This window comes from Xenopus tropicalis, chromosome 7 (assembly GCF_000004195.4).
Source record: "Xenopus tropicalis strain Nigerian chromosome 7, UCB_Xtro_10.0, whole genome shotgun sequence".
NCBI lineage: Eukaryota > Metazoa > Chordata > Amphibia > Anura > Pipidae > Xenopus > Xenopus tropicalis.
In genome coordinates, this window is record NC_030683.2 from 106,343,952 (window position 1) to 106,416,040 (window position 72,089).

At 40.1% G+C, this 72,089-nt stretch overlaps 3 protein-coding genes across 6 annotated transcripts; 1 reads left to right on the top strand and 2 right to left on the bottom strand.

Moving 5' to 3' along the window:
- Positions 1–10,373: 10,373 nt before the first annotated feature.
- On the top strand, positions 10,374–17,687 carry LOC101733477 (protein XA-1). Of its 2 annotated transcripts, XM_012954534.1 has the most exons (6): positions 10,374–10,533; positions 10,969–11,084; positions 12,043–12,163; positions 12,203–12,357; positions 15,582–15,781; positions 17,600–17,687. In XM_012954534.1, coding segments are annotated over exons 1-6 (738 nt in total). In that variant the 5' UTR covers positions 10,374–10,388; the 3' UTR covers positions 17,601–17,687. The 2 variants fall into 2 exon arrangements, with proteins under 2 accessions (XP_012809988.1, XP_004919934.1); XM_004919877.2 differs by having other exon boundaries at positions 12,043–12,357.
- Positions 17,688–24,474: 6,787 nt separating this feature from the next.
- Positions 24,475–30,835, bottom strand: LOC101732372 (protein XA-1). Of its 3 annotated transcripts, XM_031906407.1 has the most exons (8): positions 30,700–30,835; positions 30,186–30,319; positions 29,017–29,074; positions 28,757–28,974; positions 28,010–28,180; positions 26,553–26,723; positions 25,667–25,867; positions 24,475–24,561 (listed from the first exon to the last, which is right to left on the bottom strand). In XM_031906407.1, the coding sequence occupies exons 1-7, from the start codon at positions 30,764–30,766 to the stop codon at positions 25,697–25,699; spliced, it is 990 nt and encodes a 329-aa protein (XP_031762267.1). In that variant the 5' UTR covers positions 30,767–30,835; the 3' UTR covers positions 24,475–24,561; positions 25,667–25,696. The 3 variants fall into 3 exon arrangements, with proteins under 3 accessions (XP_031762267.1, XP_004920522.1, XP_004920523.1); XM_004920465.4 differs by having other exon boundaries at positions 28,757–29,074; XM_004920466.4 differs by lacking the exon at positions 26,553–26,723 and having other exon boundaries at positions 28,757–29,074.
- Positions 30,836–40,370: 9,535 nt separating this feature from the next.
- Positions 40,371–43,761, bottom strand: xa-1 (anterior and ectodermic-specific protein). The gene is made up of 4 exons (XM_002943223.5): positions 43,630–43,761; positions 42,961–43,148; positions 41,842–42,041; positions 40,371–40,457 (listed from the first exon to the last, which is right to left on the bottom strand). Coding segments are annotated over exons 1-4 (465 nt in total). The 5' UTR covers positions 43,706–43,761; the 3' UTR covers positions 40,371–40,456.
- Positions 43,762–72,089: the final 28,328 nt, after the last annotated feature.

Below are 72,089 nucleotides of genomic sequence, written 5' to 3' on the forward strand. Positions count from 1 at the left end.
TTGCTGATGACACTAAATTGTGCAAAACTATAAGTTCCATGCAGGATGCTGCCGCTTTGCAGAGCGATTTGACAAAATTGGAAAACTGGGCAGCAAACTGGAAAATGAGGTTCAATGTTGACAAGTGCAAAGTTATGCACTTTGGTAGGAATAATATAAACGCAAACTATCTACTGAATGGTAGTGTGTTGGGGGCATCCTTAATGGAGAAGGATCTAGGGGTTTTTGTAGATCACAAGTTGTCTAATTCCAGGCAGTGTCATTCTGTGGCTACTACAGCAAATAAAGTGCTGTCTTGTATAAAAAAGGGCATTGACTCAAGGGATGAGGACATATTTTTGCCGCTTTATAGGTCCCTGGTAAGGCCTCACCTTGAGTATGCAGTGCAGTTTTGGGCTCCAGTCCTTAAGAAGGATATTAATGAGCTGGAGAGAGTGCAGAGACGTGCAACTAAACTGGTAAAGGGGATGGAAGATTTAAGCTATGAGGTTAGACTGTCGAGGTTGGGGTTGTTTTCTCTGGAAAAGAGGCGCTTGCGAGGGGACATGATTACTCTGTACAAGTACATTAGAGGGGATTATAGGCAGTTGGGGGATGTTCTTTTTTCCCATAAAAACAATCAGCGCACCAGAGGTCACCCCTATAGATTAGAGGAACAGAGCTTCCATTTGAAGCAGCGTAGGTGGTTTTTCACGGTGAGGGCAGTGAGGCTGTGGAATGCCCTTCCTAGTGATGTGGTAATGGCAGACTCTGTTAATGCCTTTAAGAGGGGCCTGGATGAGTTTTTGAACAAGCAGAATATCCAAGGCTATTGTGATACTAATATCTACAGTTAGTATTACTGGTTGTATATATATAGTTTATGTATGTGAGTGTATAGATTGGTTAGTATAGGTTGTGTGCTGGGTTTACTCGGATGGGTTGAACTTGATGGACAATGGTCTTTTTTCAACCCTATGTAACTATGTAACTATGTAACTATGTAACACTGTATTCTCTTACCCAGAATGGGCCTTCGCTAAGTGGAAGAGGAAGGTGAGGGTGTTGGGCAACTACACCTCTCTTGCTGCTATGCAGAAAATGAAAACAGAGGGCACCAGAGGTTCTTGCAAATAACAAAATAATAAGTGTTTATTGAACATCCACAGGGTTACTCACAATACAGCTTCAGAGGCCATTGGTACAGGCAACACATACAGAGTGTATATTCAGACTAACACTCTCCTGCGGGCAGACTGGCAGGAATCGTACTTCACCTCTGCGACACACCCTAGTGGATCCCTCAGGGAATTCTCTATCCTGATTCCCTATTCACTTGGATCCCTACACTACAGGCAATATGGCCTGGGAGAGATATCTCCAGAAAAACTGCAAATCCTATGCAGGAGCTCAGTGCTGCTCATTCTAGCTCAACCCTAACTGCCTTACACTCCTAGAGGGTACTATAAAGGGAGCTAAACCTGCCACTATCTAATGCCTCATTCACGGGGCCCTGTTCCCCGACTTCACTGGGCCTGGGCCCATGCCCTGGGCTCTCAGCACACATCCACCTTCATACCTCCCAACATTTGAAAACCGAAAAGAGGGACCACACCCACTTTTGTGGCCACGCCCCAATTAACACAGCCCATTTTTTTCTAAAAATACTCCTTTTATATAGTTGAAATGGCGGGATCAAATGCAAATGTGCTATACCCTCATACTGTACTACCTAAGGAAAACAAAATAGCAACTCCTACATATAAAATACAAATATAGAGAGAAGGCAGTCAGTTATAAGTGAGTTCTAACTATCTACCAGTTTTGCCCCCCCACACAGGGGAGACAGTACCCCCCCATAGAAAGTGCCCCCACTTGACCCCATAGACAGTGCCTCCAATTTCCCCCATAGACAGTACCCTTCATACACAGTACCCTTTATACACAGTGCCCCCCATACACAGTGCCCTTCATACACAGAGCCCCCCATACACAGTGCCCTTCATACACAGAGCCCCCCATACACAGAGCCCCCCCCATACACAGAGCCCCCCCCATACACAGAGCCCCCCCATACACAGAGCCCCCCCATACACAGAGCCCCCCATACACAGAGCCCCCCATACACAGTGCCCCCCAAACACAGAGCCTTTATACACAGACCCCCCATACACAGTGCCCTTTATACAGAGCCCCCCATACACAGTTCCCCCCATACACAGTACCCTTTATACACAGAGCCCCCCCATACACAGAGTCCCCCCATACACAGAACCCCCCCATACACAGAGCCCCCCATACGCGCTCCGACTCCTTGCGCTGCTTCTCTCCTTATGTGGCTCCTCCGGCGGTCCCAGGCCCTTTTATAAGGTTGCGCCCCGTGTGTACGTGTGACATCATTACGCATGGGCGCAACCTTATAAAAGGGCCAGGGACCGCTTGAGCCGCATAAAAAGAGAAGCAGCGCAAGGTGTCGGAGCGCTCAGCTTAAGCCCTCTCATCCTGCTGACGCGGATCCTTCTATGAATATCCCGCATTTCCGTAATCTATTACGGAAATGCAGGACATTCAGGGAACTATCCGGGACAGCAGGATGCGCTATAGAAAACGGGACAGTTGGGGGGTATGCACCTTGTCCCTAAGGTGGAAGCAAACAAACAGGAAGGTGCCACTCCTCTCCCAGCACTTTACCATCGTCAGGCAGGATATGGTCACTATACCTACTAACCAATAGCACACATTTGTTAATGAACTCACTTAGATACATTCCCTTCTGCCCAGCAACTAAGGGAACTGAACCTGTAGGGATTTAAAGCCATAGGGGCCATTTAACCCTATGGGTCCCTACAAGTGAATTCTCAAATAAACAGTTTTTGATTTCCAATTAACCACCTGAGAGTATTTAAGAAATACACCGCTACAAATCTAATTTGTTCCAGATTCTCCCAGCAGGTGTTACAGTGGTGCAACCAGTTTTTTAACAACGAAATGAGCTATTATTAGCGTATGTTTATAGAGAAAGACCCCAGTGGAAATTACAGTCTAATTTCCATGCCACAGGTAAAGAAACACAAAAGGATAACCCTTGTGGCTAACATATCTTTGTGCATATTGTGTCAAGAACAAGTCTTTGCCATTTTATTATTCACCTCTATATTTTACTGAAAATTATCCCAAAGCCCCTCAAGCCCCACCCAGCTGTTCCACTTCCTGCTTCCTCAGCTGCATGCTCCTAGCACTTTACTCTTTAGTGTAATAGCCAATCAGCAACTAGATGAACGTGGCTGCCATCTGCTTGAGAGAGGGTCAGCTCTAGCCTTTATCAAAGTGCTAGCCGAAACGTTAATCTCCTCTTTAATAAAAATAATTTGTTTGTATAAGTCCTGTGAGTGCTGACCCTCTATCAAGCACCTTCAACATTATTTGGACCTGCACCCAGGCAACAGCAACTTATCTATACGTGAGTGCCGGCATTTACTTGGAAGTTTATATATATATATATATATATATATATAGATTTGAAAAAGATGCGGCACACAGATTATTTGCAAAAAAGTGTATTAGAATCCTTCCTGGCATAAATCCAACCTCACCAACCAAAATATATCTCTTGAGACGTTGCTGCTTGAGCAGAGATATCATACTATCTCTAACACTCACATGCAATGTGACATTTACTAAAACTCAAACATTTCTCATTTTTTTTATTTTGAAATTTGAAAAAAACTTTTTCCATAAATGTCATTTTACTAAAAAGTCTGAAGTGAAAAAGTCCACACAGGAAAAGTTGCAAAAATGTCGATTTTTTTTTCATTGTCGGATGAAAACGGCAACTTTTTTGAATTGTCACAAAAAAAGCAGCATCAAAACTCCAAAACCTCTAAGGTTTCAAAGCAAAAGAGGGATCATCCAGGGAAGGGACGTCGGCCATTGACTTCTAAATGATCTAATTTGCCATTTTTACTAGTGATGAATGCATCTGTCCCATTTTGTTTCGCCGGAAAATTTGAGAAAGTTTGGGAAACAGCAAAAAAATTACAAAACACAGCTGCCGCGTGACTTTTTTGATGCACGCAACTTTTTTACATGGCCGTGACTGCGACTTTTTTGATAAATTGTGTGTAAATTTGTGTGAGAGCACAGGGTAGAGGTAACATTGGCTGGATTATGTGAAGGTGCAGATAAACTGAAATAGACAACAACAATAAGTCCTCTGCACTCATTATCAATATATATAGGGCATTAAGACAATCTGTGCATTAAGCTACCAAGCAAAGCAAAACAGGGATTGTTTGTCCAAATGTTTTGCACAAACACTTCAGAAAGTGAAAATGCTTTCTATACATTTATAGAGCACTCCATTAAATATATAAATATACTGTATATATATATATATATATATATATATATATATATAATAGACTACCGCACACACTTGATACAAAAGAAAAAGTGTTTTTAGTGAAAAAATTCCAACGTTTCAATCACAACCAGTGCTCTTCCTCAGGGACAAACCTGGTTTGTTTATTTGTCTATTTATATTTTTGTTTTTGACCTGCATAAAGGGCATTTGGACTTGTATGTAGGGTGTGCTCCTCTGTGTATTATATATATATATATATATATATATATATCCACAAAACGATCCGCACTCCAAATTTCACCTTGAATCACTGTACGATTATGCCCGGGTGCAGCTTGGGAAATCTCACATATTCATCAACAAATAAGCGCACTCCAGGGTCTTAGCTTAAAAACTTGATTTTTATTCCAAAATTGCCATCTGATCAGATGGCAATTTTGGAATAAAAATCAAGTTTTTAAGCTAAGACCCTGGAGTGCGCTTATTTGTTGATGTATATATATATATATATATATATATATATATTGACAGTATTTGTTTAAAATAAAAAAAGTCTGACTTGCTACTAGATGTTACTAGACCTGATATAAATGTTTTCCCCATATATGGTAAAAGCAGTGGTGATTCTGGGGCTGCTGCTGCCCCCTCTCTCCCGCTCCGTGCTTACAACTTTAGCTTTGCAGCGGGTAAGAGGGGGGCTGCATCACTAGTGCAGAGAGCACTTATGGGATAGTAGTCCTAAGCTTGCCTTCAGCCTGCATCCTCCAAATCCCACAATTCCTTGCACATGATGTTGATAAGGAAAGGAACCTCACAGTGCAATGCATTGGGTATTATGTAGTTCCTGCATGCTGTCTGTAAGTTGTAAAGAAGTTGTTACAAATAGTAACATTAATGTTTTAGTCCCTCCTCCCCTGCCAGGATTTCAAATGATGCAGAAAGAGAAGAACTGTTTTGCAGCTGGATTTCAGCATATAAAAATGGTAAGTATTCATACTTTTTGAGGGAACAGATTACAGTAATAGCTATAACAGGGGTTTCTTTAGCGGATTCTGGTTTGGAAGCGTGAGTTTCCCTTTAAGTTTCTATTTTGCTAGTCTATATAAAGAGAATTCTCAAATAAACATTTTTTGATTTCCAATTAGCCACCTGAGAGTATTTAAGAAATACACCGCTACAAATCTAATTTGTTCCAGATTCTCCCAGCAGGTGTTACAGTGGTGCAACCAGTTTTTAACAACGAAATGAGCTATTATTAGCATATGTTTATAGAGAAAGACCCCAGTGGAAATTACAGTCTAATTTCCATACCGCAGGTAAAGAAACACAAAGGGATAACCTTTTGTAGCTAATGTGGCAAAGAACAAAACAAAATATATATATTTAGTTCATCCTTGAGGAAGGTCTAAGGAGTAATGGATATGCTGTACAGTTTAACAGTTTTTCCATAAGTCCTATATAAAATATCTGTACATGTGGATACAATATGTACAGTATGTTCATTGACCGTAATGCTTTTCTGGATTCACTGGATTCACTGACTCCTTCTGCTTTTTCAAAATAGGCTACTGCTATCAGGTGTTGAAAATGGACAACAAGCAATCCGGACTCAAAGGAATCTGTTAAAACTTGAACTTTATTCCAACATGTTTAAAAACAGCAAATGCCTGACGCGCTTCGTGCATAGGGAGCACTTAGTCATAGGCTAGTTCTAACAATGTTAAAGAAAGTTTAAATAGTGTTGACTCAATGACGTAAGGGCAGGGTGAAAACAAGACCACGCCCCTTCTCTAGTCTTAAAAAAATACTGACATGTGGAATAAGCAATAGAAAAAACATGATTCACCAGATCCCTTTTTCGTAAGCACTTATCATATAATATTTAAATGTCTATAGCAGTAAAGACATGTAGTTGCTTAAACAAAATGTATATATAGTTAATTCAATAAATATTAATATAAATCAATTAATATTATAAGATGATAAGGATAATGAAGTCTAAAATTCATTGCAATATTTCAACTAATAAATAGATGAATAACAAGAATCACCACTTAACGCTATTGATATGATATTACAGTAGTAAAATTGACAAGTGGGTATATAGCTATTTGGAAAAAACTAAATTTACACATAACAACTGATATCAAATACCGAGTTTAAGCCATCTGGATGGCGAGTATTTAGAACGAAAATCCATTTTATTTCTAGGCGCAAGAGTTTGGAAAGTCTATCTGAGTCCCTTTCATCTGGTAGGGCCCTATCTATTACCTGTATTTGTAATTTAGATACATCAGAATTGCAACATTGTATAAAATGTCTTGCTATTGGGCTGCTCTCATTTTTGTAAACTATATGTCTAATATGTTCGCGCATTCTGTTCTTAAGAGGACGGATTGTGCAACCAACATATTGAATATTGCAGTTGGAACAAGTCAAAAGGTACACTACGAAATTTGTATTACAATTGGCATAGTAAGACATCTCAAAGGTTTTACCAGTAAAGGTGCTCTGAAAGTCATTAGATTGTTTTATATAGGCACATGTGATACATTTCCTCGCTCCACAGATATAAGTAACTTTTGTTTCTAACCATGTCGTTTTGTGTCTTTTAGGTTGTGAGCTCCACAACGTCGGAGAGAGAATATTTCCTAAAGTTGGGGCCCTTCGTGCAACTACTTTACAGCCATCTCGCAACAAAGTAGCTAAATCAGAGTCGTTATATAATACTGGGATCAGAGTGTTGACAATATGTTTTATCCTATAAAATTGATTGCTAAAACTAGTAACGAAAATTGGAGTTGTTCCCTCTACTCTAGTAGTCTCTGAATTTGTTAAATCATTTTGATTATTCTCCTCAATAAAGTCCCTGTTATTAACCGACTTCTTCATGTTTTTGTTGTTCCTAATTTTTGCCCTTTTTTTATTGATATTAGTGAGTAAATCTACTCTTCTAATACGTAGGGCTCTTGTAAAGGCTGACGATAAAGATTGTTGGGTATAGCCCCGTTCCAAAAATCTATCCCGCAATAGCAGAGATTGATCTAAAAATGCTTTATCTGTACTGCAATTCCTCCGAAGACGGATAAATTGTCCCAACGGGATACCCTTGAACAAATGGCCCGGATGGCATGAATCCGCTCTTAAGAGGGAATTCCCTGAACAGGCTTTTCTAAACACAGAGGTTTCTATCCCAGAGTTCCCAATGTTCAGAGACAGATCTAAAAACGAGATAGTTTGCTTATGAAACTCAAAAGTGAACTTTAAATTTAAATCATTGTTATTTAACCTATTTACAAAGTGAGTAAATTCCCTTTCAGTACCCCGCCAAATTAATAAGAGATCGTCCACATATCTTTTATATAAGACGATCATGTGTGCATAACCCATAGTGTCTCCATAAATGTGGGATTCCTCCCACCAACCCATATATAGGTTGGCGTAGGTGGGTGCAAATTTTGCACCCATCGACGTCCCACATTTCTGGAGATAAAAAGTGCCATCAAATTTAAAAAAATTGTGAGTGAGTAAAAAATCTATTGCACTTAAGATAAAATTCTGTGTAGCCACATCATATGTGCTGTATCTCTCTAAATGATAGGAGATAGCAATTAGCCCCCTATCATGAGGGATGCATGAGTAAAGTGACACTACATCAATAGTGGCCCAAGCTAAAGTGTCATCCCATTGGATTGGCTCTATAACCTGCAAAATGTGTTTCGTATCCTGTACGAACGAGACTAGACGTTGGACGAGAGGTTGGAGATATAGATCAATAAATTCTGAGAGCCTCTCATTTAAAGAACCTATCCCTGAAACTATCGGTCTCCCTATGGGAGGACGTTCTTTTTTGTGTACCTTTGGTAGGTGGTGGAAAATAGGTATTTTGGGGTGCTTCGGTATCAAATAATCTCTAATCCTAGCTGAAAGGATACCACCGGTAAATCCCGCATCTATTAGACTTGTTAAAGTCTCTTTATAAGTTCCTGCAGGGTTGTTAGATAGGAGTTGATATGTAGAGGCATCAAGAAGCTGTCGCATTGCCTCTGCTTTATAAGTCACACTATCTAAAACCACCACCATACCTCCTTTGTCTGCATTCTTTATCACTAGTGAGTGATCCTCACGTAATGATCTTAGAGCATAACGTTCTTTGATAGTTAAATTAGAATGAGAGAATCTACCCTTTGTTTCAGCTTTCAACGCCACCAGCTTTTCCTCAATCAACTCTTGAAACCTGTCGATTACTTCACCTCTGCAGTGTATAGGATAGAAATCGGAAGTGCTGCTATCAGGTGTAATCTGGTGGAGCTAAGCCTGATTTGACCAGGGCTCCTGTCAGAACTCTTCCCTGCATCCCCCTGATGATGGCCCTGACCATGGCCAAGGGTTCCAGGTACCCAGTCTCTCTCCACATGAATTACTCTTTTTTGTCCCGTGTCAACAGGTTATGTATAGAGGCTTATGGAATAGCATTCATGTGACCAAGGCAGGTACTAAATCTGCTATGTTCAGTATGCAAGTGTAATTACTGTGCTGTATTTAGTGCCATGCATACAGTTTATTCAGATATTCAGATACCATGCCATACACACTTTTCTCTTAAACCCTGCTAATTCAATTGACAACCAATAAACCACCTCTCCTTTGGGTCTTTCTGCTTGATAACTCTAATTTGGTAGTTCTCTCTCTATGTTACCCTAGGAAACCTCAGAGTTGTGGAATCCCTGGCAGAAGGCCAGTTAGTGTGAGATTTGGGAAAAATGTCTATATACTTCTGAAAGGCCAGCCTGAGGTAACAAAGCAAGTGACAAGAACCCCCTCTAATTGTTTACCTCCCAAGTTTCAGAGTGAGCCTCTCTGTATCCAATTCAATACCAGATCCCCCTTCATACTTTAGTTCTTTAAAGGAGAATCCCTCCCACCTGCCCACTCAGATTGTAAGCTCTACGGGGCAGGGACCTCCTTCCTACTGTGTCTCATACCACATGGCACTTATATATATATATATACATATATGTATTTATTGTATTTATTTATTATATCACTCGTCCTCCCTGTGTGTAATTTTGTATTCTGTAAGACTGTACAGCGCTGCGTACCCTTGTGGCGCTTTATAAATAAAGTTATACATACATACAGTACATACATACATACATACGTGCTCTCTGTTGGACGTTATATAGGAAATAATGTACCCACTGTTGCAAAATATTGTAAAGTCTTTGAGGAGTTCCATGGCCTTATAAAGGCACAAGGCCAAAGGCTGCGTGCATTTATACAAGTAATTGAACTCCTAGATGATCTAATATTATTTTTTGTCATGTGACACAAATTACACCACTAAGCACTGATTACAATTAATGACATCACTATGCACCATTTATTGTATGTATTATTTATATATCAATATGGAACTGAGGTCCTAGCATTTGATCATTGCCATCTTATAAGTGTTGGGTTATAATCAAATTACATGAGACCATGGATCTGTCATCTGTTTTGTTTTCCTTTTAATATCAATAACATTAATTTAAAAAGAAAAACTGTGACCAGCCCCCAATTAAACAATGTTTCCATGTCCTTTATTAAAGAAGGTGGGGGGGGGGTTAGGCCACCCTGCAGTATGTACTAGTTCAGGGGTGGCCAATACGTCGATTCCCAGTGGATATCTGGTGGACCACGATCAAGCTGGGGATGCAGAAGTGCTGCGTATTCCACATTCCGCATCGGTCCGGTCCATCATAACTGGAAAAAGTCTGGCCACCCCTGTACTAGGTCATTGCAGTGATTTATCTTTGGTACAAGAAGTGGTGCTGGTGGGATGGGAGGGGTGAAACTTTTCTCCATGGTCCAGTCAAAGAGGTTACACCATAATTACCTGAAGCACAAATCCTCTTTAAATTTGTTTAGTGATGAGGCGCCACACCTGTAACCCTATTATCCTTTTTTCTTTTGCAGTCAAATCATTTATGCTTACTCCTTTTCCCCCGATTGGCTTCCACAAGTAATTTTCACAAGGGGCATAGACAATGAAGAGCTATAAATGTCGGCTTGGACTGCCTCTTCATACAAAGCAAAGTTGCTTCTCTTATTTGAAGAGCGACAGAAGGGATTTCCAGCTATGCTCTGCTACGTTCTGCTGCTTGCCCTAGTAGCCCCGGGCTGGAGCCACCCCCCAGGGAGGCCAGGTGAGCATCTATGTTGTGAAAAGGTTTTCGTTTTTTAGGGGAAAATTATGATCTGCTTATAGTATAATGCATTTATTTATTTTTTCAAAGGGGCTTCTTGCTATTTTTAGTGTACTAAAAGGCTGGGCAGTGGGCACAGAGCCAGTTTTTTCACTGTGAACATCTTGGGCTACCCTTTAAAATGTAAAATTTTTATTTACCAAAATATTTCAGATAGTTTCATATAGAATCATTTTTAATATTTAGATGTATTCTTTCTATTTCAAGTTAAAAAGGGTCCAGTAAATAATGGAAATGATAATTACAACTAGATTATAAAAATGTCAATCCTTGTAAACAGTAAAAGTCTCATAGCTTAAAATAGAACCCAGACTCGCTTTATTGTTGAACTGATAGCAGTAATTTCATTCATCTTCATCTTTTCTCAAAATGCAGCCTTTATGCCTCCTCCTCCTCCACCTAGCTATGACCTGATCAAGCCATGGGGACACCCTGAGGAGTTCAGGACTGGAGCACCCTTACCAACAAAAAATCTACCCAATGAACCTGAGGTGAGCTAAGAAACTTGAATTTTAACTCAATGTGGCCATTTTTGACAGTTTAAGTTTAAGACTGCTTTTTGCACCTTGTTCCATAAGTAAACCATAGAGTCTCCAGCAATAAAAAAAAACATATTAATTGTAACCAATCAGCACTTAAGTTTCCCTAATTAAAAAAATGAATGAATACATTTTGCTATGGGTTACAGCGCTAGTGACTACTGTAATAAAGCGCTAGTGACTTTACAGTAATCAAAGAAAAACCATGATACAATTTAATTAATGTAATAAAAGCCACAAAGTTTGCAGCTGTCTAGCAGCACATAGCAACCCATCTGCAATTAACATTTATTGGTGAAACCTTCTGGCCTAGCAACAGGACCGGATTTGTGGGAAGGCCACAAAGGCCTGGGCCTAGGGCGGCGAGATCTTAGGGGCAGCATGCTGCCCAGCTGCATTTGTTTTTTCCATGGAGCACTGGGAAAATAGGCGAGATTTGTTTACCTCTCCTGCACGCCAATTTCTCAGTGCTCCTGGACCAAATGAGAAGCACTAGCGACTAGCAGTGAAGGAGCGGTGGGAAGCAGGTGAGCTACTGCACATGTGTAGGGGGCGGGGTGGGCACCACTTCAGGTGGCCTAGGGGAGCACCAAGTATAAATCCAGCCCTGCCTAGCAAACATATAATTGCAATGGGTTACTAAATCTGGTGCAAAGGTTGCGATTTTCATTACCTCATATAGCCATGTCCTGTAAATAATTACTATAAAGCTTATTAAAGGAAAGTTAGTAATGAGCAACCAGGGGTCATTACTGAACCCTTTGTTCTGTCTGTAGACAAAGAACATTTGAGTTGCACCAGTTGGTTATGCCTGAGATCTTACCTTTTCCTTCATAAAGTATTTTATTTACTATGTTATATCTGAATAAAAACTACTTTTAAGTCAGCTGATGCATTTTTTAATTCCTAGCATGGCATACATAAGAGTGACCTTCATCATGGAAAAGCTGCCCCCACCGGAGTCCCACATCATACAGGAGAAGCCCCACATCATACAGGAGAAGTTCCACATCATACAGGAAAAGTCCAACATCATACAGAGGTCCCACATCATATAGGAAAAGTCCAACATCAGACAGAAAAAGTCCCACGTCACACATTAGCCCACAGCAGCAGCAGTGAAATAAGCCACCCCCCCAGACCTGACATTACCCACGAGTCATATGGAGAAAAGAAACCAGAAAGATTCAGGACTGGAGCCCCCTTGCCACCCAAAAAACCTGAGGTGAGCAAAGTAATACGCATTTTGCCTTTGTGAAACCATCTATGGAACTGGTGGACAGCTGAGTATTGTAGTTTAACAAGATCAGGAGGTTTTTGGGCTAACAGCACATACTTAATGATATAAGGTACCCCAAAAATCATGGGTTTATGTCTTTCTGCATACATCAATTATAAAAGTCTTCAACTATGGAGTGTGGCATTTGGAAGCATAGATTGCAGCTCCCATAACAGTTGCCTTCAAGAAAGGGTCTTACAATGTATTATGGGATTTGCAGTCTTCGTTATTGTAGGACCAGGCTTATTATGAAACGATCATTTAAAAGTACGATTTCCCTATAAACAAAACAACCATTTCAAGCGATATCATCTAGTTGAAGCTAGGAAAACTACCTGCTTGGTCCTGCAAACAACTGGGCAATGGGCAAATTCTGTTGTTAATTATGAAAATTTTCAATTTTCATTCCTCGCACCCCAGCATCACTCTTACAAGTTTAGCATCGGAGTGGTTCCAAAGGGGGCCGCATCTCTAATGCAAAGAGCGATATTGCACTTTCTGCACTAGCAGAGCCGAATTTACATTTTTAAAAATGAAATTTCAGCTCTTGAAGTTACCAGAGGTGGCTTTTTGCCACCCCTGGAAATTAGCTGCTTACTGCCGCCTGACGCAAGGTTCTCACTATTATTGTAATTGTGCAACTAACTAGAGCAGCACTGTCCAACTTATGTCGTACCGAGGGCCGGAATTTTTCTGGCCAACGCAGTAGAGGGCCGATAATGGAAGCCAGTTTGACCACTCCCCCTTTTAAACCACACCCACTTAAAACCACACCCATGTTATCACAAGAGCTTTTAAGACTATACCCACATTAATGGTGATAGCTCAGCAAAACCCCAAATGGTTGGTGCTCACAGTAGGGATATCACCCTTCATTCATATGTGAAAGAATTATATTATGCCATTTTAAGACACAACCTTAAATCCCTATGCCTCCTCTTCCCCTGTGGATAGCACAGCAACCCCCAGCACATACAGTGGTGTGAAAAACTATTTGCCCCCTTCCTGATTTCTTATTCTTTTGCATGTTTGTCACACAAAATGTTTCTGATCATCAAACACATTTAACTATTAGTCAAAGATAACATAATTGAACACAAAATGCAGTTTTTAAATGAAGGTTTACGTTATTAAGGGAGAAAAAAAACTCCAAATCTACATGGCCCTGTGTGAAAAAGTGATTGCCCCCCTTGTTAAAAAATAACTTAACTGTGGTTTATCAATTTCAATTTTCAATTTCAATATCAATTTCTGTAGTCACCCCCAGGCCTGATTACTGCCACACCTGTTTCAATCAAGAAATCACTTAAATAGGAGCTACCTGACACAGAGAAGTAGACCAAAAGCACCTCAAAAGCTAGACATCATGCAAAGATCCAAAGAAATTCAGGAACAAATGAGAACAAAAGTAATTGAGATCTATCAGTCTGGTAAAGGTTATAAAGCCATTTCTAAAGCTTTGGGACTCCAGCGAACCACAGTGAGAGCCATTATCCACAAATGGCAAAAACATGGAACAGTGGTGAACCTTCCCAGGAGTGGCCGGCCGACCAAAATTACCCCAAGAGCGTAGAGACAACTCATCCGAGGGGCCACAAAAGACCCCAGGACAACATCTAAAGAACTGCAGGCCTCACTTGCCTCAATTAAGGTCAGTGTTCACGACTCCACCATAAGAAAGAGACTGGGCAAAAACGGCCTGCATGGCAGATTTCCAAGGCGCAAACCACTTTTAAGCAAAAAGAACATTATGGCTCATCTCAATTTTGCTAAAAAACATCTCAATGATTGCCAAGACTTTTGAGAAAATACCTTGTGGACCGACGAGACAAAAGTTGAACTTTTTGGAAGGTGCGTGTCCCGTTACATCTGGCGTAAAAGTAACACAGCATTTCAGAAAAAGAACATCATACCAATAGTAAAATATGGTGGTGGTAGTGTGATGGTCTGGGGTTGTTTTGCTGCTTCAGGACCTGGAAGGCTTGCTGTGATAGATGGAACCATGAATTCTACTGTCTACCAAAAAATCCTGAAGGAGAATGTCCGGCCATCTGTTCGTCAACTCAAGCTGAAGCGATCTTGGGTGCTGCAGCAGGACAATGACCCAAAACACACCAGCAAATCCACCTCTGAATGGCTGAAGAAAAACAAAATGAAGACTTTGGAGTGGCCTAGTCAAAGTCCTGACCTGAATCCTATTGAGATGTTGTGGCATGACCTTAAAAAGGCGGTTCATGCTAGAAAACCCTCAAATAAAGCTGAATTACAACAATTCTGCAAAGATGAGTGGGCCAAAATTCCTCCAGAGCGCTGTAAAAGACTCGTTGCAAGTTATCGCAAACGCTTGATTGCAGTTATTGCTGCTAAGGGTGGCCCAACCAGTTATTAGGTTCAGGGGGCAATTACTTTTTCACACAGGGCCATGTAGGTTTGGATTTTTTTTCTCCCTAAATAATAAAAACCCTCATTTAAAAACTGCATTTTGTGTTTACTTGTGTTATCTTTGACTAATAGTTAACGGTTTTTGATGAGCAGAAACATTTAAGTGTGACAAACATGCAAAAGAATAAGAAATCAGGAAGGGGGCAAATAGTTTTTCACACCACTGTAATTACACATCTTAAGGACCATATAATGACTATTTTCAAATGATATCAAACTCCCAAAACAAACCCCTGCCAGGTTCACCTCCCACAGGCAGCATAGGGCAGGCAGAGTATGGCACACACAGGCAGCATAGGGCAGGTAGAGTATGACACACACAGGCAGGGTAGGGCAGGCAGAGTATGGCACACACAGACAGCATAGAGCAGGCAGAGTATGGCACATGCTCTGCCTGCCCTACCCTGCCTGTGTGTGTCATACGCTGTCTGCCCTACCCTGCCTATGTGTGCCATACTCTGTCTGCCCTATGCTGCCTGTGTGTGCCATATTCTGCCTGCCCTACCCTGCCTGTTTATAAGGATATTTAAAGTCACCTTGGAGTTCTGTACCCTGTATAAAGTGACTTCCAATATCCCTATATATTATGGTTGAAAAACATCAGGGTGCAAATTTGGTTCTTAAACCATTAAATTGCACTATGTAAAAATGAGAAATATATAAGTATCAGATCTATTTGCTATCTTATATGTGTAATTATAAATACTGACACACTGTCCCATCCATAGCATGGCAGGCATAGGAGAGATCTTCACCATGGGAAAGCTATCCCTACTGCAGTCCCTCATCATACAGGAGTCCACAGTGGAAGCGGTAAAATAAGCCACCCTCCCAGACATGATCATTCCACCTTTACCCACAGTGGCGCGTCAAGTAAGGGAAAGGGACCAGGACATGGTCAGGAGCATGGAAAAAAGCCAAAACACTAGTAAGTTTGCAGATATACAGTTGTCTCTATAAATGATCTACTGCTTTATTCTTACACAGTATGTGTGAGACAGTGATAGGTTCTGCTGTTGAAGGACACATGGAGAGCAAAGCCCAGAAAAGGGTAAGGGTTAATAGTAATTGGACCCAGTAACTCATAGCAACTCTATAGCAGTTCATTTTACTCATCTAGTATATGCCTACAATTGGTTACTATGGGTTACAAGACTATAACAAATTTGGCTTGTTGTTGCTTTAATATTCTGTTCTCTTGCAGATATTAAAAGGTACTTTCAAAGATATTATTATATATTATCAGTCAAACAGAGCAAATAACTTCATCAGCACTATTATTACATAAAATATATGCTCTAGTGCTATGGTATTGAAATCAATGTATTTTCCCAGGGTGCAATATGGTAAGGAGTAACACTGTAGCTGCATCATATTTCCCTGTAGATCGTTATCAAAGTGCAGCTGTCAGCCTCTGTATACTCTGCATTGTTTATCTTTAAAATTCTTCTGAAAATAATGTCCATTATATATTTTATCTTGAAGCACAAAACTGTTCCCTAGTTCTCTAGCATAGATAGATAGAACTTAATTACAGATGAGGATGCAGATTTCGAGCTCTGTCAGTCACCTTGCTCCCATTTACATATGGAGATTATTGTGTGATTTGACTGCATGATATTACACTGTAATCAAACATCAGGAGAAATCATACTCTCTTTAAAGGATAAGTAAGCCTTTTATCATAAAAGCCCCTAAAAATGACTCTATACAAGCCTCCAGAATAACATGCCTTTCCCCCTGCACATAGTCTTATGTAGATTCTCTATCACAAGCAGCACCACTTCAGGTCTCTGCTACTATCTAGTCTAGCATGAAGCCCGACCCTCTTCTTTGCTTAGCTTTCTTTCTCTGACTGTGAAGATGGTTGATTTCTATTGGAGCAGAGACAGCATGCATGCGCTTTAGACATCTCTTCTACCATCTGCTTAGTCAGAGGGAGAAAGAGAGCTCAGCAAAGAAAAGGAGTCAGAGCTTCATGCTAAACTAGGAAGTAGTAGAGAGAGTTACATAAGACTAAATGGAGGGAGAAAGGTATGTTATTCCAGGCACTATTAAGACTCATTTTAGTGATAAAAAGATTTACTTATTATTTTATTGCTAACTCTACTTGCTGGAATAAAGAGCCAGATTTAAACAAATGATGTGTGATTCTTACTGGAGGATTCTTATGGATCTTATGGAATTAGTAGTACAGCAAGAACTGAGTAAAGCATGGCTGAGCAACAGTGTTTATTTCCCCCAGCCCTGCATGTAGCTCAAATATACTTGCATCAGCACACTGTTATTATAGTAATATACTACAGTATCATTGCTTAAAGTGATACACAAAAAAAGGACATTTCAAATTATGAATCTACATAAAAAGTTACCTATAGGTCATGTTGATATTTTTTCACTGTTAGGGCTGGTTTTGTATGTAATTGTTGCTTGAAGTTCCTAAACCTGACTGTTTTGCCAGCCTGACTGTCCCTTCTCAGCCTGTCAGTTATAGCTTCTAATGCTAACGGCCTACTGCTGTACAAATATGGCAGCCCCCTCATAGAAGAACATGGGGGATCAGATAAGGAATGGAAAAGCATCAGCAAATACTTTTATGGCAAAATTATAAAGCTCATGCAAAGACAATGTTATGATAGATGTAAAAATTGTTTCATTTCTGTTGTCAGTATCTCTTTAAACAGATATGGTGCAATGGGTATAGCACTGTGCTGTACTTATACTTCTGAACTGTTTTCTTTTACAGAGACAAGAAACTAAGGAGGATACCAAGCACATTGGATGAAAACATTATTTAGAATTATGCAACATCCAATAAAATCATGTTAAAGATATTTTGTTTTCGTTTTATTAATCATCAGACCAAACTGGTCTAAAGGACTAGTATTACCTTGATCTTTGCTTTGTTTGCTGGAGGTAAAAAGTTAGGACCACCATATAGGGTTAACCTTGATGTAGTATGGTGGCTTGGCAATATTATGATCATAACTAAAAACCCCTGTTTTTCAAAATACATGCACTTGCATAGATACTAAATTATAAAACTGGGGACCAGGGAATGTGCAATGATCTATCCCCTTTCTCTTGCACATTACACAGGTCCGACTGCATTCCCTGGAAATTCCCATTCCTTTCTCGCAGCTTCTATGAAAAGACCATAAACAAATATGTCTATGAAGATTTTCATTCATCCAGGTCATGGTATATCTAGTATAAATAAATTTAAAGCAACTGGACTTGTTTAGTAATCATTGAAGACGTTTCACTACTCATCCGAGCAGCTTCTTCAGTTCGACTGACTGGTATGGGAAGGATGAGTAGTGAAACGTCTTCAATGATTACTAAACAAGTCCAGTTGCTTTAAATTTATTTATACTAGATAGACCATAAACAAAACATTTAAATTAGTCATGGGTATTTACTAAATACAGGTATACATTATAAAAGCCACAAACAAAAGGCTTTATTATCTTTGTTTCTTATACTGGTGTGTTGCACATAAGCTGTGCTTGCATGTGTGTGTTATGTACTGACTGAACACTTGCAGGGCTCTCTATGCAAGCTCATGGGGTGACACCTACCTGCCCAGCTGAACATTTAAAGCTTTCTCACCCCACCCTAGCATAGGGAGCAGTGTTTCTGGCTGAATGATAAGGAATCTTTCTGAGCATAATGCTTGACATAACTCCCTGCCCAGCCGACATGTGTGTCTCTCTCTACCTGCCCAAACTCATTCTAGCCAATGTGTCTACTAATAATTTCTTCCAGGCAGTGCACACTAAACACCAGCTTCCTTTAACATTTAGGTTCTATTGGAACAACTATTATGGCTTAACGCATTTTATATCAGCACACTGTAGTATCTCTTGTTCAGTGTTCCTTGTTGGGATTAAATGACTCTACATGACAATTTTTCCTTTAAAGCGGACTTGTCATGTACAAATTAATGGGGGATAGTAGGGAAATCACATTATTAAGAACCATACAATCCAAAGAAATAGGTAGGAGATAGGTCGTAGCTGCAAAGAATGCCCCTCATCCTCTCTGGAGCTTGGATAACGCCACTTATGTTTGAGTATATCCTACTACAAAGTCACAATCTCAGCTTCCTTGGCCAGTATTGATGTTTTAACAAGAACCATTGGAGGGAGTCCAGATGAAGAAAACCTTACAATTTTATGTCACTTAGTCATGAACTGCAGCCGAAGGCTGGGGACCTAATATATATATATATATGTACTTATCGAAAAAACAGCTATCATTGGGTGATTTAAATTTGTGCCAAGATTTTTCACCGAGTCCATATGTTTATCAAATACTTATTTACAGGCTCACTATTCATTATTCAACAGGGAGAGCTCAACTACAATTTTGCAGCCAAAAAAGAACTGATGAAGCCAGGGAGTTAATAGTCTATGCACACACACAGTACATTTATATTAGGGAGAGGGAAATAATGAATGGGGCCAGACCTCCATCAGTTTGATTATGCAAAACAGTATTCCTGGGAAAGAATATCTTTTATGCTTTCATTTTTTGGATTCTTACGGAAACTGGGCCGCTCAATGGCAAGATGAGTGAGGCAGTCAGAGGGCCTCATCTATGTCAGTCCATTTTCATTCTTTTTTTATAACTATAGTTATAGTTTTATAACTTTATGCAATGTGTGAATGGCTGACTGTCCAACTGTTACTACAGAGCAAGGGTAAAAAAAACAGCTATTTGCCTCTGATACTTTGCTTTCCATTAAACCAGTGTGAATGCTGGGCATTTATCCTGCGCACAGAGAGATGACTGGGAAACATATGTTGGTCTCCACAAGCCTGTTGCCTTAAGGTAGCTATACACAGGCTAATAAAAGCTGGAGACAGATCAAGTCGGCAGCTTATCAGTCCATATGGGGCCCTCCGACAGGCCTACCCAGCTGGTATCTGACCAAAAATAGTCCAGATCGACAGGTTTGAAAATGTTCCTCAATGATGTAGTCCTCGCCTGTACGGTCTGTATCCCTATCAGTGTGATCCTGAGGTTTAAGAACACACGAGTGACATCTAGTGGTAAAAGGCATGATTTGCACCTTGAAACTTTATATTGTAAATTAAATATTGTTAAAATGGATTCCAAGTAACGGAATGCACTTAATTTATTAATATGCAATTGACACATATTTGGCATCATTTTTTCACTTGTTAGAGTTTATTTAAGTCATTTAGTAAGGACCAGCACTCTCTTGTATTAGACCTAAAACAACAAAATGTCTTTATTTCTCATATCATTTGTGTCCAATGTTTGGTCCACATTAGGACTTTTACTACTGTGGACCAAAATGTTGCACAAAAGTGATATGTGAAATAAAGACATTTTGTTGTTTTAGGTCTAATACAAGCGAGTGCTGGTCCTTACCAAACATATGATTTGTTTTTTTATTGCACCCCAACAGAACATTTGTAGACAAGTACGGGCATACATACTTTAATATATTTATATATATATTTATACCTCAGAACATTATCATTCAAAAAAACAGACAAGGGAGGTGCAATAGTTGTTATGGACTATGATAAATACAGGGAGAAGATTATTAATCAACTTATGGATAATGCAAAACTTAATAAGGATCCCACCCCCACTTACTAACAGGAAATATACAGTATATATAATTTATATGGGTAAGAATAACATGTTGATTAATGAAAAAGAAGTAGAGTTGTTATTGGTGGAATTTTTGGAGTTCTACACATTTCCAAAGATCTTTAAATATCCAAATAATCCTCAGGGGTGGCCATTCATCTCATCCATTACAGCTTTATTGCAACCTATGCGCAGTACTTGGATTTTTATTTGTAGCCATGTGTGACAGCACTCCCTACCTTCCCCAAAGACACCATGGAATTGTTAACAATAGTGAAGATGAATAAAGAAATGGATCGCTGTGATTTCTGTTTGTTTCTCTAGATGTCACTAGTCTTAATACCAGTATAATCCGCCCAGAAGCATTGGATGCAGTAAAGGAGCTCATTACAGGTAATCCATTATATACAGGTCTTCGGGGGTCCACTTTTAGTTGCTTTCACATCTTTGCACCCACATACGCCAAACAATTGTCACATGGTATTAACAGTATGTTTCACTTTGTATTATTTAACCTTAAAAGGCCCCATACATACAAACCGGATTCCAAAAAAGTTGGGACACTAAACAAATTGTGAATAAAAACTGAACGCAATGATGTGGAGGTGCCAACTTCTAATATTCAGAATAGAACATAAATCACGGAACAAAAGTTTAAACTGAGAAAATGTACCATTTTAAGGGAAAAATATGTTGATTCAGAATTTCATGGTGTCAACAAATCCCAAAAAAGTTGGGACAAGTAGCAATAAGAGGCTGGAAAAAGTAAATTTGAGCATAACAAAGATCTGGAAGACCAAATAACACTAATTAGGTCAATTGGCAACATGATTGGGTATAAAAAGAGCTTCTCAGAGTGGCAGTGTCTCTCAGAAGCCAAGATGGGTAGAGGATCACCAATTCCCACAATGTTGCACAGAAAGATAGTGGAGCAATATCAGAAAGGTGTTACCCAGCGAAAAATTGCAAAGATTTTGCATCTATCATCATCAACTGTGCATAACATAATCCGAAGATTCAGAGAATCTGGAACAATCTCTGTGCGTAAGGGTCAAGGCCATAAAACCATACTGGATGCCCGTGATCTCCGGGCCCTTAAACGACACTGCACCACAAACAGGAATGCTACTGTAAAGGAAATCACAGAATGGGCTCAGGAATACTTCCAGAAACCATTGTCAGTGAATACAATCCACCGTGCCATCCGCCGTTGCCAGCTGAAACTCTACAGTGCAAAGAAGCCATTTCTAAGCAAGATCCACAAGCTCGGGCGTTTTCACTGGGCCAGAGATCATTTAAAATGGAGTGTGGCAAAATGGAAGACTGTTCTGTGGTCAGACGAGTCACGATTCGAAGTTCTTTTTGGAAATCTGGGACGCCATGTCATCCGGACCAAAGAGGACAAGGACAACCCAAGTTGTTATCAACGCTCAGTTCAGAAGCCTGCATCTCTGATGGTATGGGGTTGCATGAGTGCGTGTAGCATGGGCAGCTTGCATGTCTGGAAAGGCAGCATCAATGCAGAAAAATATATTCAGGTTCTAGAACAACATATGCTCCCATCCAGACGTCATCTCTTTCAGGGAAGACCCTGCATTTTTCAACAAGATAATGCCAGACCACATTCTGCATCAATCACAACATCATGGCTGCGTAGGCGAAGGATCCGGGTACTGAAATGGCCAGTCTGCAGTCCAGATCTTTCACCTATAGAGAACATTTGGCGCATCATAAAAAGGAAGGTGCGACAAAGAAGGCCCAAGACGATTGAACGGTTAGAGGCCTGTATTAGACAAGAATGGGAGAGCATTCCTATTCCTAAACTTGAGAAACTGGTCTCCTCAGTCCCCAGACTTCTGTTGAGTGTTGTAAGAAGAAGGGGAGATGCCACACAGTGGTGAAAATGGCCTTGTCCCAACTTTTTTGGGATTTGTTGACACCATGAAATTCTGAATCAACATATTTTTCCCTTAAAATGGTACATTTTCTCAGTTTAAACTTTTGTTCCGTGATTTATGTTCTATTCTGAATAAAATATTAGAAGTTGGCACCTCCACATCATTGCGTTCAGTTTTTATTCACAATTTGTTTAGTGTCCCAACTTTTTTGGAATCCGGTTTGTACATATCTATGTATCTATCGATCTATCTATCTCTCTATATCTATCTTTCTATCTCTCTATGTATATCTATGTATCTATCTATCTATCTATCAATCTGTCTGTCTGTCTATTATCTATCTAGCATCTATCTATCTGTCTATTATCTATATCTATCTATCTATCAATCTATCTATCTGTCATCTATCTATCTATCTATCTATCATTTTTCTATCTATCTGTCTATTATCTATATCTATCTAGCATCTATCTATCATTTATCTATCTATCTCTCTGTCTATCATCTATATCTATCTGTCTATCTATCTATCTATCTATCTATCTATCTATCTATCTATCTATCTATCTATCTATGTATCTATCTATCTATCTATCAATCTGTCTGTCTGTCTATTATCTATCTAGCATCTATCTATCTGTCTATTATCTATATCTATCTATCTATCAATCTATCTATCTGTCATCTATCTATCTATCTATCTATCATTTTTCTATCTATCTGTCTATTATCTATATCTATCTAGCATCTATCTATCATTTATCTATCTATCTCTCTGTCTATCATCTATATCTATCTGTCTATCTATCTATCTATCTATCTATCTATCTATCTATCTATCTATCTATCTATCATCTATCTATCTATCTATCTATCTATCTATTATCTATCTATTAACTATCTATCTATCTAGCATCTAGCATCATCTATCTATCATATCATTTATCTATTTGTCTAATATCTATATCTATCTAGCATCTATCTCTCTATCTATCATCTATATCTATCTATCTGTCTATTATCTATCTATCTATCTATCTATCTATCTATCTATCTGTCTGTCTGTCTGCCTTTGCTCTACTTGTGTTAAATACGGGTAATTTGATTTACTATTTTCTGCTCATAGATTCTACCTTTTTAAAATTGTCATTATAGGTTTCATTCTCTCTTCTTTAACAGCTTTCATAGCTCTTTTGCACATCTGATTTTTTTTTACAAAAGGGGGTTATGGCTGGCCCAGGCAAATGTGGTTTTTGCAAACAAAAGAACAACAAGAACAACTCCTTTTTTACATGTAGCTAGGGAGATATCATAGCTCTATGCAGGGTCGGACCCTTGCCGGCGCTCCCCCGGCCGACTGTGCCATGAAAAACGTATGCACACTCAGGGGAGGACGTCGGGTGGGGGACCCTGCAGGGTGGGGGGGTTAGGGTGGCTCAGAGAGGGGGGTGCAGGGGAAGCGGCCAGACGGGTGCACCTGCAGGGCCCCTGGGGCGGCAGCCCCGGTGGGCCCTGCACCCCCCAGTCCAACCCTGTCTCAATGGCACATAGGTATCCACCTGTATTAAGTACAATTCTGCAGGTACAGACCCCTAGGTTTGGTTATAACCTGCATGGAGACATACCATAACAATATTCTTGTTGGTATTCCCTGTACACATTCACATTACTAAAAGATAACAATTGCATATACTGCTCAGATGCATATTACGTGTTAGCATAGAAACCAATGCATTCTGCAGCAGAACTGATTCATATTAGATTCTATTAGGGATTTTTGCTAATGCTTTGATCATTTACCAAAATCCTTAATCTGAACTCAGCAGCAGCCCAGAGCACACTGAGCATGTGCAGTGCCACTGACACACAAAAGATGGCCTAACAAGATCTAAGATGGAAATGGGGATCATTATGGTTAAAGGGCTGCTGAACCTTTGAGCTGTTTTAGTAAGTTCAATTTATTAAATATATATTTTATATCCTTTTTCGACTTTAGTTCTCTTTTAAGCAAAAATAAAGGTCCTTGGGGCCGGTTATATGGAGCACTGCCTGCAATTGGTCGGATGATTAAAAAATAGAAAACAAGGGCACAAAATATTTAGCATGATTTTATTGGTTTTTGCATAGCTGTAAATAATATTTTATCCAATGTGCTTGGTTTGCTCTTTAATTCTCGCCTCTGTAAAAGAAAACAGTTTACAAGTGTCAGTACAATACAGTGCTTTACCCATTGCAACTTATCTATTCAAGCAATGATGGATACTGTAGTATATTACTCAAATGCAGGTAGAGATTAAAGGGGAACTAAGCACTGTTGCTCAGTCATGCTATGCTCCATTTTTGCTGCACTACGAATTCCACTAAAAACAATCATCCAGTACGAATCCCTCCTCATCTGTATAAACTTGGCGAGTGAAGCTAGCAATTTAACAGCAGAATGTGGTTTCTCCTACAGTGTAATATCATACCCACTAATCTCCATGTGTAAATGGCAGTAAGGTAACTGACAGTGCTGGTAACCAGTATTCTCATTGGGAATTCTCCCTGTATCTGTAATTAAGTGTTAACTCATCTAAAATAGAGATCTATGCTCAAGCTGAAATAGATAATGGATATATTCTTCAGCCGAATTTTATAGTTAGACAATACAAGGCAAACAGAGGCTGACAGCTGCACTATGAAACAATATGCAGGGAAACATAATGCATCTACATTGTGACTTCATTGTTATTTCAATACCGTAGCACAAAAGCATGTATTTTACGCAATGATAGTGCTGATCCGGTCCTTGGCTCCCTTTGACTGGAATTTAAAGTTCTAAATGACTTATTTTTTCCAAAGCTAAATCTCTAACAGCTCCATTGTTAATCTGCCCCTGGTTATATTTAGTATAACCTGTGCTGTTGTGAGTGTCTTTCAGCGGCTTTACAGCCTACAAGTTCAACAGCGGATTTCAAAAGAGTTATAGACAATAAAGTAAACGTATTGAATTATAACACTTGATCAGTTACCTCTTTATATCTGCAAGAGAGCAGAATATAAAAGCAAACAGTAACATCAGTCAAACTTATAGTTATAGTCCTGTAACCCATAGCAACCAATTGAAAGAATGTACTAGATGAGTACTAAATGAACTGCTTTAGCATGTTTCTATAAACTCTTACTCTTTTCTGGGGTTTGCTCTCCATGTGTCCTTCATCAGCAGAACCTATCACTGTCTCACATATACTGTGTAAGAATAAAGCAATAGATTTATAAAGATAATTGTATATGTGCAAACTTACTAGTGTTCTGGCTTCTTTCCTTTCTCCCAATCATGCCCAATCATTTCCTTCTCTTGACTCATCAATGTGGATAAAGCCAGAATGACCATGTCTGGGAGGGGGGCTTATTTCACCGCTGCCACTGTAAAATTCCTCTGTATCATGAGGCACTACAGTAGGGATAGCTTTCCCATATTGAAGATCTCTCCTATGCCTGCCATGCTATGGGTGGAACAGTGTGTCAGTATTAATAATTATACATGGAAGATAGCAGATAGATCTGATCTCATATATTGCTCATTTTTACATAATGCAATTTAATGATTTAAGAACCATATTTGCAACCTCACGTTTTTTCAACCATAATATATATATAGGGATATTGGAAGTAAATTTTTACAGAACACAGAACGCCAAGGTGACTTTAAATATCCTTATAAATTGGTATGGGGAAATCCCATCCTTTATAAAATACATTACCATATTAAGAGCATAAATGTACAGCGTTAACACAACTGTCCACATATAGGAATGCTTCAATTTAAATTACTCTTCTACCACTGCATTGCTAGGAATGTTGCAGTACAAGTCCTTCAGCAGTGGCATGGGTGAAGACTACATGTCCCATGATGCACTGTAACGGTTTTAGTCACACCATTGGAAATGTGGAAACTAGAATATGCAATGGGCTTTAATTGCCGCCATTACATCAGGCTGCGCACTATTGCTTCAGTAAGATCTTTTCATAAAGGCAACTATTACAGGACCTACAATCTATCCTTCTACTTATACCATAAACTTGGTGCTGTTAGCCCAAAAACCTCCATCTTGTTAAACTACAATGCTCAGTTTTCCACCAATTCCATAGATGGTGATACAGAGGCAAAATCCTTCCTGCTTTGCTTACCTCAGGTTTTTTGGGTGGCAAGGGGGCTCCAGTCCTGAATCCTTCAGGTCTCTTTTCTTCACTTGACTCGTGGCTTATTTCACCGCTGCCGCTGTAGAATTCCTCTGTATGATGTGGGACTACAGTAGGGATAGCTTTCCCATGGGGAAGATCTCTCCTATGCCTGCCATGCTACGAGTGGAAAAGTGTGTCAGTATTTATAATTATACATATAAGATAGCAGAAAGATCTGATTCTCATATATTGCTCATTTTTACATAATGCAATTTAATGATTTAAGAACCATATTTGCAACCTCACGTTTTTTCAACCATGATATATATAGGGATATTGGAAGTAAATTTTTACAGGACACAGAACTCCAAGGTGACTTTAAATATCCTTATAAATTGGTATGGGGAAATCCTATCCTTTATAAAATACATTACCATATTAAGAGCATAAATGTACAGCATTAAAACAACTGCCCACATATAGGAATGCTTCAATTTAAATTACTCTTCTACCACTGCATTGCTAGGAATGTTGCAGTACAAGTCCTTCAGCAGTGGCATGGGTGAAGACTACATGTCCCATGATGCACTGTAAGGGTTTTAGTCACACCATTGGAAATGTGGAAACTAGAATATGGGGACAGTTTTTCACTGACGGGTTTGGTTTTGTAAATAATTGTTACTTGAAGTTCCTAAACCTAACTGTTTTGCCAACCTGAGTCCCTTCTCAGCCTGTCAGTTATAGCTTCTAATGCAAACAGACAAATATGGCTGCCCCCTCATAGAGGAACATGGGGGATCAGACAGGTTATGTAAACGCCTCATGCAAATATTTTTATGGCAAAATTATAAAGTTCTTGCAAAGACAATGTTATGATAGATGTAAAAAAAGATTTACTTTCTGGTGTCAGTATCACTTTAAGTACAATTCTGCAGGTACAGACCCCTAGGTTTGTTTATAACCTGCATGGAGACATACCATAACACTATGCTTGTTGGTATTCCCTGTACACATTCACATTATTAAAAGATAACAATTGCATATACTGCTCAGATGCATATTACATGGTAGCATAGAAACCAATGCATTCTGCATTAGAGCTGATTCATATTAGATTCTATTAGAGATTTTTGCTAATGCTTTGATCATTTACCAAAATCCTTAATCTAAACTCAGCAGCAGCCCAGAGCACACTGAGCATGTGCAGTGCCACTGACACACAAAAGATGGCCTAACAAGATCTAAGATGGAAATGGGGATCATTATGATTAAAGGGCTGCTGAACCTTTGAGCTGTTTTAGTAAGTTCAATTTATTAAATATATATTTTATATCCTTTCTACTTATATCATAAACTTGGTGCTGTTAGCCCAAAAACCTCCATCTTGTTAAACTACAATGCTCAGTTTTCCACCAATTCCATAGATGGTGATACAGAGGCAAAATCCTTCCTGCTTTGCTTACCTCAGGTTTTTTGGGTGGCAAGGGGGCTCCAGTCCTGAATCCTTCAGGTCTCTTTTCTTCACTTGACTCGTGGCTTATTTCACCGCTGCCGCTGTAGAATTCCTCTGTATCATGAGGGACTACAGTAGGGATAGCTTTCCCATGGGGAAGATCTCTCCTATGCCTGCCATGCTACGAGTGGAAAAGTGTGTCAGTATTTATAATTATACATATAAGATAGCAGATAGATCTGATTCTCATATATTGCTCATTTTTACATAATGCAATTTAGTGATTTAAGAACCATATTTGCAACCTCACGTTTTTTCAACCATGATTACCATATTAAGAGCATAAATGTACAGCGTGAAAAAAACAACTGCCCACATATAGGAATGCTTCAATTTAAATTACTCTTCTACCACTGCATTGCTAGGAATGTTGCAGTACAAGTCCTTCAGCAGTGGCATGGGTGAAGACTACATGTCCCATGATGCACTGTAACGGTTTTAGTCACACCATTGGAAATGTGGAAACTAGAATATACACTGGGCTCTAATTGCCACCATTACATCAGGCTGCGCACTATTGCTTCAGTAAGATCTTTTCATAAAGGCAACTATTACAGGACCTATCTATCCTTCTACTTATATCATAAACCTGGTGCTGTTAGCCCAGAAACCTCCATAATGTTAAACTACAATGCTCAGTTGTTCACCAATTCCATAGATGGTGATACAGAGGCAAAATTCTTCTTGCTGTGCTCACCTCAAGTTTTTTGGGTGGCAAGGGGGCTCCAGTCCTGAATCCTTCAGGTCTCTTTTCTTCATTTGACTTGTGGGTAATATCAGGTCTGGGGGGATGGCTTATTTCACCACTGCCGCTGTGGGCTCCTGTGTGAGGTGGGACTTCTCCTGTGTGAGGTGGGACTTCTCCTGTATGATGTGGGACTTCTCCTGTATGATGTGGGACTTCTCCTGTATGATGTGGGACTTCTCCTGTATGATGTGGGACTTCTCCAGTATGATGTGGGACTCCAGTGGGGGCAGCTTTTTCATGATGAAGGTCACTCTTATTCCTGCCATTCTAAGGACAAAATGATGTATCAGCTGACTTAAAAGTAGTTATTATTACGAATATAAACCTCTGGTTTATATTGTGATATTGTGATAATTGTGATATTGTGACCCCTGGTTACCCATTACTACCTTTCATTTAATAAGCTTTATTGTAATGAACCCTGGACAAGGCCTTTTTATGACGCCCAAATGTTATGGGGGTAATGTAGTAAGTGCAAAGTTCACTTGAACAGGTAACCCACAGCCACCAAGCAGACAGGAAAAATTAAAAATTGTTGGTGAACCTTGTATGAAATACATGTGAAAAAAGCTTTAACTCCAAGTTGTTGCTCTGTGCTACAACCAAATACAATTGTAGAAATCCAAAAAATAGGAAAAAAAGCGCAAACCTGCTGAAGCTTTTTTTCCTATTTTTTGGACAGGAAAGTAAATGTTACTTACTGATTAATTGCCAATGGTTACAGGACTAGGAGCAACATTCACTGTATGCAGGGACACCATGAGATTATATGATGGAAAGTCACAGCATATGCACCAGATTTAGTAACCCATTACAATGTTTGCTTACTGCTTTGCAGTTAAATGCTAGCTGCTGACTGGTCTCTATGGGCTGCAAACTTTGTGGCTTTTATCACATAAACTGAACTGTATGATGGTTTCCTTGATTATTGTATAGCAAGATTTACTGACATTATTTTAATGAGAGAAACTAATTAAAGTTAAGGATACTATTAAGGATACTAATTTTTTGTTATTGCTGGAGGCTCTAGGGTTGCTTACTTAGCAAAGAACAAGGTGCAAACATTTTTTGCACTTTGCACTCTGACCACTCTTAGCACCCATAGGTGCACTCCAGGGTGGAGCACAAAAACCTGAATCTCTCCAATGAATACTGTGCTGCATGAAGGCTGGGATCAGAATGAGATGTCTTCTAGCTTGGTCATCAGATGTACAAGTTAGTTAGGGAGCACTAATCGGTGCTAAGTACAGAGCTGCATTGCACTTCGATATACTTGTGATATATGTGGGAGCTTTAATCATAAAGTAGGACTGTCAACCTGGAAACCTTCAGCTCTTAAATGACCACACATAGTCAAAATCCAAGTTTCTTAGCTCACCTCAGATTCATTGGGTAGATTTTTTGTTGGTAAGGGTGCTCCAGTCCTGAACTCCTCAGGGTGTTCCCATCCCTTGATCAGGTCATGGCTGACAGGTGGAGGAGGAGGAGGCACAAAGGATGCAGAATCTCCGCCTTGATTTTGAGAAAAGATGAAGAGAAATGAAATTACTGCTATCGGTTCAACAATAAAATGAGTCTGGGTTCTATTTTACACTATGAGACTTTTACTGGGACTGGCATTTATATCATCTAATTGTAATCATCATTTCCATTAGTTACTGGACCATATTAAATTTGAACATCTAAATATGAAAAATGTGATCCCAAGAAAGTCTCAGTTATATTTTAAAAGGTAGCTGCCTAAAGATCTGGCTGTTTGTCCACAACCCAGTACCATAAAAAATGAAGAAGCCCCTTTGGAAAAATAAATAAATAAATGCACGTTCCTTAAGCAGATCAGTGTCTACCACTAAAAATATGAAACCTCACAGAATGTCCCTTTAGATGCTCACCTGGCCTCCCTGGGGGGTGGCTCCAGCCCGGGGCTACTAGGGCAAGCAGCAGAAAGTAGCAGATCATAGCTGGAAATCCCTTCTGTCACCCTTCAAATGAGAGAAGCAACTTTGCTTTGTATGAAGAAACAGTCAGAGCTGACATTTATTTCTCTTCATTGTCTACGCCCCTTGGGAAAATCATTTGTGGTAGCCAATCGGAGATGGCATTAGTAAGCAAAAGTCACTAAAACTTAAATAGGATTTGTGCTTCAGGTAATTACGGTGTAACCTTTTTGACTGGATACAATAATTACAGGTTATTAGCGATGTCATTCTTGCTGTGTTGCCCATGTACAAATTGAAGTTAACATTTACACGTGGAGGCAAGTTTTACCCCTCCCACCCCACCAACACCACCTCTTGTACCAAAGCTAAAGTACTGCAATGACCAGTAAATTGCAGCGAGGCCTGACCCCTCCTTCTTAATAAAGGACGTAAAAACATTGATTAATTAGTGAAGGTCGGTCACAGTTTTTTCTTAATTAACAGTAATTGCTATTAACATTAACACCCTACACATTTACAAAAAAAAAATAGATGTCAGACCCACTATAAGTAGTGATGAGTGAATCTGTTCCGTTTCGATTCGCCGAAAAATTCTCGAATCTTTTAAAAGATCCACGAAATGGCGAAAAACGGAGAAAAACAGAGAAAATGTTGTGCGCCAAAAAAAATTGTCGCCCACGGCTATTATTTTGTCACGCGGCTAATATTTTGTCGCACGGCTATTCTTTTGTCGCCCGTGGCTATTATTTCGTTGCGCGGCTATTCTTTTGACGCCCATAACTATTCTATTTTGACGCCGGCGACAATTTTTGGACATGAATCCATACCTGGCGAAAAACATTTCCCCCATCACTACCTATAAGTAGACAATGATCAAATGCTAGGACTTCAATTCCATATTTATATTTAAGTAATATACATCATGAATATCCTGTAAATTATATATTTTTATATTTTTATAAACAGTGCTTATTGATGTCATCAGTTATAACTGGTGCTCAGCGATATCGTCTGTGTCCCATGATTCACCGAAACAAATACATTTGAGGATATTAGAAGGGGATCTGGTAGTGAATTAGAAACAGAGCAGCCCACTCTGAACTCAGGAAATAAACAGTAAGAAGGGAAGAGACCAGGGGACCATCTCCCACAGTGAAAGGAGTTCTTGCTACATGCTTTGGTACATGCTCTAATGGTTCCACCATAAGATATGTTACAGGTATATGGAACTGAAACAGTACAAATAAGCATTAATATCAGACTGGCCTTTCAGGATTATATGGGCATCCTTCCCAAATCTCACACTAACTGGCCTTCAGGCAGGGTTTTTGCAACTTTGTCTCTAAACTTTTCTAGAGACCCAGCCACATTGTTTGAGAATAACTGAGATAGAGTTATCAAGCAAAAATAGCCAAGTGGAAAGGTATGTGGTGCTCTACATGTAGATTATAGGTGGTCAAATAGATTAGCAGGGTTTAAGAGGAAGGTGTGTATGGCATGGGGATACCTGAATATACTGTATGCATGGCGCTAAATACAGCACAGTAATTACACTCCTACACTCACATAGAAGATTAGGTACCTGCCTTGGTAACGCGAATGCTATTACACAAGTCTCTAAGGGGAAGATTTATGAAGACACGAACGCTCTCAAATCTTTCGTCACTTGCGCGACTTTTTCGTACGGTTGCGCGAATGGTATGAAAATTTTGTCACTTTCGGATCGCCAATACGATATTATCGTGACTAATACGATTTTACGTAAGCATTTTCGTGGTATTTGCGATCTTCAGAAATTTTCGTATCCAATCTGAATTTTTCCCTTTGGGATTCAAACTTGTGATTTCGTGAATCTGCCCCTAAGTCTCTCTCCACACTACGTCTTCCAGGTAATGTGGAGAGAGACTGGGTACCTGGAAGCCTTGGGCATGGTTAGGGCCATCATCAGGGGGATGCAGGGAAGAGTTCTGTCAGAAGCCCTGGTCAAATCAGGCTTAATTTCATCAGATCACCCCTGATTGCAGGGGCCTATATGGAAAAAGCAGAGGGGCAACAGTGAATCCAGGAGATAAGCATTAAGGTCAATGAACATACAGGACATACAGATATTTACACATATACTGTATATAGGAAAAACTCCAAAACTGTCCAGCATTTTTCAACACTCCTGTAACCTTCCCCAAGGACAAACTAAATATATATATTTACATTTTTTTGTGCTTTGTCACAAAGGGTTATCCTTTTGTGTTTCTTTGCCGGTAGCAGTGAAGTTAGACTGTAATTTCCACTGTGGCTCATTCTTTGCAAACATATGCTAATAATGGCTTATTTCATTGTTACAAAACTGGTTGCACCACTGTAATTCCTGCTGGAACAGATTAGAATTGTAGCGGTGTATCCCTTAAATAATCTCATGTGTCTTAATGGAAATTAAAAATAGTTTCCTTGAGAGTTCTCTTTATATAAACACACAAAATAAAAACTTCATTTAAACTCCTTTGGTTGTGCTGCCTTCACATGGGGTTATAATCACGGATCTCACCATTTCAATATTGGTTGTGAAGATTTGTATTTCTATCATTATATATATGCAAGTCATGCAAACCCAGTGGGTGAAAGGCCTCTATATATTATTCAAGTGTGTTCTATGCATTTTGTACCTTCTTACATTTACACAGGGACAAAAGAGGACTAGGTAGTCCAACATGGCAAATTTTGGCCAGCCACAGTTTATGTCAGTACAGGTATAGGACCCATTATCCAGAATGCTTGGGACCAAGGGTATTCCGGATAAGGGGTCTTTTCATAATTTGGATCTCCATACCTTAAAGTGATACTGACACGAAAAAACAACTTTTTAAAATATAAATCTACATAAAAAGTTGCCTATAGGTCGTGTTGATCATTTTTTACTGATAGGGCTGCTCTTGTAAGTAATTGTTACTTGAAGTTCCAAAACCTGACTGTTTTATCAACCTGACTGTCCCTTCTCAGCCTGTCAGTTATAGCTTCTAATGCTAACGGCCTCCTGCAGCACAAATATGGCAGCTCCCTCATAGAGGAACATGGGGGATCAGATTGGGAATGTAAAAGCTTGGACAAATACTTTTATGGCAAAATTATAAATAGCATGCAAAGACAATGTTATGACAGATGTAAAAATGGTTTCATTTCTGGTGTCAGTATCTCTTTAAGTCTACTAAAAAATCAATAAAACATTAATTAAACCCAATAGGATTGTTTTGCCTCTAATAAGGATTATTTATATCTTAGTTGGGATCAAGGTACTGTTTTATTATTACAGAGAAAAAAGAAATCATTTTTAAAATTCTGAATTATTTGATTAAAATGGAGTCTATGGGAGATGGGCTTTCCGTAAATCAGAACTTTCTGGATAACAGGTTTTAGGATAAGGGATCTGATACCTGTATTAGATTCAGTGTGAGAAATAGATTAAGGACTACCTCTGGGCTGCTAATACTTTGGCCAAACTCCAGTGCTTGGCAAGTCAATGACAAGCAGGGTCAGTAAGGATTCCATATGTAGCTTCATGAGTGAGTGTGGCCAAAGGCTGTCAGTGATATTCTGGACATCTGACATAGGGGCGCATTTAACAGGAAAGTTGTGTAAAAATACATGTTTAAAAGTTCATTGTTTCTATTGCTTCAAATAGTTGTGTTCTTTCTCAAGGGCAACAACCCAGACTATCACCCACACCATCTACTAAATACCCTCCCAGTGTTAAAAGCCTTAATTAGTCAGGTTGCTTGGGCAACCCATGTAAAAAGCAAGAAAGTAAATAAGTAATGAAAAAACACTCTGGACGTGGAACAGAACAAAAGGTGAACAATCCTACATGCATTTATAACAATCAGCAACACAGAATAGAATACAATTTATTGTAATATTGTGAATATTCATGTATCATATAACCAAAATCGTAATCCCATTGAATTACGCTATGTCATATTCTTTGTAAAGACTTTGCCAACCAAGCGCATCAGGTGTCAGAAATGCAGAAAGAAGCAAATTGGTGAGCGCAGCGTAATGTAGAAGAACCTGCCTCCCGGGGGGAGTTTTCAATACACTTTGGCACGTCACGGATTCCTTGAATGACGAAACCACATTAGCAATTCCCTCGGCACCATGCCAGACTTCTATGAATCCTAAAATATTAAGTGAAGAGGTTTGGCAATCACAGCGCTCAGCTCATTTAATACCCTGGGATGAATCCCATCCGGTTCTGAAACCTTTGTTTAGCTTTACGTGTTCAAGTCTCTTTTGAATTTCCTCCTGTGGGACCCGCTGTGTCAGCCTCACACTGCTTAGAAAAACCACAGCAGATTAACCATAAATTTAGTTGTGTAAATTAATTGTTATTTAATATATACTGTATATATACATATAATATACAGTTTGGTCGTTTCCCTGTGGGACCAAACTGTAAATTATATCCTTTTAAACAGTGCTTAGTGATGTTATCAGTTATAATCAGAGCTTAGTGATGTAATTCCTGTCACATGACTCACTAAAACTTGTATATTATAATTAATAAAGTACCCCCTGTTGTAAAATATGAGGATATTAGTGGTCACCTCAGAGTTGCATGACCTTAGCCCTTGTGCTTTTATATGATCATGAAACTGCTCGGTGACCTATAATATCCTTATATTTAACAATAGGGGGTACTTTATTCACTATATAAAATTTGCTTTGAGCATGTTTTCTCTAGGGATGCACCAAATCCAGGATTCGGTTTGGTATTTGGCCAGGATTCGGCAGGATTTTTGGCAGGGTTCAGTTTCGGCCGCAGTCCTGGCTGAACCAAATCCCAATTAGCATAAATTAGTATATGCTAATTAGCATTCGGAAGGGTTACATGTTAGGAGGGGAAAAATTTCACTGCTCCCCAATTTTTAACCCTTCCAGATCCTAAATAGCATATGGGTGGGTGGGTTCAGCTGAACCCAAAAAATTGGGTTCGGTGCATCCCTACTTTTCTCTATACACCTTTATTTGGCTCTGACCCCCCCAAAGCATCCTTCAGCTCCCCCCAGCATCCTCCAGGGCCCCCGAAGCATCCTTCATCTCCCCCCAGGGCCCCCCAAGCATCCTCCAGTCCCCCCCAGCGTCCTCCTGCTTCCCCCAGGGCCCCCCCGAAGCATCCTTCAGCTCCCCCCAGCATCCTCCAGGGCCCCCGAAGCATCCTTCAGCTCCCCCCAGGGCCCCCCCAAGCATCCTCCAGTCCCCCCCCAGTGTCCTCCTGCTTCCCCCAGGGCCCCCCCGAAGCATCCTTCAGCTCCCCCCAGCATCCTCCAGGGCCCCCTGAAGCATCCTCCAGTTCCTCTCCCCTGCGCCGGCTCCCCTGCGTGCTCCGACTTCGGTGACGTCCTCCGCTATGCCCTGCTGTTACCCGCTCCATCAGCGCTTATATAAGGTTGCGCCCTGTATGTGTGACAACCTTATATAAGCGCTGATGTAGCAGGTAGCAACAGGGCATAACGGAGGACGCCAGCAGTGAGAGGGCCCGGAATTGATTAAAGGGGGCTAGGAAAACTCTAGCACGGCCGGGCCCGGGACGACTGTACCCCCTGTGCCCCCCTGATGGTGGCCCTGATCATTCCATATCCCTGTTACTGCCAGCTCTGTGTGCTGACCAATGCCTTTGAGTTATGGTGATATGTCCTGCTTAGAATTTTGATTGCTAAGTGACCTGTTACGTGTTCTGATATAAATTCTACTCACAGCCTTTGCATAAAGATATACCCTAGAGCAACTACAGTAAGTACAGTTCTGCAGGAACAGCCCTCTAAGTTTGGTTATAACCTGCATGGAGACATACCATAGCACTGTGCTCGTTGGTATTCCCTGAACACATTACTAAAAAAAGAACAGATGTATATTACATGATAGCCTAGAACCCCAGTGCATTCTATTGATTCATATTAGATTCTATGAGAGAAATACTATGTGAGATTTTTTGCTTTAATTATTTACAGATTTTCTTAATCTTCTCATCAGCAGCCCAGAGCATACTGAGCATGTGCAGTGCCACTGAAACACAAAAGATGGCCCAATAAGATCAAAGATAGAAATCCCCTGTGGACAACATTGTAGGCATGGATCATTATGGGTATGAGCTGCTGAACCTTTGCACTATTACAGTGAGCTCAATATTTTATATATATATTTATGTTGGTTTGAAAAACTAAACAGACTGTTCTTCCACTTCAGCTTATTCTTCCACTTCTTATTCTTAGAGCCCCCCATTTTCTAAACGCTACTGCTCCTACAGTTTGAGGGGTACAACACCCAAACTCCCCACACTTCTTCTCTCTATAGCAGAGCAGGTTGCTTGTGCTTTTCTAAGCGATCCGGCCCTCCGTCTTTTTGTGGTGCCCAATTTTTTAATTGACTTTAAAGGAGAAGGAAAGGCTAATAAAGAGTTAATCCCAAGCTGCAGGCAAACCTTCAGTTCTCTCAATAGTGCCCTTAAGTCTCCCCATATTTCTCCTGTTCAGATGATCAGAAGCCAAACAGGAAGAAAAAACACTGAGCTGTGCAAAGGAGGCTCCCAGAATGCCTCGCTCCTGCACAGACCAAATGTACATGCTCAGTTAGTAAGATTATAAGGAAGCTTCCTGCTGATTGGCTCAGATCCACATTCCTAAGGGGGGGAGTGAGTTCTTAGCATTCTTGAGGGAGGGGGGAGCAGGAGAGAGCAGGAAGCAGAAAGCTGCGTGTCTCTGGCAGAGGAAAACAGACACAACTAATCTTTTGACAGAGTAGTCAGTGCAGCGTTTCTGTGTGTGCTTATGGCTGTATTTACATAGACCTTTCTGATAAAGCTTACTTAAGCTGGCCATACACGTGGCGATCTGACGATGTTTCGTACGACCATCGGTCGCACGAAACATCGTCAGATCCGCCACACACCATTCAGGGCTGAATCGGCAGGTAAGGAGGTAGAAACAATAGGATTTCTACCTCCTTCTGCCGATTCAGCTCTGAAGGGAGAATTTTGGTCAGGCGCCTTCTATGGCGCCCGATCAAAATTTTCTAACCTGGCCGATCGACGAGCCGACCGATTTCAGCAGCTTCCTGCGACATCGGTCGGCTCGCTGACATACCATACACGCACCGATTATCGTACAAAACGAGGTTTCGTACGATAATATCGGTGCGTGTATGGCCACCTTTAGTTTGTACCTTTCCTTCTCCTTTAACAGGGAAGATTTTCAAATTGCTGCCACTCTTACAGCTTTGAAGCTACACCCCCCAAGGAGGAGTCGACAACAGCCAAAATAATGGGGAAATTGAAACTGCTGCCACACTTACAGCTTTGAGGCTACACTCCCCAAACTTGAATCACACAGTCATGGGGTCAGCCTGAATGAAAATAGGATATTTCAATCAGATTTCATCTTTTGACTTTCAATGGAGGAAATTGAACCTGCTGCCATTCTCACAGTATTAACACCGGGGTCCCCAAACTCTTCACAGTTGGTCACTAGGGGACTGCATTTTTAGGTTTGAAAAAGTGGGTGGAGCCATTAACAACCAATCAGATTACACCTATTGAATTTTTTTGGTTTAAATTTAAAATGCTGCCATTCTTATACTATTTACGCCAGTGTCCCCAAACTTTTTACAGTTGCCCACTGGGGGACTAAGGTTAAAGGTTAGAAAAAGTAGGCAGAGCCACCAACAACCAACATCAGATTTCACCAATTGAATTTCATTGGTTTATATTTAAGCTGCTGCCTTTCTCACACTATTTATGTCAGGGTTCCCAAACTGCACAGTCAGGCATTGGGTGACTACGTATTCAAGGTTAGAAAAAGTGGGTGGAACCACCAACAGCCAATCCATTTCCACCCATTAAATTTCATTGGTTTATATTTAAAGAACAAGAACAAGTTTGTTCCTTACTGGACCTATGTCTCAATACCACTTACTTCAAGCACAAGGACGTTTTCTATAGACAAAAACATGGCTGTGCCATGGGTTCGCCTGTGTCTCCAATTGTAGCAAACCTTTACATGGAAGAAGTGGAAAAGAAAGCCCTGGACACCTTCAAGGGAACAACACCAAGTCATTGGTTCAGATATGTGGATGACACCTGGGTCAAAATTAAAGCATGCAAGGTTCCAGCCTTCACCAAACACATAAACTCGGTGGACAAAAACATCACGTTCACAAGGGAAGATGTGAAAGACAGCAAACTGGCTTTTTTGGACTGTGCTATAGTTATCAAAGAGGGGAGGGACCTGGATATTGAAGTATACAGGAAACCCACCCACACAGACCACTACTTGCTGTTTGATTCCCACCACCCTTTGGAACATAAACTGGGTGTAATTAGCACTCTACATCATCGGGCTGAAACGGTGGCATCCAATGCAGAGGCTAAGGAGAAAGAATATAAACATCTAAAAGGAGCTCTGAAAACTTGTGGGTACCCAGACTGGGCCTTCATCAAAACCAAATCAAAGACCAACAGAAAGACCAGACCTACAAACACAAGGGAGGAACACAGCAGGCGAAACAACATAGTCATTCCATATGTTGCTGGAACATCAGAAAAACTTAGGAGAATTTTCAACAAACATCGCATTCCTGTGTTTTTCAAACCCAGCAACACCCTGAGACAGAAGCTGGTGCACCCTAAAGACCCAACACCCAAGCACATGAAAAGTAATGTGGTCTATGCTGTCCAGTGTAGTGAAGAGTGCTCAGACTTATACATTGGGGAGACAAAACAACCTCTCTGTAAGAGAATGGCCGAACATAGGCGGGCAAACTCCTCAGGACAAGACTCAGCGGTCTATCTACACCTCAAAGAAAAAGGTCACTCCTTTGAGGACAGTAACGTGCATATTTTGGACCGAGAGGACAGATGGTTCGAAAGAGGTGTGAAAGAGGCCATTTATGCCAGCTTGGAAAAACCATCTCTGAACAGAGGAGGGGGCCTGAGACACCGCTTGTCACCAACATACAATGGCGCGTTGACATCCTTACCCCGGCAGTTTCACAACAGTTCACACTTCCAGTCATGTACTTTGAAGGATTAACACCTTCATCAATGAGAATCTTGGTACCATTGTGATTGGATCATTCCTTCTTACACCTGTCAGTTTCAGCTAACACCTAACTGAACAAGTTCAATGGAACCATTGTGATTGGATGTCTGTGACTCTACTACCATCAAGAGTTTAAATACCGGGGAATTCCCTACCAGTCATTTGAACTGAAGAAGCCACTCGGATGAGTGGTGAAACGTTTTCAAGAAAAACTCAGAAAAGTCCAGTTGTTTTAGACTTAATTCTACTAGATACTTTATATTTAAACTGATGCCATTATTTAAGTATTAATTACAGGGTTGTTAAACTTTGCAAAGTTAGTCACTGGGTATTTGCAGTTCAAAGTTAGAAAAAGTGGGCAGAGCCACCAACAGCTAATTGACTTTCAATGGTGAAATGTAAAATGCTGTCAGTCCCACAATTTTTACACCCCAAACTTTGCAGAATTGGTCACTGGGGGTAATACTAGTCCTTTAGACCAGTTAGATAGCGTGCTTACTGCATTTTGTCTGATAAATATAAAAAAAGGAAGGCACAAAATATTTGGCATGCATTTTATTGGTTCTTGCATAACTCTATATAATATTTTCATCCAATGTGCTTGGTATCCTCTTTATTTCCTTGTCTCTGTAACAGAAAACAGTTCACAAGTTTAAGTACAACACAGTGCTATACCCATTAAACCTTATCTAGTCAAGCAATGTTACTATACTGTAGTATATTTGTTTAATAACAGTGTACTAATGCCAGATATGTTTGGGCTACATGCAGGGCTGGATTAGTGGGTAACTAAACACTGTTGCTAAGCCATGCTTTACTCAGTTATTGCTGTACTGCAAAAAAAAAAAAAATGCAAAAAAAATCCTCTACTAAGAATCCCACCTAATCTGTGTAATTTTGGCAAGTGGAGCTAGCAATTAAACAGCAGTATGTGCTTTCTCCTGATGTTTAAGTACAGTGTAATATCATACAGTCAAATCACACGATAATCTTCATGTGTAATTGGCAGCAAGGTGACTGGTGAGCTGGTAATGAGCAGTCTCATTGGTGAATTCTCTTGCATTTGTAATTAAGTTCTTGCTCATCTAATGGCTGTGACAGACGGGGAGATTAGTCGTCCGCGACCAGGGAGATTTGTCACGGGCGACTAATCTCCCTGAAATGCCATCTCACTGGGTAGAATGTAAATCACGGCGCCGCGTATGCCATCCCACCAGCGATTTACATTCTATCTGATGGGAAGGTATTTCGGGGAGATCAATCTCCCCGTCTGTCACAGCCTTAAGATAGAGCACTAGCAAACAGTTTTATGCTATAAGCTGAAATGTACAATGGACATTATATTCAGATGAATTTTAATGATAATACAATGTATACAGAGGCTGACAGCTGCACTTCGAAAACAATCTGCAGGGCATTATAATGCATCTACATTGTGAATCCTTACCACATACTTGCACCCTGGGTAAATACATTGATTTCAATACCATAGCACAAAAGCAAATATTTCACATAAATATTGTCCCTGGCCTCTCTGTCTGGAAATTAAAATTTTAAATAATGGACCTGTTTTTTACAAAGCTGATGCTCCATCAGCCCCATTGTTAATCTGCCCCTGGTTGTATTTAGTATAACCTGTGCTGTTGTGAGCTTCTTTCAGTGGCTTTACAGCCTGCAAGTTCAACAATAGATTTCAAAAGGGTTATAGAAAAATAACTCAAGCTCTATAATAACCATTATCCAAGAACCTGTTTATATCTGCAAGAGAACAGGATATAAAAGCAAACAGCAATATCAGCCAAACTTGCCATATTCCTGTGCTGCTATACAGTTGCTATAAGTTACTGGGCCCAAGGAAGCCTTTGCTTAGCACGTTACTATTAACCCTTACTCTTTTCTGGGGTTTGCTCTCCATGTGTCCTTCAACAGCAGAACCTATCACTGTCTCACACATACTGTGTAAGAATAAAGCAGTAGATTTATAGAGACAATTGTATATCAGCAAACTTACTAGTGTTTTGGCTTTTTTCCATGCTCCTGACCATGTCCTGGTCTTTTTTCTTCACTTGGCTTGGCACTGTGGGTAAAGGCGGAATGTTCATGTCTGGGAGGGTGGCTTATTTCACCGCTTCCACTGTGGACTCCTGTATGATGAGGGACTCCAGTGGGGATAGCTTTCCCATGGTGAAGATCTCTCCTATGCCTGCCATGCTAGAAATGGAACAAAGTGTCAGCTGACTTATAAGTAGTTATTACAAATATAAAATATTACCAAGATACTTACTATACATCTCTAGTATAAACAGAAAGGTAAGATATTAGGCATAAGCAACTAATGCAACTCAGATGTTCTTTGTTTACAGACAGTAGACAAAGTAAGAGTTCAAGTCCAGTAATGACCCCTGGTTGCCCATTACTACATTTAGAAACCTATTGCAATTAGATGTTTGCTTGGCCGGAACACTTGACCAATAAATGCTAGCTGCTTTATGGTATACTTTGCTTTGGGCTTTTATTACATAAACTGAATTGTATGATGGTTGCCTTGATTACTGTAAAGTCAGAAAATATTTACTTAACTTTTGGCCAACTGGTGTAGTAACCCATTACCTTAAAGTTAATTGCTGATTAAGCCAGATCACTCTGAGTGAAGCAAAAAAACCTGCATCTTGCCAATGAATATTGCATTCCTTGAAGGCTGAGGACAGATTTAGGACATTCCTGCAGATACTTTCTAACTATGGCGCCATCAGTAAGTACAGGGCTGCATTATGCCTTGCTTTGCTTCCCTAGGGGCCCTAGTATTTGCAGCAAAGGGTTTGATAAATGACCCTTACTGTGTCAGTCAATGCTATACTGTAATGTTACTAATTGAAAATACTAAAAATCCCATCATACTCTATTAGATCCTTATGGAAGGGCAAAGACACAGGGGGTGATTAGTCACCACAACTTTTTTTAAAAAGATCAGAGTGTTAAAATTGTGATCTATGGGGACTTTGGATCATAAAGTAGGATTGTCAGCCTGGAAACTTCCAGATCTTGATACACTACAATGCCCTGCTGCCCACCAGCTTTACACTTGTCATAAATGGCCACATTGAGTAAAAGTCCAGATTGCTTTTCTCACCTCAGGTTCTTTGGGTGGATTTTTTGGAGGTAAGGGTGCTGCAGACCTTAACTCCTCAGGGTGTCCTGATGGCTTGTTCAGGTCATGGCTGACAGGTGGAGGAAGGCCGGTGCCTTTAGGTGGTGGTGATGGAGGAAGGCCAGTGCCTTTAGGTGGAGGAGGAGGCCTGAAGACTGCAGAACCATCTCCTTGATTTTGAGAAAGATAAAGAGAAATGAAATGACTGATATCAGTTTAACAATAAAATGAGACTATTTATTATTAGGCTATGATACTTTGTTAACTGGGATTGACATTTCTGTTATTTACTGTACCCTTTTTACCTTGAAATACACAAAACACATACCTGAATATAAAAAAGTGTGATCCCCGCCTTACAATCTGAAACATTTTATTCTATTAATTGTGTAATCAAATAAAAAACTTCTTTCCCAATATAGGATGACTTGCCACACACGCACAGTTCAATATATGCCTTTTTAAAATAAAGCTTACATTTCTATATTTTTAAATGTAAATGTAATTTTACATTTTAAAAGGTAGCCCCAAACTGTTTAAAGTTAAAGACTTTTTGCCCACTGACCAGGCTTTTGCCTTTTGGTCCCATAAAAAATGTAAGAAGCCCCTTTGGAAAATAAATAAATCTTAAGCAGATCAGTGTATACTCACCATGCTCACCTGGTCTCCCTGGGGGGTGGCCCAACCCTGGGGCCACTAGGGCAAGCAGCAGAACGTAGCAGATCATAGCTGGAAATCCCTTCTGTCACTTTTCAAATGAGAGAAGCAACTTTGCTATGAATGAAGAGGCAGCCACAGCTGACATTTAAAGCTCTTCAATGTCTACGCCCCTTGTGAAAATGCTTTGTGGTAGCCAATCAGAGGGAAGCATGAGTAAGCAAAAAATGATTTGACTGCAAAAGAAAAAAGGGTGATAGGGTTACAGGTGTGGCGCCTCATCACTAAACAAACTTACAAAGGATTTGTGCTCCAGGTAATTACGGTGTAACCTCTTTGACCTGATACAGTATTATTTATAGATTATTAGTGATGCATTTTTTTTGCAAATTCACATAAATACAAAAAACTACAGATTCACAAAACTCTGTCAACCCCCCCAAATGTCAGTTTGATGGTCATATAATATGATTATAACACAACAACTATACGTTGGCAATGATCATATCCTAGGACCACACTTCCATATTTATATATAAATAAAACACTACATGAATATCCTGTAAATGATATCCTTATTATATCCTTATAAATAGTGCTTAGTGATGTCATCAGTTATTATTAGTGCTTAGTGATGTCATTTCTATCACATGACTTGAATTTGTGCATTATAATAAATAATGTAAAAATGAGGATATTAGAAATTACCTCCAGGTTTTATGACCTTTATATTAATATAAAATAATGCTTATATTTTACAATAGGGGTACTTTATTCACTATATCGGTGATCCCCAACCAGTGGCTCGCAAGCAAAATATTGCTCACCAAACCCTTGGATGTTGCTCCCAGTGTCCCCAAAGCTAGGCTGCCAGTCCACATAAGGCCTACCAGTAGCTAATCACAGCCCAAATTTGGCCACACCAGGAACTTTTTGCATGCTTGTGTTGCTCTCCAATTTTTTTTATATTCGAATGTGGCTCGTGGGTAAAAAAGGTGGATCCCTGCCCTACATGAATAGGAAGTGAGCAGTTGATGGTGCAGGGAGAGACAAAGGGACCCCCCTACAGTCAAATGACCTCTTGCTACTTGCTTTGGTGCCTGCTCAAAAATGTTTATTGGTTAAGGAAGAGGTTTTTAGACCCTTTTGAGGTTCAACATTTGATGATGGCTGTGCTTAACATATGAAAATGTAACAGGCATATACAGCGATCTAACAGTGTATGTAAGCATTCATTTTTCAAATTAAATGACCCTCAGGCTGGCCTTCTAGGAGTATATAGCAGTATATAGGAGTATATATAGTATATAGGAGTATCCTAAATCTCACACTAAGGGGCAGATTTACTAATGCACGAATGGACCGAATGCGTCCGAACGCGTTTTTTCGCAATGATCGGTATTTTTGCGACTTTTTCGTCGCTGTCGCGACTTTTTCGTATGTCCCGCAAATTTTTTGTCGCTGTTACGACTTTATCGTATATTTTCCGCAACTTTTTCGTCGCCGTCGCAAAAAAATCGGATTGGTTTTTCCATCGTTTACAATTGCTCAATACGAAAAAGTTGAAAAAAATTCGTTTCCAATCCGATTTTTTCCCATTCGGATTCGTTGATTTGTAAATGTGCCCCTAAGTGGCCTTCAGGCAGGGTCTACCCAACTATGGGTCTTTCCTAGGGACCCAGACACATTGAGAACCATAAAATAACCCAAAGGAGAGGTATGTGGTTTAAAGGTGGTCAAATGAATTAGCAGGGTTCAAGACGAAAGTATATATGGCATGGATGGAACCTGTTATCAAGAATGCTCAGGACCTGGGATTTTCCAGATAAGGGATCTTTCCATAATTTGGATCTCCATACCTTAAGGCTACTAAAACATCATTTAAACTTGAATTAAACACACTAGGGTTGCTATGCCTCCAGTAAGGATCAGTTATATCTTAGTTAGGATCAAGTACAGGAAAACAAAAGGAAATCATTTTTTCAAATTTGAATTATTGGTTTGAAATGGAGTCTATGGAAGATGGCTGCTTTCAGGATAACAAATTATATATATATATATATATATATATATATATATATATATATATATATATATATATAAACTGTTATATATAAACTGTTAAAAACGCCAGCATTTTCCATCATTCCTGTGACCTTCCTCAAGTATAAACTAAATATATATATATATAGAAAAAGGCTGAGGCACACACTTATAGGGATTACAACCTGGGTGCAAATCAGATAAACAATTTAGATTTATTTTATTTATGATCTAAACAAAATAAGTATCTTTTTTTGATTAAATTTTCCTGGTGTGCATCAGCATTTTTTACATATATATATATATATTATTTTGGTCTTTGACACATTTTCCATGAAAGGTTATCCTTTGCCTGCGATGGGGAAGTTTACGTGTTATTTCCACTGGGGTCATTCTCTGTAAACATATGCTAATAATAGCTTGTTTCATTGTTGAAAAACTGGTTCGTGCTACTATAACACCAGCTGGGAAAATCTGAAAGAAATAGGAATTATAGTAGTGTATTTCTTAAATAGTATCAGGCTACTTAATGGAAATTAAAAAACCTCTTTATATAGACTCACAATTTGGAACTTGATTCCCACTCCTTTGGTTGGGCAGCCTCCATGTGGAGGTTACAATAATGGATTTTACCTTTCCTAATATTGGGAAGATTTATATTTCTATCATATATTTATATATATATATTATATATATATATATATATATATGGAAGGGCCCCTGTATATTACTCCAGTGTGTCCCATGCACTTTGTACATTCCTCCATTTACACAGTGACACAAGAGGAGGACTAGGTAGTCCAATGTGGCCATGGATGATAGAGCTTGGAAGTAGGCGCAAGAGCAGAACAAATTGCTGGAGGCTGTGGTTAGACCAGGAGAGTAGAAGGATCAGTAGGCAAATGTTGAGCAGCCACAGTTTTTATCACCATTAGATTTAGTATAAGAAAAAGCATATGAACTATCTCTGGGCTGCTAATACTTTGGCCAAACTCTAGTGCTTGGCAGCTCAGTGATCAATGACAAGCAGGGTCAGTAAGGATTCCATCTGTAGCTTCATGAGTGAGTGTGGCCAAAGGCTGTCAGTGATAATCTGGAAGATAGAGTTGTAGTCCAACTACATTTTTAGGGTCAGATGTTGCTTATCTTTGCTTTAGTTTCTCAAACAGTGGTATATGTATCCTGGGTAAAATAAACCTGTTTTGAGCAGATCTATATATTACATTTTAATAATGACAGTAATTTGTGGATCTTTTTAGCTTTTGTACAAATCAAAGAAAGGGATTTGATGAAAGCAAGAGGTGCAGCTACGGGGTATTATTCCAGTGTCACAGAATGTGAGGGCAGACTCACTTGCACGGCTTACTAGCAAATCTGTTAGATGCCTTAAGCTGGCCATACATTGAAAGATCTGCTCGTTTGGGGAAACTGTTGGACTGCTTTGTTGGGGGCACTCTCTGATGAAGGGTAAGTTCTCAAGGGACACCAGACTGGTATTCAAAATAGGCCTTTTTATTACAAATATACAGTTTTGCAAATTGCCTACACCAGTTTAATAAATAGTGTCTGTCTATGGCATCTTACCACAGCCCCTCTGGCATTTGCCAGAACCAACAGACTGCCAGTCCAGGCCTGACATAAGACCTGACCTAAGACCTAAGTGATAGGTGTCACTTGAGAGACAACCCAAGGCAGGTGAGCTGGGATTTTAAATATACAGGTATATTAGATAATACAGAATTGTCATATAACAATACAGATACATAAACTATTCTACGATATAGCAAAAGACTTAAGGTGGCCATACACATTAAGATCTGCTCGCTTAGTGAGGTCACCAAGTGAGCGGATCTTCTCCCGATATCCCCACCTACAGGTGGGCTATATGGGGCTAACACGGTTGTTTGGCCCTGGGGTCAAATTATCGAAATAGAACGGGGGGTATAGGCATCATCGATTCGATATGATAGAAAAATAAGCTTAATCACTCTTATCCCTGCAGTGTAGCAGTTAGTATGCCATGATGTAAATAATGTTTACGTGGCCTAGCTTTTACCAATAGGATTCTTTGGGTGGGTTACTTTTAACTTATAGGATTCTTACTAGTAATTTTGTGCACCTTTGTCCTAACCACTTTATCTCTTAGGTTCTAGTAGGTAAAACTACAACCTACAACAAGCCTATGTGCTTCTCGCCATGATGGGATTTTTAAACCTGCCCAATTGATTTTCAGCTAGATATTGGTTGGGGAGGCCTGTCAGCAGCTTTAATCAGGCTGTAGACTCACTCAACAATCATTTTCCCCCCCATTTAACTGCAAAGAGTTAGAAGAAAAAGACAAAATAATTCAAAAACTGTAGAAAATAATAATGAAGACCAATTGAAAAGTTATTTAGAATTGGTCATTGTATAATATACTAAAAGTTAACTTTGAAGTGAACCCCCTCCCCCCTTTTAACTACTGGTAGGTTGCTGGGGTAAGTGTCACAGAAGCAACCAAATACAATACACAAAAATAAAAACAGTTCAAATAAAAACACACCAAAAAATGCATACATAAAGACCAGTTGCAAATTGTCTTAGAATACCTTTTTCTACATAGCAAGTTAATATTATGGTGAAGTGACCCTTTCATATTTATATCAGGTGTTGTGCCTTTAACGCTATTTTCTAGTTTTCTGTTTCTAATGGTCATGCTAGTGACGTAGTTATGGCTGGTAAGGGGTTAGTGTATAATCCGAAGTGGCTATTACTTGCATTTATAATAGAAAGCATGTATTACAGGATTTCACAGTTCATTTACTTTAATGCATGCAATATCCTATCACTCGAGTTCAGGTTTCCTATTCACACAAATAAAGCTAATAATAGAATTGTTTCAATGGGTTCCGTGTGTGTCTGGTTGGATAAGTCCCAGCAGCTCAGTTCTCTTTTTGAGATTCTAATGCTGTGACCATTAGGGTGATGCCACACGAGGCTGATTCTCAGCCTGCGGAAAAACAGAGGCTAAGAAGCAGCCCCTAAGCTGGCATCAGCCTTCTTCTTTGCCTGCACTTGGAACCACTGAATCGGCCCAGTTACAGACATACACGGTAAATATGTGCCTGCACCCTGGCCGATTAAATGGTTCTGGGTGCAGGCAAAAAAGAAATCTAATGCCAGTGTAGGGGTAGATTCTCAGTCTGTGTTTTTCTGCAGGCCAAAAATCAGCCTTAATGCCAACACTCAACTACACACAGAATTCATAATTGGGATTGTGTCATTAAAATGGCACTTTTGGTGCAGCTCTGTTGCGCCTTCTGACGCAGCCCACATACGCAAACCCTGGAATTCCCTATTCTTCTCTTATTACTGAAATAAATACCTTGTATCTTTATATAGTTTAACTTTATGGCTTGAAATATAAATATGGCTTGAAATATCCCTTCTACTTACTGGAGTTGCCTATTTAAGCCTCAACTTATCATTGTCAACACAGGATACATGATATAAAAGTTCTTGACAATTCTGTGTTCTCTACTTTGTGGCAATATATTGGGGTGCTTTCCTGTTTTATTACAATAATGCCGCCATGCACAAAGCAAGGTCCATACAGAAATAGTTGGCAGAGAGTGGAACAACTTGACTAGGCTGTACAGGGCCCTGACCTCAATGCAGCGAGACACTTGCAGGATAAGTTAGAATGCCGATGTGAGCCAGGGCTCATCGCCCGACATTGGTGCCCGACCTCTTACATATCAATAGAAGCAAATCCTACAACAATGAAAAGTAAAGGTAGTTTAATCAGCAAAGTGAGGACTAAATTCATATTAATGCCCTTGGTTTGAAATTCAGATGTTGGATAGAAAGGTGTCCATATTTTTGTCTATGTAGTGGATATGTTGTTTGTCTTCTTTCAGGCCTTCACAAGCTCAGAATATCAGGGTGATCCCATGTACTGTCCCATGGTGGACAGTTTGGAAAATAATATATTTGGTGGTGGCGACATACAACAAAATCGAGTAACAAACAATTAAAGAGTGCCTCAGAGTAGCAAGGGTGAGGGCACACTGTAGCGGATCTGCTTCTATATGCTCCTGGGTGTAGCCTCGGCCTAAGTGCAGCTACATGGAGCAGATTGATTGTTTTTCATGTTTGTCTGACCAATCTCCACTCTGTATAGCTGAGAAAAGTAAGAAGATCAGGGGTCTTACTGATCATATACTTATTTACCCTTTAGATTAAGCCAATCAAAATATGAATATGCAGTTGTACATTTATTGCGTAAAACATGCTATATCAGTATATGTATTTGTTTGAATAGATCATCACAGGTTAAAGAACATAGAGACTGCACCTTCAAGTATTAGGTAGAACATTTTCTAGGAATTTAACATTATCTAGCAAAATCTTCTACTGTATGGTGCAACTCATGTGTTTTCTGATCCCTGCTTGTGTTACTTCAATCTGTGTACCTGATTCTCAGGTTCCATGCTAGTCTTTCAATACCCTTCCACACCCACTGTACAGTTTATAGCAGTTGGGCTTTTCTCAGTATTGCGTGCCAGTATAATTTCTAGCCCTGTGGCTTTCATCTAATTCCTCAGCAGGATTCTACCCATTCCATTCAGATTTCTGTCTGTCCTCTGGTTGCCTCGAGCCTTTTCATGGGTGCATGTAGTTTAAAGAGGCCAAGGTCTATGGCAGTCATCTTATAAAAGCTATTTTTTTCCTTACAAAAAACAAGTGCTGAATATCTGCAGCTATAAACAGTCTGTCACCTTTTGTTGGCACTTTTGATGGGGATGGGTATTAATGTACATATTCTTTTTTTAACAGACAAGACATAGTGCTACAGATAATACAACTTCCTCCCAACCGCCACTTCTCTATTAATCCCACTATACCAATAAATCATGCACTAACCTAATGAAATATTTTTGCACAATCAAGAGTAAGGGAAGTAGCATGGGTAAGGAAAAGGTTATGAAGGTTGGCAGGTAGAGGAAGGTGCAAAAAGTTGGGTCGGAAATTGTTGGGTGGAGGAGGTTCAGGAAAGGGAAGGTTTAGTACTGTTTCCTGCAAATCGCACAGTCAGGAGAGAAGTGTTCCCATCCACCTACCCTGTTTCTAGTGTATTTGGTAAGACTTTGGCAATAGGAATGTTTGCCAAGGGGACATATCTCATAAGTGATCAGTGGTCTCCTTAGTCAGGGGGTCCCAGGAGACAGGTATTCTTTAGGTTACTGTTTTTACTTGCCCACCTGATATGGATTTAGAAGGCATGGCAGGTAGCCCATATGTGTTAGGTGGCAAGCAACCCTTGATGACATATTTTTATTTAATGATGACATTTTCAATTACTGTATGTACTCGAGTAAAAGCCTAGTTTTTCAGCACCCAAAATGTGCTGAAAAAGTCACCCTCGGCTTATACTCGAGTTGGGTGCCATGGGTCCCTCCAGACTAGCACCCTCTGTCCTTTGTGTGCAAATTAGGCCAACCGCAACCAGACTTTCCAGTTGCTGATTGAACTAAGGGGGTAGTACTCTTAAGGTATCATTGTTGATACCATATTGTTTTTGTTGACCCTCTTCTCCACTTACAGAGCTAGTTTACTGTTTTTCTTTGAAATAAAAACATTCAAAAACATATACTACACTAGTGCCTCATTTAATGTAATTTTATTGGTATTTATTTTTATTATTGAAACTTAGCAGTAGCTGCTGCATTTCCCACCCTAGGCTTATACTCGAGTCAGTAAGTTTTACCAGTTTTATTAGGTAAAATTAGGTACCTCGGCTTAAAATTGGATCGGCTTATACTCGAGTATATACGGTATATATGTCGGTTGGATAAAAGATCCATCGAAAAGGTTAGAAGATTGGCAAACTAGGGATTCAGTGAATGTGCCTACTTAGAAATGGAGCCTGGCCCTTCTAAAGCTACATATTGGGCTCAGGTTAAGGGTGTATTTCCAGTATTTCACATGTTGGTCTTTGGATGGAAAGGTCATTCTTCTGTTACACAATAGTCTCCCGGGCACTCCTTGAGAATTCAGCTGATATTTATGTACCTTGGAACAAAGAAGAGCTTTTAGGCAGCAGTTTCCATGTTTTCAGTCATGCAATTACTTGGATACTGAAACATTTGCTTCTATTTTAGGAAATCATCTAATAAAATGAGGAGAAAGTACTGTGACTGAGGAAAGTTTTAGTGGTTGGAGGTCACAACAGGCACAATAGTGGGTGAAGCATCAGGGGAACAGAGTGAAATTAGGTTCTTCTAGCTCCTACCTGTTCAGGTACAGTTATATGCTGAAGTGTCATATAACTTTTACTTGTACAATTATGCATCTGACGTTCCCTCTCTGTGCACTGATGATGGGAGGCCATGATGCTGCATGGTTTGAGCCCAAATGATTGGAACTTTAGGAAGTTCCTCAGCTGCCAATAAACTATAAAGCCATCAACACAGTGCCCTGGCAGATGAAACTTTCAAACATGACAGATTATCTGCAATAGAACAGGATCTGTCAATTCTGTCTTTCCAGCATGGCACACATGCCCAGGTGGTTGGTATATGGGCAAAATTTACTAAACTGCCTGATCAAATATTGACATGTATGGCCAACTTTAGAAGCATTGTGCTTGACATTGTTATTTCTTTAAAAGTGCTGCCTTTATTTTTCAACATTGCCCTACCCTGGGTTATAACTAAAGAGAAAACAGACCCTGTGGTTGATGGGGGCATAGGGATGTAGAGGGCCCAGTAAGGTCCTAAATAGTGAGCCTGGTATAATAAGTCAACGTATTAACTTTTGGGCCCTACATTGAAATTTCTGTGGGGCCTAGTAACATCTAGTTACGCCACTGGCTCTGCCCTGTTATATGTTCCTACAGGTTGAGAAAGCAACCCTGTAACAGGCATCATTAGTTTATATTACTAGACTACAGCTTAGCCAACTCAGCCCCTCCAGATGTTGTCAGCAGCCCACTGACTTGTGTATACACAATCTATACACTATCCTTTCCTAATAAAGTCTTTTTCCCATCCCTGGTAACTTGAGGGGCACTTCTGCCTCACCGTGCATCATGGCAGGAGCACCTTGGGTACTTGTGTGCAAAGTGGGCACCGCTATCCCATCATCCTTGGGCATCTACAGTATTGAGCATGCCCCAAATTTACACTTACAGAGGAGCCCGACATAAAATAACTGTGGGCTGCTCAGCACAAAAGTACTCCGGGCACTTTTTAAATAAGACAAGCATGAATGAGAAGTAGTTATGAGCGAATCTGTACCATTTCGCTTTGCCAAATAATTCACAAAACAACAAAAAATTGAAACGTGGCTACTGCATGACTTTTTTTAATTGTGCAACTTTTTTGCCTCGACCACGACTTTTCAGTTACCTTCAAATATCTATTAGGGGGTCCTTGTTCATTGCCTGCAAATACATTGCTTACTACTGGCATTCTGGAGACTCTACAGTTGGGGTGTGAAAGCATCTGCTAGCAGAACATGTTATATTTCCTTCTCCTTTAATAGCACTATTAGGAAAACTACAAGAAAAACGTCCTAAAAGATGAAATAAAACAGATCAGGTATAGGAGGAGAAAATACTGATCCCTTTATAAAGCACTGGGAAGGCCTAAAACAGGGTATGCAGCTTGGCATAGTGATGAGTGAATATTTTTCACCAGGCATAGATTGACAGCAAAATTCTGCATTCCAAAATCGGTGAATTTTTCGTGAAATGGGCGGAAAATTTGCAGTTGCGTCAAAAAATGTTGCGGGTGCGTCAAAAAATGTTGTGGCCACATCAAAAATTGTAATGCGTGTGAAAAAATGAAGGAGTCGTGTAAAAAAATGTTGCGCGGCAAAAAAAGCTATTTATTCAGCAAAACAGGACAGATTCACTCAGCACTAGCATGCAGTACACAAATTTGTCTAAAATACACAAAAGTGCTTTATGAAAATATGTGCCCATTGAAGGTTGGCTAAGCCTGGTTGTTGGACATATTGGTTCAAGGGCCCCATGGTAGTTCAATCTCACCATAACTCAGGGATCCCAAACCTTTTATACCCGTGAGCCACATTTAAATGGGAAAAGTGTTGGGAAGAAACACAAGCATAAAAATGGTTTCTGATAAGAGCTATAATTGGCTATTTAATAAACCCTATGTGGACTGGCAGCATATAGAAGGCTCTGTTTGGCAATGCCACTGGGTTTTATGCAACCAAAACTTGCCTCCTAAACAGAAATTCAAAAATAAGCACCTGCTTTGGGGCCACTGGGAGCAACATCCAAGGGGTTTGTGAGCAACATGTTGCTCCCGAGCCACTGGTTGGGGATCACTGCCCTAAATGGTGGGCTTTCAGATGTATTTAGTAAAGCCAATAGACAGTCTCCAACAGTCACACCCTAAAGCTGGCCAAACAGTCAGATTCACTAGTGTTGGCAAGGTTGTCATAAGCATAACTGTGCCCGATTTAGCCACCTATATGCTGAGCCAAAGTGAGCTGATTGGCGCTAGGATTTGATCATTACATGTGACCTACAGAGACCCGAAGAATGAGGACAGCATCAGCACCCCAAATAAGTTAGAAGGAATATGGTCTCTAAATAAATATGAATAGTTTTACTCCCAGCCTAGCTCTGGCTAAATGCTATCTCCTTACTAGGAAAACAAAGCATGTTTCTAAACAATAGTTATGAGTTAGCGGCTACGGACCTGTATAATCATGGGGTTTATACTATTATTGTCCTATACAATGAATACAAATCCTCCCTTCTCTATCCCACCCAAGCCCCAGATTTGTCCTAATTCTTCTTTCCTTGCCCAGCCCCAGCTCTCAGTGTTTGCCATTCAAAACCATAATTCTTGCCAGGTCTTTTTTTTTTTTTTCTTTGAGAGCCCAGCCTCTGCCTTGGCCTGCTCCCTCCCATGCTCTAACCTTCCCCAGTCTATTCTATCCTCCTTCTCAAAGAATCATGGTAAAAGTGGTAAAAAGACTTTGCAAAAAGGCGAACTGCCCCTTTAATGGGACTGGGTTAGGTATAACCATGATGCTGGAGGGCCATGGGTTCTGGTAGGTAATAAGCTTGGCTGCAGCAAGCAATGCCAGTCATCAAATTTGCCTTGTATTAATAGGGGTTTAGATTCAAAGAAGAGGAGGGTCATTTTCAGGCTGCACCCTCAAATTGATGATAGATTCAGTAAGACTGTGGATTGTGAAGCCTGCGACCCTCCAAATACTGATATTAGAACTTTGCTGGCGCTGCCATGCAGTCAGACAGCTGATATTTAAACCTAATCTGCTAGATGAGACAATATCAATGCCTTCTGTATTAGGGCAAGATGGACTATGTAGGAACCAATCATTTATAGGTAGAAAAGACTGATAGTCTATGGTTGGCATGGGCACTGGCAGTTGCACTTCATCAGCAGAGGTGTCACGGGTATAATAATCACCATCAAATGCGACTTTCTCTACATTGGGCAAAATGCCTGAAATCCACTATGTATTATTTAGGGGTTTATCTGATCCTGTAGGGGTGCTGTTACAGTGCTACAGCATATGCCAACATTTCTAATGGACCTCCCTACCTTTGAAGACTTGAGGTTCTTAATGGAGTAGCTTGCACCAAATGCTCAAAAGGGGCACCATTGCACATGTGTTATGACGCAAGTCAGGTGCAAGTTATGTCTGTCATTTGTGGGTGTGTGTTGTGTCACTTCTCGAACATTTATTTCAAATGGCATTGGCATCTGATTCACTGGGTGCAAGTCTTGTGTGCTGTCTGATGCAATCTATCATGGGAACCCTGGAGCTAACACCAGGTTCAGGGTGGTGGTAGATCCAGGGTTCCCTAGCAGTCAGTAGGTACCTTTTACCAGAAGAGGCATGATGGGTGCATTGGCAGGTATGTAGAGCACCTTAATGAATTGCATCACTATGCACCTGTGTAAATGATCCCTTATATTTTTGCTTCTTGTGGTACAACAATAACTTGGATTCTCTGGCTGAAAGCTAGCCTCGAGCCATCTCTCCTGTCTGTCTGTACAGGCTATGAGAAAATCAAGGGAAAGAAAGTGAGCACTCAGCCCATAACATTGAAGCAGAACAAAATGAAAGAAGGTATAGTGACCCTTTTATCCAAAATGTCATATGTAGTTGCCAGTTAATAGGCCCTTAGTGCAGTTTGATAAAATCTTTGATGTTCTCAGTATTGGTTTGTTTTTTACAGACATAAAATGTAGCCATGATCCTTTGTTAATAATATAAATGTATTCTTTAAAGATGAGGCTAGTTAACGTGGTGAGTAGTAACTACCTAGCCTCTCCCAAAATGGAAATAGCTAAAGTTTGTGTCATCCATGTGTCCTATGTGCCATCAGAGGCCATGGTCCCTGTGCAGGGAGGCCAAAGAGCCACCCACCGGGATGCACAGAACTGCTGTTCCTAAAGTGGTGGCTCCCCTTTGAGTTAACTTCTAATATGTTATAGACTGCCCTATTCCTAACAACATTGAAATTGGTCTTCATTATTTATTTTGTATAGTTTTTGCATTATTTGCCTTCTTTCTGCATCTTTCCAGCTTTTAAATGGCGGTCACTGACTCTGGCAGCTAAAGAACTATTGCTATATGAGCTTACAATTTTATAAGTACTGTTACTTTTTATTCCTTATCTTTCTATTTAGGCCCCTCCTATTCATATTCCCGTCTTTCACTGAAACCACTGTTTAGTTGCTTAGGTAAACAAGACCCTAACAACCAGATAGCTGTTCCAAACTGGAAAGCTGCCAAACAAAAAGCTAAATAACTGAAAAACCACAAATAATAAAAAAAAACAAAAAACAATCGCAAAATGTTACAGAATATCATTGTCTATATATGTATATATCATACTAAATATTAATGTGTAGGTGAACAACCCCTTCAAGCTAAACAAGGGTGGAATTAAACCTATGCATGGCATAATTTTAATGAAAATGATGGACCTTTGTATGAATAATAATGTGTTTTAGGCTTTGCTTCTCCTTTTATGTGGATTACAGTAGGGTTTTCACACCCTTTTTCTATAATCACATGGGCCTATGTAGTATTAGTTTTATCACTATTCTCGTCTGTGTTTATTACAGCTGTGATGCACGTTCACACCTTGAGGGATTTCCTTAGTCCTTCTTTTGGTTACGTGTTCCTTGCCCTATTCCCTGTATCAGGAAGCTTTGTCTTTATCATACCCTCTCAATTACATTATCCAGTAGCTAAACTCCTTCTTCTTCTGTTTTACTATATACTAATATTATTCATTTTCTCCATTCTAGAATATGCATGGAAACCTACCCAAATATATACATGGCATTTATAAATAGGCATTATACAACTTTATTAAACACTGGGCTTGGATCTTGTTCTCCCTATACATAACTAGGTTGATACAGTTACTTATGCCTAACAATGTTTCTGCAAAAATACTTAAATACAATGTCCAGATAATTTATCATTACACAATATAAATGTAAGGACAATAATTATGTTTTTATTGGGTAACATGGGGGTTAGATTTGCTGCAGTGCAGGGCCACAGTCATAAATGTGATTCCAGCCAGGGAACTATTATAAGCAATTTTGCTCTCTGAACTAGCAATGCAGGGTGCTTGCTATCTGGCTCAGGGTGGCTTAGGGGCTAGAATCACCCCTGCATTGCTACATAAATACAGGATAAAAAGAACAAATTGATTTTTTTTCAGACCTTTACTAAAGCCTTGATAGGAACCAATGAATCTGCCTGTAGGGAAGTGGGGAAGGAAACACAAGTAGCCAATGAATCACTCACATAAAGTTAGTGCACCGGTTGGAATCAAACCTAGGAAATCTTACAACAAATAACCAAATAGAAAGAAGTAAAGGTTCAGATGGAGCAAATTTATTTAGACATTTAACTTCAATAACTTTCTCTGCCCAAGAATGTCACTCTATTTCAATAGATCATTATTGCATAATTTTCTATTAAAATAAATGTGACATATACCTTGCTGTGCCACGCCCCCCATTTCATATTAACACAAAATTATTGTATCCTGAGTGCAGTATTGTGATGTCAATTTTAAGAAGTCCGAAGAAACGCCTTTTAGTAAATAGACCCTTTAGAAGCTGACAGAGGAATTTGATTCTAGTCTTTAGTTATTTTATATATAGACACAAAATTACTTTTCAGAGACATAGGGGCAGATTTATCAAAATGTGACTTTAGAGTTTAATACATAAAAACTCACCTACATTCTATTCATTCCTATGGGATTTTTAGAAGAGTATTTATTAAATGGTGAGTTATTGCTTACAGCCATTGTTCTAAACCCACATTTTGATCAATCTTCCCCATAATGTGCAACTATTTGGATGTACTTGGATAATGTGAAATAAAATCCTCCTGGAGCAACCTCCTATCATTTAGCCCAAACACCTATCCGAAAGAATAAACTGGTCAATATGTATTCTGACCAATAAAATAAATAAAGTCCTGGGAATTCATAACACAATGGGGCTTGTCGTAGCCTTTAACTGAGCCAGGTTACTGTCAAATACACCCATACCCACAACCTAGAGATAATCCAGAGCCACGAAAAATTGGACTAATGTCAAACATTATTTGGTAAATGGGCATCAAATAAACAATACTCCAAAGAAGGGGACAGCACCTTGGAGCGCAAGACTTCTCTGCTCCACAGCTGGAAACCTGAAAAATCAAAAATTCAATGAAACCTACATTTAGGGGGTGATTTATCAATGTTTGAGCTTGATTTTTTTCATGATTCAAATTTTTTTGCACTAAAAAAAGACTCATATTCAAATTATGGTTCAAAAACCATAATTTTTGCACTTAAAATAAATATTGATATTTATTTTAAGTGCAAAAAAACCCAAAAACTCAAATGTAAAACTGTGCCATTTAATACTTGCGAGTTTATAAAAGTCAATGGGAGTTATCCTAGGCAAAGTCAAGCCATATTTTCAGTTCAAGTTTTTTGAGTTTGTAAACTTGAAAATTCAAGTCAACGCCAGAATTCCCACATGGTGATATCTCCTTTTTTAAACACAAGAGCTAAACTACTGTACAAAGCATCTGCCTAGAAGAATGTATTGAAGAATGTATGTAGCTGCCTATATGTACCCATTATTTACTCAAGTTCTTTCACCTTCTTTAAGCTGATGGCAGATGTGGCTGTGATTAGTCACCCATGTTAAAGGGGTTGTTCACCTTTAAATTAACTTTTAGTAAGATGTAGAGAGTAATATTCAACTTGCAATTGGTCTTCATTTTTTATTATTTGTAGTTTTTTAATTATTGCAGTATGGAATTTCTGCAGTTATCTTGTTGCTAGGGTCCAAATTACCTAGCAGCCAGGGAGTGGTTTGAATGAGAAACAGGAATATGAATAGGAGAGGACCTGAATAGAAAACGGTAGCCTCACAGCCTCACAAAGCAATAGCTTGTTGGTCATTCTGGGGGTCAGTGACCCCCATTTGAAAGCTGTAAGGAGTTAGAAGAAGAAGACAAATAACTGAAAAATTATAAAAAAAAAAATAATAATGAAGACCAATTGAAAAGTTGCTTATAATTAGATACTAAAAGTTAACTTAAAGACCAACCTCCTCTTGGAAAACATACATATAGCTTCGGCTTTCCAAAGTAGCACGGAATTGTTTTGTGAGCAAAATTCAGACTACTTGAGAAAACTGAAGTGAATATGTTTTCCCACTGGCAATTTACATTATTGACAGTGGGAAAGCATTTTCAGCATATCAGCTGCCGGAGGTAGAGCAGATTTATCACAGGTTGCTGATCTCTGCGTCTGCCATAGCCCTAAAGTGGAGCTGTGCAAATGTCTCTTGGATTTTATTTAGAAAATGCAGAGAGAAGCTGAACTGGACCTATGGTATTTTTAGACATGTATGTTGTGAAAGTTATCAAAGCCCTAGCCTGAAGGAACAAAATGCACTAAATTCAGTTTCATAGCAAGGATGACAGTTGGGACTTCTAGGCAAAAGATTGCCTCTCTAGAAAGTTGGTTGTTTTCCTATTTCCTGTTTTTTTAAGGGTAAATATTGTCTGAGTTTCTGTTTGCATTACGTATGTGCATCTCAAGTGACTTATGGCTGAGGTTTCACAATCTCTCTTGAACATCCTATGCTGCCTCACCAGGCAATGCAAACACGCGGTGCCTGCTTTGTGTAGCAACGTGCTTCTAAAAAGGAGGATTACACATACAGAGAGAGCACATGATTCCGCGCACCCCTTTCCTATTGAAATTAATTGTCTGCTGTGTGTGCCATGTGACTGGCGCGTCTTTAAGTAAATAGCAACAGCTCAGCGAAAAGAGATACCCCAAAAGCCATACCCAGCCTAACGGAAGTCTAATTGGTAAATGAAATAGGCAAATCCTTCATCATTATTTACCTACAGTTAGTAGTGCATAGAGCTGCTGTATATTTGCATATATAGCTGCAAAGGAAGCGAAACCATGTGCCCCTAATGCCCATATATACCTGCCCATCATATACTGCAATGTGTCCTGGTCCATCCTCACTGCGGCTGATTCTAGAACTTCCATTTCCAGTGTAGTTATGCCCAGTACAGTCATAAGGAGAGAGGCCATTACTGAAAGGGAAGCAAAGGCACCTTTATAGAGATATACTTGTATGTTAGAGGTAGGGCATACTTGTTCGGGGCTTGGACTGCTGAATAAATTTTGGTGCTTGGAGAAGATTTGCTTCTGGTAAAGAATGCTCTTTCTGTTGTATTGTTATAGTTGCCATAAAGCAGTATACAACTGGTGCTTTTTGAAAACCAGGAAGCTGGCAAAAGGGCTCATTTACCAAAACAGTCCACTAAAGCAAAATGTTTAATTTGGATGCAAATCCCCATGTTTAATATACCAACAATGCAGTGTTTTTTTCTAGAATTCCTGCAAGCAGCTGCACAGTAGTGTTGGCTCAATTTGTGTGCAGTGCACCTATGTGGATATAAATTAGCCTGCTTCTCAGTGACATAATTAAGGGGGCCAGAGCCCACTTGCAAATATTTTTCCCTGATCCACCTCCCCTTCAGGGGAAATTGTGTGTGATCAGTGACACTTAAAAAATTAAGGGTCACCCGCAACATGCAAATAAACACGCATTTTTCTTCTCTTTGCAGGCTCACCACCAGCAGTGGCGTAACTACAGGGGAAGCAGACTCAGGATCCCCCGCGACTGCGGAGTCTGCCTCCCCTGCAGTAACGCCACTGCTGCCTTTTGCCTAACTTTATGCAAGTTGCAACTCCTCTGGTGTGCCATTGCTTGCAGCTTCAGTAATGGCATTAGCATTTTATTCACTTGGTGCCAATTAGTTGCCACTATGGATGCAACCTGCTGAGGGAACCCTGGAATTGCTGCCTGGTCAAGGCCAATTGCTGGTATCCATCTTTACAATAGCGTGCCATTCATCAGAGCAGGCTGGGCGGATACATTGCTATGGAACATGCATGGATGCCACATCTGTATTTTCTATACAGGCACCCCAGGGCATGTTGTACTAAAAGCGAATCATTTAGCGGGTGGTTCCTCAGGTGCCTCTACAGAAAAATAATTAAAAAAAATATCCTGCCCCCTCTGAGCTAGGGGATTATCCCAGTCCTATTGCTACTGTGCATACGCCAATACGATACAGGACAGGGGGTTTGAGGGGGCTATGCCTAGAGCAGTGCCAGAAATAAATATGGCAGAAGTGCCTTTCAGAATAGCATCAAATTTGGTCCATTTTAATTGCAGCTGTCAATGTAAATGAGCCCTACAGCCTTACAGCAAATGAGCCCGGCTTTTCCAAAATGAAGAACAATTCTCCTCGTATAGCCACTGACAAACTATTGGTAGTGGTGCTGTTGCCCCCTGGATACCTGCCGTGGTATCTCAAACAGGATGCAAAGCCAAAATTTCCAGGTAGAGACGGTCACTGATCTACACCAGCCAAGCGGCATCAGCCCCATCAGCCCCATCATGTACAAACTGGAAAGCTCAGGCCAGCTCAGGCATGTCACTTGATACCAGGGATTATATCACCAGGAGAATGCTTTGTTTAGCCTTCCGGATCCCTCTAATAAAGTATGACCTACTTTGTCATGCGCCTGTACTGTCTGTGTCCCAGGTCCATGGTTTAAATATGCCCCCCCCCCCCCGTGCCGAACCCATTTGACCCAGGGCTGCTGTACTTTCCCAGTTAATTCAGCTCCCTTTCGGCCATGACATCATGATACCAGATTTTCTTGTTGAAGCTCGTGACATTATTCATCAACCATGAAATCCTTTCCTTTGTCTTGAAAAACCAGCACACTAGAACAATTGTGTTTCTAGACAATATAAACATTGCCCTAAACCACAAAGCAGTTACCTTCCATAGGCACAATGCTCTCTGCAAGCCCAGCTAAGGATCATACACATTGCCCAAAAGATTATCTGGGCACCTACTTCAATATCTCTTTCATTTTAAGGGTTTGCACAATTTTAGATGATTAAATTGTGTGTGTGTTTGTGTGTGTGGGGGGGGGGGGTCTGCCCTGTTTTTTTTTTTTTTAGGGACTGTATCATGGGCGCTTCATTTCAATACTACAGTAAAGTTAGCCATACACTAAAAGATCCACTCATGTAGCAAGGTTGCCATACAAGCATCATTCCCTGATATGTGAGGCCCAGTGACTTCTAGTTAGCCCACAGCTAACTGCAATTATAATTGGCCCATGTGACTAAAAATGACCAAACTGAACGTCTTGCTCTCAACTTATGTTTACACATTAGGGTTCACTCACCCCTAAGTGTATTTACCTTATAGGAACTGTGCCTAGGGTGGCAGCCCTCAGATGCCTATATGGTAAATAAATCTTTGGATGAAAAAAAGCCCCTTCCCCTGCAGCCAGATACTTTCCTATCAAATCCAGCCATAGAGGAGGGTGGTAGGGGCAGTGTCGGACTGAGATGCCAGGGGCCCACCAGAAAACACTGGACCAGGGGCCCACTTTCTAGCTATTATTTCCCCTTTGCTCATTTAATCTCCATTTGAATTACCCTAGTCTCTTTGTTCTCATACAGGAATAGGTAATGACCATGACACAGGCCACCAGGAGTTTTCCTGGTATGCCAATGGACCAGTCCAACTCCAGCAAATAGTAAGAAGCAAGAGGGCCCACTGACACCTGGGCCCACCAGGAGTTTTCCTGGTATCCTGGTGGGCCAGTCTGACACTGGGTAGGGGGGTCCCTGGGTGACTTAGGGGTATATTTATCATGCTGTGTAAAAAATGGAGTAAAACATCAACGGTGATGTTGTTTATAGTAGCCAATCAGATGCTTTACTGATTGGTTGCCTTGGGTAACATCTCCAGTAATGCTTCACTCCACTTTTTACACAGCATGATAAATAGACCCCTAAGTGTCACACGCAAGAACATTGTGCTGTTACCTCACTTCCGGTGAATACACTGGTTCAGTGCCTAGAACAGCACCAGTCTGGAATACTGGTAACAAACTGCAGTGTGCATACGTTGCACTGTGCATTCTGCTCTTTAAGGAGTGCCACAGTCACATGTATTGATGAGTGTCGAAAGGGGGAAGGAAGAAAGGTGTCATTTAGGTGCAAGTTAAGGAATGGCAGATCCCTGGGGTGCAAGTGCATATTAAGTGATCTTAGTGCTCTAGCACTTGCACCCAGTAAATGACCCCTATTATCTTTGGCATGTATGAAGTGCAGAGCAGGGTGCAAAGTGCAAACATTGGGTGCAGCCTTCCCTGCACATTGGTACCCTATGAATACATCTCTGCTTTTTAATCGGCAGCACTGTATTCATGAGGGACAGGCAATGAGAGCCACATAGGTGTCCCTTCCACATCCATACTAGTCCCCTAACTAACACATCATTCAGATGTGCAACGTAGGAAGTGCTGGTGGGGACAGTGTGCAAAGGAGCCCTGTTCTTGCCATTTGACCTATGACAGGTTGTAAGGACAGGGCTGCTGCTGAGTTTTTGAACCTGGAGTTAGTTGCAAACACTAAATTACAAAAAGCTTTATTCCTTTCAGATATTTTGGAACATGATCAGACATAGGCAAGAGCTAGAGGCTCCTTTCACATGTAAATGAAATACTGCCTGTGACACAGACAAATAAGTAGGATCCTACTATCATGTAAACCTGCCCAGGCAATATTCTAGGCTCTGCTATCACTATGTAATAACAAACTGAGCAGATTGATAAGTACATAAAACCTGCTGAGGGTGATGCACAGATTCAGTATACAGTATATGTGCAAAACTGATCATATCCCCAATGGTTATGGGGCTGCACATAGTCAGTCACAATAGGTCTTTTTTTTGGCACCATTTGGTTATATCAGCAGCTGAAGCCTATGTGACTTACTATAAGCATTTGCTCTACCATTCTTTTCTATAGAGAATGAGAATCAGGTGCAGAGAGTATACTGTTTGTATTGTACTCGCATTTTACATTTAAATCAGCCTTGTATTTGTTGTATATTTATCAAGCTGTTTATGTTTCCAGTGTCAATAGCAACAGTAGCTAATGTTGGGGAGTAAGGAGTTATCAGTAGTCACCAAGGCCAAAATGGATTTACCATGGGATATATTTACTAAAAGCTAAAAGTTAAAATTTGGATTTTTTTTTTCACCAAAACATGAAAATTTCTCTCCCTACTAGCAAATATTCACCTCTTTTGTCCAGATTAAAATTTTCCACTGAATATTCCCCAATTTACCAATATCTTAAGAATAAATTATCACCTAGAGAAAATTTACCAGGTTCAGGCTGGACAGCTGCCATGAATACAGTTTATTGGCCCACATATATATGTAGGCAATGCTGCAGGGCCCAATATGCTTGTAGCTAACTGTGCAATTGTATTAGGGGCAGAGCTAGAGAGTTATGGTACTTTATCATCCCCAAACACCTATGTCTTCTCACTACCTACATATCCACCTATAGTCTATGTACACCCTGCCTATAGAGTTATGAATTGGTCCATTCACACTAATTTCTCTCTTTTCTCTGCTGTACCCGCTCTTCTCACAGACACACGTGGTGGTGGAGACCCTGAGTCTGTGAACTAACATGAATTTGGGTTATGGAGCAAATGTGTATGTTGTATGTACGTTTGTAGCTTGCTTAGGTTGGATTAAATGCCATTAAAAAGGTTCAACTTAATAATGGGTATTCCTGTTATAAGGTTAATGGATTATCTCTTGGAATTTCCCATTACAAAAGTGTCAAACAGGATTTACTGTACCTCCCATGAACTAAATGCTGGATTATCGATTGTCACTACTTACTCACGCCTTCCATTAGTGTGTTCTGTTTCACTGCTCATAGATTTACAGTTATGGAAAGGTAAAATCACTGGGGGGTTCTAGGTTATTAGGCACCCCCAGTAATTCTACAGGTGCACAAAGATATATACCATACCCAAATCCTCAGCGCTCAAGATAAAGTTCCAGTGAAGTATATAATGGCTGTGATACTGCTGCTCCTCTTACGAAAATAACCCCTTTGACTGGGTCTCAAACGTGTCCAAAAAAGTGTGAAGGGAGCGCATATATAAAATGAAACAAAACAACTAATAGTGTAATAACGTTTTAAACCTTTGTTCAAGTAACAAAGCCAATCACCTTATTGTGAATTATAAATATTAATATATCCACCACTGTGTGCAGTAACTCTAAAGGCTCACCGGAAGGCGATGAAATCAAGCTCTACAGCAGAAGATCAAGGTTAGATGTAGGCGAATCCACAGTTCAAACAGAAAGAGGAAAAAACGCCAAATAGTGTAACATCGTTTAATATAAAATTTCTGCTAAAAATAAAACTACTTACAAAATGTAGAAGTAAGCAGACGAAATAAAACTCAACGCATTTCGCCCAGTAATTCTAGTCACTTTCCTGCTACCTCTTCTTCAAAAAAAATGCACCAGCCTGGGGTACTGTATGAGGGGTGCCTCGCCTTGTACCGGGGTACCAAGCATTGCAAGGGTTGCCCTGGGCAGGGGTGCTGCTGCCAGGAGGCCAGTTCAGAAAGTGCCTCAAGCGGCTGCACCCTGCACAGTTACCAGAGGCTGCAAAAAACTGCTTCTAGTGCCCTGAGTCACTGATTTATGGAAAGGAATCAAAATATCTGAGCTTTGGATTTAACAGTTATTAGGAAAAAGGGGCTGTTACACGTGGGCGTTTTTAATGTGTTTTACACTTGCTCAGTGCAAAAGACGCATATATTGCATTTATATGCAGTTTTGTGAGTTCCAAATGCAGCATTTTACTCGATTGTCTTTTGAACTTGCATCAAACGCAAGTAAGTGTAGATAACTGCAATGAAATGTGAATGCAATAAAACACAAATGCTCATGAGTACGACCAGGCAGAATATAACGAAAATAATAAGTAGATGCGTATAGTCACACTCAAACCTGCTTCTCAAACACACACATAAAAGATCTCCCTTGTGAAAAAGCCCTAAGATTGAAGTTTGTCCATTGGATGGGTATAAGCTTATGTTGACTCCAGTTGCAATGATATTTTATATAACTATTTATTAGTAACATAGTAACATAGTAAGTTGGGTTGAAAAAAGACATACGTCCATCAAGTTCAACCATAATGCCTATACCTAACCTGCCTAACTACAAGTTGATCCAGAGGAAGGCAAAAAACCCCATCTGAAACCTCTCTAATTTGCCTCAGAGGGGAAAAAATTCCTTCCTGACTCCAAGATGGCAATCGGACCAGTCCCTGGATCAACTTGTACTAAGAGCTATCTCCCATAACCCTGTATTCCTTCACTTGTACTGAGAGCTATCTCCCATAACCGTGTATTCCCTCACTTGCTAAGAATCCATCCAGCCCCTTCTTAAAGCTATATAATGTATCAGCCAGTACGACTGATTCGGGGAGGGAATTCCAGAACTTCACAGCTCTCACTGTAAAAAATCCTTTCCGAATATTTAAATGGAACCTCCCTTCTTCTAAACGGAGTGGGTGCCCTCATGTCCGTTGGAAGGACCTACTGGTGAATAAAACATTAGAAAGGTTATTATATGATCCCCTTATATATTTATACATAGTTATCATGTCACCTCTTAAGCGCCTCTTCTCCAGTGTAAACAGACCCAACTTGGCCAGTCTTTCTTCATAACTGAGACTTTCCATACCCTTTACCAGCTTAGTTGCCCTTCTCTGGACCCTCTCTAACTCAATAATGTCCCGTTTGAGCACTGGAGACCAAAACTGAACAGCATATTCTAGATGGGGCCTTACCAGTGCTCTGTAAAGGGGAAGAATAACCCCCTCCTCCCGTGAATCTATACCCCTTTTAATACAGCTCAAAACCTTGTTTGCCCTTGCAGCTGCTGCCTGGCATTGCTTGCTACAGCCAAGTTTATTATCTACAAGGACTCCAAGGTCCTTTTCCATTATGGATTTGCCTAGTGCAGTCCCATTAAGGGTATACGGGGCTTGCATATTTTTACATCCCAGGTGCATGACCTTACATTTATCCACATTAAATCTCATCTGCCACTTAGCTGCCCAGATTGCCAGTTGGTCAAGATCCTGCTGCAGGGATGTCACATCCTGGATAGAATTGACTGGTCTGCAGAGTTTTGTGTCATCTGCAAACACTGATACATTACTCATAATACCCTCCCCTAAGTCATTTATGAACAAATTAAACAAAAGTGGACCCAGTACAGAACCCTGAGGGACCCCACTGAGAACCTTACTCCAAGTAGAGAATGTGCCATTAACAACCACCCTCTGTACCCGATCCTGTAGCCAGTTTTCTATCCATGTGCAAACGACTTCACTAAGACCAATAGACCTTAGCTTAGAAAGCAGTCGTTTGTAGGGAACGGTATCAAATGCTTTGGCAAAATCCAAATAGATTATATCTACTGAATCCCCACTGTCCAGCTTCTTACTTACCTCATCATAAAAAGCAATTAAATTGGTCTGACATGACCTGTCCTTCATAAAGCCATGCTGATTACTGCTCATAATGCCATTCTCCACTACATAATTTTGAATGTGATCCCTTAACAAGCCTTCAAATAACTTGCCCACCACGGATGTCAAACTTACAGGCCTATAATTGCCAGGCTGAGATCTTACTCCCTTTTTAAATATGGGAGTGACATTCCCCTTCTTCCAATCCCTAGGTACCATACCTGATGAGAGCGAGTCTGAGAATATCAGAAACAAGGGCCACTGCAATTCTGCCCCTAGCTCTCTCAGTACCCGAGGGTGTATTCCATCTGGCCCCGGTGCCTTGTTTACATTTATCGTGTGTAACCCTTTAAGCACCATATCCTGTGCCAACCACTGTATAGTTGGAGCTGAGGCAACAGTGAAGCTATTGGGTGGGACTTGGCCCACTGGCTCCTCTACTGTATACACAGAAGAAAAGAACTGGTTAAGCACATCTGCCTTTTCTGTATCCGCTGTAACCATATTGTTACTATAACTCAATGAGGCCACACCCTCAACCTGCATCTTTTTACTATTAATATACTTAAAAAACTTTTTGGGGTTAGTCTTGGCCTCGGCCGCGATGCGCTCCTCATTTTCTATCTTTGCCTTCCGGATTGCTGTTTTACAACACTTGTTATAGTGTTTATATTCATTAAACGCAGCTACTGTCCCCTCTGACTTATATTTCTTAAAAGCTTTCCTTTTTTTCCCTATTAACTTCTTTACCTCAGAGTTAAGCCACATAGGGTGATTCTTAACACTTCTACTTTTTCTTATTAATGGAATGAATTGAGAACAGTAATGATTTAATATCATTTTAAATGACAACCATTTCTGCTCTGTATTTTTATCAGAAAACATAATGCCCCAATCTATGCCCTGAAGCGCAGCCCTTAAGGAGCTAAAATTTGCCTTCCTAAAATTCAGTGTCTTTGTTGCCCCCGTGTAAATTTGTTTCCTGCACCAAACATCAAATGAAATAACATTATGGTCACTATTACCCAGGGGTTCAACCACTTGCACATTTGCTATACGTTCTGGGTCATTAGAGATCACTAGATCTAGTATAGCATGGTTCCTGGTTGGCTCCTCAACAACCTGTGACATAAAGTTGTCGTGCAGCAAGTTTATAAACTTGTTCCCATTTACTGTCCTGGCGCCCTTGCAGGGGTTTCTTAGAGGAATTGTTGTTTTCAATTCAAGCCCCCATTACAGCTTTAATATTGATACAGGGGTATGTATTGGCCTACCAGCCATTTAATCATATTTTTTACCCCCAAATCTCATCCTTACTGACCTTGAAGCTGGGCTTTCAGGTGTATCTAGGAGAGCAAATGGCCATTCCCCCAAAGCTTATTTAGCTGGCCTTCAGGCTGAGCCCCCTGCCACTTCTCCGTGCCCCCTCGGGAGGTCCAACCCCGCAATTTGGGAAACACTGCATTAAAGTGTTGCACATGCAATGGATTTGCATTTAGTAAATTACAAGCTCAAGTGCAACTTGCATTTTATTTACTAAAGTGGACCCTTAGGCTAATGCCACACATAGCGTATGATGAGAATACACTCAAAATCCACAGGGCCACTGCTGGCCAAATGGGTGCCCTAAGCAGAAATTTACTTTTGTGCCCCCTCCCCCAAATATTAGGGAAGTAAAAATAAAAAAAACACCTACTATAGGGGCCCCACACACAGTGCCCCCAATATCCCCCATAGTAAGTGCCCCCAACTGCCCCCATAGACAATGCCCCCATAGTAAGTGCCCCCAATTACCCCCATAGATTGATTGAACTATCTAGGACAGCAGGATGCGCTATAAAAACCAGCGGGATAGTGTTGGGGGGTATGTTATAATATATAAAAATGATTTTTTTGAGCAGCTGGGATGGTGCCCCCCTGGGAGTTGGTGCCCTATGCTTGTAGGGAGCGGCGGCCCTGAAAATCCCCCTACCTGTGCCTGCACCCAGATGAATTGAATACGCTCGGGTACAGGCACATGTAGCCAATATCCACCTAAAGACACAAAAAAAGGCAAAGTCTCGCATGTTTAGACGGATATTGGCTACATGTGCCTGCAGCCGAGCGTATTCAATTCATTCAGGTGCAGGCACAGGTAGGGGGATTTTTAAGAATATGGAGCGTATTCTCGTCATATGCTACGTGCGGCATTAGCCTTAGTTGCTTGGGTTAATTATGTAATACATATTACAATCTCTAAAGCTACCCAATAAAAGGAATCCCTTACACTTTCCTGCAATTAAGTAATTATTGTCCCTCCGTAGCAGGGATATTTCTTATTTGTTTGTGACAGGCAAATATCCAGCTGGGGTGTAACAAAGTGCATAATATGAGATTGCAATATGGTTAACTTTATGCCCATTTACATGTTAAAGGATAAGTAAACCTTAAAAATGTTATAGAAAATTGCTCAGGGTGCTCTTCTAAGTATATTTGCAATTAACATATTTTTAATTTTTTTCAGTTTTTTCTTTCAGGTTAGGTTAGAGCTATTGAAGTTTTTATTAAATGTCAATATAATGAATTTTGTTATAACAGGACCCTCTGCTGATCAATTCCTGTAACTGTACAGTCAGATAGATATATGTTCAGAAGGAAAAGAGAGAAAGGTTCTTATGTTGCTCTGCTCAGAAAGGAGATGGGAAGGGGCATCTGAGGCAGCCCATAATCAGCTTCATTGTGCAGCAATCAGGGCAAGGTGCTTGTCCGTCTTTTAGCCTTCTAATATCCGGACAGGCAGTTTCAAACCGTACAGCCTGTATGAAAACCAGACTGACGAGTGGCAACCCTAATCATAAGTATGGCACAGAGCTATATTGTAGGGCAGCTTGGATATTTGGCAGCCTATTGCTCCACAGACAGGGTGTGTGTGTGTAACTGTCACTATTGCAAATCTTTTTCCCTATTTATGGAGGAGATCTGCCTTTAGAATCTCATGGACTCAACTGGATCTCTGCAGCAGCTTTAATGTCAGTTATGAAGCCGAGTTCCTGGATCTTGTAACACTGAAGGGACATGTCCTTTATTATACTTTACCAGAATCTATGACACCAAGTCTCTTGTAACCCATTAAAAAGCTGCTATATAACAGTATTTCTAATGTTGGAGGTGTGTGTGCCACAACCCGCTGAGCTGTGATATATTGCACCTTCCTCTTGTTTACGTTTTCCTCTTTTTAATAAACTGATGCAGGAATGTTTCTGTGGCCAATAGAAAAGTGAATACTGGGTTCTCACCCATTGCTGCAATTGTGCTGTGTCCCTAGCTGCACCCCATTCCAGTGCCCAATAAGAGTTTTGCCCTTTTTTTTTTTTTTTTAATAAAGTGCACATGTAGAAAATGTAAAGCTGGCCATACACAGCTGGATTTCTGGTAGTGATTGTTTCTCCCAAAGACTGTGCAAGGATACAATAAAGATACACTTGGATGAACAAGTTGTTCCTTTCCACCATTAGGCAAATGACTGGATTGCAAAGAAAGCAAACACTTCCACACAGCAAGCAGATGCCCTTAGCCAACTAGATTTTCGCAAAATATTTTGTCCCTCTTTTTCATTTTCAAATGTTGGGAGGTATGAAATAACAAAGTGCATGGGGGGTCTTAGCTACTCAGCACTATCATGCCAGGCCCTTGTGATTTTATAAGATGGCATATTAGACTTTTATATTCTGTTTTATACTTTGCATATATAACATATTTATATACCTTTATCTTCTACCTCACCTGCCTTGGGTTGTCTTTATAGGTGACACTGGGGGATTTTATGTGCCCCTTTATACAAAACTTATACAGACTTTATACAGAACAAATCATAAGAGAGTGTCTCAACAATATAGTATATGACAACCAAACTTAAACATGACGAGAGTGCTATTCTAAGCACTTTTGCAATTTGCATTCAATGAATTTTGTTACAACAGCGCCATCTGCTAGTCAGGAAGTTAGTCTGGTTAGGAAAAACATTAGAAACCTCAGATTACTTTTCTCACAGCTTTCCTAACTAGGGATGTAGCGAACCTCAAAAAAAAAGTTTGCGAACCTTGCGAACCCCTTAGACTTCAATGGGAAGGCGAACTTTAAAACCTAGAAAAGCCATTTCTAGCCAGAAAACTGATTTTAAAGTTGTTTAAAGGGTGCCACGACCTGGACAGTGGCATGCAGGAGGGGGATCAAGGGCAAAAATTTATCTGAAAAATACTCTGTTGACACAGCGTTGCGTAAAACGCAAGCTATTCCTATGTATACGCAAAGGCAGCTGGCAGACCTAGCGGAAATACGCGGCGGTTTTTGCTATTTCGCACTATGAGCACCATGGAAACGGGATTTGCTTACACCAGTAATAGGCTGAAAAACG

What these genes read in the sequence shown, in the direction of transcription:
- LOC101733477 (XM_004919877.2), top strand. Translation starts at nt 10,389, where the DNA reads ATGTCGGCTTGGACTGCCTCTTCATACAAAGCAAAGTTGCTTCTCTTA. An exon ending in CCACCCCCCAGGGAGGCCAG is followed by an intron (nt 10,534 to 10,968) that starts GTGAGCATCTAT and finishes CTCAAAATGCAG; the next exon opens with CCTTTATGCCTCCTCCTCCT. An exon ending in ATCTACCCAATGAACCTGAG is followed by an intron (nt 11,085 to 12,042) that starts GTGAGCTAAGAA and finishes TTTAATTCCTAG; the next exon opens with CATGGCATACATAAGAGTGA.
- LOC101732372 (XM_004920465.4), bottom strand. Translation starts at nt 30,766, where the DNA reads ATGATCTGCTACTTTCTGCTGCTTGCCCTAGTAGCCCCGGGCTGGAGC. An exon ending in CCACCCCCCAGGGAGGCCAG is followed by an intron (nt 30,320 to 30,699) that starts GTGAGCATCTAA and finishes CTCAAAATCAAG; the next exon opens with GCGGAGATTCTGCATCCTTT. An exon ending in TGCCACCCAAAAAACTTGAG is followed by an intron (nt 28,181 to 28,756) that starts GTGAGCACAGCA and finishes TTCCACTCGTAG; the next exon opens with CATGGCAGGCATAGGAGAGA.
- xa-1 (XM_002943223.5), bottom strand. Translation starts at nt 43,705, where the DNA reads ATGATCTGCTACGTTCTGCTGCTTGCCCTAGTGGCCCCAGGGTTGGGC. An exon ending in AGGGAGACCAGGTGAGCATG is followed by an intron (nt 43,149 to 43,629) that starts GTGAGTATACAC and finishes CTCAAAATCAAG; the next exon opens with GAGATGGTTCTGCAGTCTTC. An exon ending in ATCCACCCAAAGAACCTGAG is followed by an intron (nt 42,042 to 42,960) that starts GTGAGAAAAGCA and finishes TTCCATTTCTAG; the next exon opens with CATGGCAGGCATAGGAGAGA.